General features: G+C 44.3%; 2 protein-coding genes and 1 pseudogene across 3 annotated transcripts; 1 reads left to right on the forward strand and 2 right to left on the reverse strand.

Annotated features, from left to right (window-relative positions):
- Nucleotides 1-1,240: 1,240 nt before the first annotated feature.
- Nucleotides 1,241-13,254, forward strand: LOC125706340 (uncharacterized). 2 transcript variants are annotated; one of them, XM_048973004.1, is made up of 3 exons: nt 1,241-1,772; nt 5,404-7,472; nt 7,525-13,254. In XM_048973004.1, exon 3 carries the CDS (start codon nt 7,573-7,575, stop codon nt 8,758-8,760), a length of 1,188 nt encoding a protein of 395 aa, XP_048828961.1. In that variant the 5' UTR covers nt 1,241-1,772; nt 5,404-7,472; nt 7,525-7,572; the 3' UTR covers nt 8,761-13,254. The 2 variants fall into 2 exon arrangements, with proteins under 2 accessions (XP_048828961.1, XP_048828960.1); XM_048973003.1 differs by lacking the exon at nt 1,241-1,772 and having other exon boundaries at nt 3,035-7,472.
- On the reverse strand, nt 3,143-3,270 carry LOC125706916 (U1 spliceosomal RNA; annotated as a pseudogene).
- Nucleotides 12,080-59,314, reverse strand: cspg4 (chondroitin sulfate proteoglycan 4). Its single transcript, XM_048972996.1, has 10 exons — nt 59,197-59,314; nt 33,409-33,572; nt 28,871-32,428; nt 27,884-28,348; nt 25,385-25,561; nt 23,351-23,549; nt 22,308-22,439; nt 21,457-21,617; nt 19,644-19,827; nt 12,080-17,981 (listed from the first exon to the last, which is right to left on the reverse strand). Exons 1-10 carry the CDS (start codon nt 59,264-59,266, stop codon nt 16,249-16,251), a joined length of 6,843 nt encoding a protein of 2,280 aa, XP_048828953.1. The 5' UTR covers nt 59,267-59,314; the 3' UTR covers nt 12,080-16,248.
- Between the last annotated feature and the right edge of the window lie 12,775 nt (nt 59,315-72,089).

The following is a 72,089-nucleotide window of genomic DNA, read 5'->3' on the forward strand; positions in this document are numbered from 1 at the left end:
CCAAGATCCTTTTGGACACAACAACACGCACTTCCTCAGAACTCAGAGAGCACATTCCTCAGATTCCAAGTGGCCTTTATAAACAACATTCTATCTTGGGAAAACCACACTGCAAAGAATCTCTCTCTCTCTCTAAAAAACATTATTTCAATCTTTTATTCTCTCTCTCCGATTTAATGAGCTTTCAGACAAAAGGGCAGTAAAAACTGCCGTATTACTTACATTGGGAATCGAGTGGGAATCGAATGTGCTCAAGGTGAAGTGTTCCTTAAATCAGACTTTGCCACAGCTGAGCATTTCACCCAGGCTGGCACTGCATGTCTTCAGTTTTCCTCTTGCGGAGGAGCTTAACTCACAGACCAGATGTCTAGATGGCTGATATGATGTCCAATCTGAATGAAGTATGTGCTTCCAGTGGTTTATAGCGTGGCAATACGACCACAAGACATTCTTGCCCCTGTCAATTATTTCCTTCATTTTGTTGATGTCCACGTGAACTATTTTAAACACTAACTGACCGTTTTAAAGTTTAAGAATTTTAAAGAGTTTAAGTCTTCCTGGTGTGCTGAGAATTTGGCACCTTAGGGTAACACGTCCAGTACTTCATAATCAAAGGCGATTGTAATATAGTACAGAGCTGGAGAATGAAGATCGGAATGATGGTTGATTTCCGAGAACTGATTACGGGGCTTGAAACCTTTCCCAACCCTTTTCTAGGAGGCATACAGAGGAAATTCTTAGGTAGGCTTGTCTTATTTTCCCCTAAAACGATTACCTCTGCTACCAAAATAGTTGTTTCTGGTAATTAGCTAACACCAAAACCATGACTCAGGTTTGCCATCTGTGCCTCTTCACGGTGTTTAACAATCTGTGCAATTCGTGAAAATAAAGTAGCGGAAACCGCCACCATTGCTAACATCATTGTTTATCAATGGGACAGTCGCATGCGCACCCTGATGGGCAGGGAGAATCCACAGGCGCACTCTGATTGGCAGGGAGAATCAGCAGGCGCACTCTGATTGGCAGGGAGAATCCACAGGCGCAGTCTGACGGGTTTCTTCCTCAGGAACCTCTGAGGAACTCTGGAAGGGCCAGCCTCATGGTGTCTGCTGAAGTGTCCAGTAAGCCACAAGAACCACATACCAGTGGATGAGTAGAAGCAGAGAATGAAGCTTTATTTTGACTTCGGGCAGAAGGGTTAAAGCCTGAGGATCAGATAATCCATCACGGTACACATCAGCTGTCTCTGGTGAAACTGGGCTGTGATTCAAAACCCACATTGGAGCAACTAAGAAAGCTTTAAAGATTTCCAGACAGAAAGTATGTGGAGAATCTCTACATGAATCAAAAACAGCACAAAAGTCTGTTGCAAAAGTGCAAATCCATAGGCACAGGAGAAACCTGCAGGGAATCCAGTCACCGTTTCTCAGGCTTGTTTTTTTATTCACATGGGAATGTCACCAAAGGTCAAAATGTCCCCAGTTTCCATTTAAGCAAATCAAAAATAGCTGCTCTGTGTATCATATTCAGTCTCACCGCAGACAAGGAAATCCATTTATTTCCTTGCATTGTTTCATGCTTTTGGTTTCTACATTAAGGCACAATAAGAATGTAAAGAATATTGATAAAAATCCAAATCCTTCAAGTTCTCGGGTCAAAGCTGTGCGAACAGTCAGGACCAGTGGAATAACAGTTGCGTTTTCCCATCAGGTCTGTTGGGATGTAGATTACCCTCCTAGCTGGTCTCTGTGAGGACTTTCTGTCACTCTGAGGTGAGACTTTTCCGGGCGAATGAGCCACCTACATAAGTCGACCCGTCCTCATCCCTGAAGGAAGGAGACGTCCTCGTTCGACACTCTGCTGCCCCCAAGAGCACACAGCCTCAGCGGCCTGCCATGTTCACAGCACCTTTTTCCCAGCTTACCTGTTGTCATGGCGATTCCTCTCCATTCCACAGACATCTCTGCACTTGAATTAGTCACAGCGCAAAGCCAGGTCAGCTAGATCTGCACGAGATCAACTGGCTTTTGCACTCTAGCTTCCAGAGGCTGAGACAAAGCAAATGGTTTAATTCTGCTGACCTGGAATGTTAAATTAGCTCTCCCGGCAGCTTATAAATTGCGGTTACGTAAAATTTTATTGTAAAGGTTGAAGCAGACGATGTAAATTGGGTGGCATAAGCCTGGCATCTCCTGAAACAAAATGTGAAGCCTCTAATCACGTGGGTGTGACTCTTGTATATATTGAGCATCTGACTTTAGGGTTGGAATTGCAAAGGCTTCATTCGGCTTATGGGGATAGGAATGAAAGCAAACCTGCAGAGTTAAATTCCCATCGCTGGTTTAATGTGCTTAAAAAAGAAGCACTTTAGGGAAGTCTGATTAAGTCAGAGAGTGTGGCCTCAGAGTTTAATTTGGTTTATCTGGCTATTCGAATCTGCCTCTGTCTTCCACACACTGTAGATCTTGGACCATTGCACTCACGGTGGAAAGCCTTCGCTCCCTGAAATCCCGCTAGTCCCCACTGGGGGTGTAAGCTTCCAGACCTCGCTCTATGAGTTCCACCCCATCCTCCTCACCCCAGGACACTGTCCTGACAGCCAGCCATGGTTTTCATATCGCATGCCAACCAACTTTAAAAGAAAAGTAAGGTATTTCACCTTATTATACAACAAAGATCCCCACAGTACACGGACACACACACAGACACAGACAAACATGGAAAGCCTTATCGCCATGTAAGACCTTTCGATTTGAGGATTATTCTTCCTTCACACTTAAGATAGTGGTGAGACCAGTGTTGTCATAGACAATGGAATTCTGGGAATACAAATACATGTTGTCTCTGCAACATGCAAAGCCATATTTGACATAATAATTATGACACTTTCTTAAAATTCTATTTTTGCCTACCCCATCTTGCTTTCTGTGACACTCAGACAGGTGACAGCGAGCTTGGCAGCAAAGGGCAACCAGCCGCAGTGGCGACCATGGAGCTGGTTAAGGGGGGGGGGGGGGGGTTAAGGGCCTCGCTCAAGGGCCCACAGATGCGACAGCTTTGCTGAACCCTGGACTTAAACTGGTGACCTTCTGATTGTAGCCTCAGAGGCTTAACCCACTGAGTCACACACTGCCCCCAAACATTGGGGGGAGCGTGAATGCAGTCCCCCACTACCAGAAATTATGCAGTCAAGATTCCCACATTTGTGCAATGGCTGAGCCTAACTTTGAGTGAGCCACCTTCTTGATCAATGTATCTCCCTGCAAGCGTGACATGAGGGCACTCCTCAGTAAAGATCAGTATCGTTAGATAATTCCTGATTAAGACTGATGTATATATTTCACTGAAACAATTAAGAGCCTCACAAATTAACATGAGACTTTTCCAACTGAATGTTATTAAACTGTCAGGCAGGCTAGCCTACGCAGGAATGCGGATCTTTCATACCCAAACTGCAAGTACTGGGGGCATATTTACATCTGCATTTGTTTTCTCTACGATAACAAAGAGATAATGGCGTTATCTGTACCCTGGCCATCGCCATTCCTCCGGCACACACCCAGCTTGGCAGCGAAGAACACTGGTTCCTTTTGTCCGGACTAGTTTCCCTCAAATGAGCTCCAAAAACATCCGGTAGAAACCAGCGTGATGACCCATGCCTTTTAAACTGGGGTCACCCATCACAACGGGCATTGAATGTGTCATGCCTTCCCTTCGAAGTCATGGTAACTTTAATAGTTTTTAAAGTATGTGCAGTTTTCTGTTCATGTCTAGTATCTTATTAAACATTTTCAATATGTTACGTAGACTACAGTTTACACAAGCGGCCTTTTTCACTGGAAATGCAGTGAGTCCTGTGGGTTTTTGAGTGGATGCCAGTCTGAGTCACACAGTTAACTCTTGATGAGGGATTTGGGACAGGAGACAGGATGATTGTGCAAGGCAGAGTACTGGGCCTGGTCCGTAGGGGGCAAAAGTAGTTCAGAATGCTGGTACCTCTTTCTCCAAACAGCCTCTCTCGGTTCTGCAATACCCAAATGTGGATGCTGGACTGTGTGGTTGGGACTGGGTCAGGGGGAAGTCGAGAGTCATGGCAGGTCTTTGTGACAACACTTCCTGTTACTGAGGTCTGATTATGTCCAGCCAGAAAAGCATGCATCCTGCAGACTGACCGCATTCGCTCTGCACTCTACTTTTACCCTCCTTCAGAAAGTTTGTCATTTGACCACACAGTAAATCGCCCGGCCTGTGATTTATTCTGTTTTGTAGTACCGTACATTTCTCCTTGCTGAGAGAGGCACGTAAGACGGCTCGGTTTTAAGGTGGACGTTACCAGACTGACATTTTTAAATACTTTGTCTGTCTACAGTGGTACTACACTACAAAAGTATGATCTCCTCTAAAGCTGGGTTACAGTGTCCACAGATATTTCTGCAAGGGCTAACAGAGGGTGAATTTAAAATCCTCCCAAAACCCTCTCATAAAAGCAATCCTGAACGGTTTGTTTTTTTATAAAGGCGAGGCAAAGTGACCCAGGGCAAAATGTCCTGCTCTGCACGCATATTTCCCTTTATTTTTCCACGGAAAGGTCAGGTATAGAAGCAAAGTTCTGTGTAATCCAACTCAAGCACACAGGTGTGCTCTGTGCTTATGCTACTCCGCTGAGCTGAGGTCAAGTGCGTCGCCTCCTTTTCTCCCATGCAAACACACGCCCACACAAAGATTAACACACTGTGTGTTACATCTCATTACAAGGCGATTCTGTCACTGTGAATTTATTGTAAGTAAAACATCTTGTTAGAACTGGGACATCGGAGCCACGATTACTCATGTATTAGCAGTTTCAGCCGTCATAAGCAGACCTATCTTAGCTTCTTATCACACTCCCTGTTGCTTAACTGAAATTACTGCTGAGACCTTTTTGCAGTCGCCTTAAAAGTGATTGCAGTGCATTCAGTTCTTCATGCCTTTTAAGGTTTTATTGAATTTACAGACTGACAGAATGATTGCATCTGGTTATTTCTGTTCATAATGAATACTAACATTCACGTCAAACAAGTTAAAAAAATAATGCATAATAATAATTTGGTTAAGTGTTCAACCCCAGTAACAGGTGTGACATATTTCCTTCCAGATGTAGCAAGAAGCTTATTAGCATCAGTCTTCTGTTTAACAGTAATTACCGTCATTAGTCCAGAATAAAGCCGTCCAGCCCAAATTGCCCCAAGACGAAGATATTTGGAATAGTTTTTGGAAAGTTTTCACAAAGGTGTGGATCAGGAGATGGCTGTGGCCAACATTTTCAAAGGCTTTAAATGCTTCCAGTGGTCGTTCTGATGAAACTGCAGACCTTTTAGCCAAAGAATGACCAGTTCGTTCATGTTATAACAATATAACCTCTAGGCAAATCTGATTTCTCTGTGGAAGGATGCAGAGAAGAAAGCCTTGGCTCCCTGAAGTCCACACTGCGGGATGTTTAAGGTATGTAAAATGACACTGGGAATTTGGGGCCATGTGGAAAAAAGGTTTCGTGGTCTCAAACCAACACTCAATAAAGAAATGTGATGCCTGAACACAGTGAATCTCCCAAAGGACACCCTCCGTACCGCAAAGAATCGTGATGGTACCATCCTTTCATAAGGAAGCTTCTTTTCATCTGTCAGAAATGTTTCTGAGCCTGAACATAAGGAATGTGCAAATATTCCCACGTATAGCTGCACTGTCTGGGATGATAGCAATAATTCAAGCAGTGGTTTGGGGATTTTAATTAGATTTTATCTTTTGTAACTTGCAGACAGAGGTGGATTCTAATCTCCTTAGCTTCAAATGAGTTTCTGGCTTTTTTAGGGTGTGAACACGGTGTTAAATCAAAGCATGTTAAAGTAATTAGCCACTGCTTCCCACACCTCACCTAGCTTATTGCAGGAAGTAGAATCGTAGCCAGGTATTAAAATTAGGAGTTTGAACCCCCCTTGTGAAAATTATTTGTGGCTACCGGCCGGCAGTAAGTGTTATTTACGCTGTTTGGAACGTCTTTCAAATTTAATTTGCTGAATGGGTGTTACACAAACAAAGGCTTGCTTTTACAGGAAGATTTTAACAAAGGCAGTTCCTCTCCAAAGATTCCAGCAGTATCTGGCAGCAGTAGGTTTTAAGTTCAGTTCATATCAGTAAACAACCCTAAGGTTTGACGAGACAAACTAATTAATGTTCTGAGTTGCGACATACTGAGTTGCGTATTGCGCATATTTTTCTATGTACGTTTATATACATTAATTTATACTTAGTAGTTTTATTTCCCATGTTGTTAGTGGGACCCTTTCTTTTGAGGGACTTCCGGTTTTTTTTTGTTTGTTACCAGAACGTTGTTAAGCTAAGCTAAGCGGAGAACGTGGCTTTATGATGTTTTGTAAATGGCTTAAGCACCCACCCTGGTAAAGGCATAAGCTCTTACGTTAGTTACGTTATTTTAAATAAATCGTGAACCATCAGTCAAGTCTTTCGGCCATCAATCCGGAGGGGAATGCTACAGTAACAGCTTTACTTTCGCCCGCCACATCGCGCTGCTGACGAATTTCACGCTGTAACTGCTTAAGGACAGCAGTGAGTTGCGGAAGGCGCGATGGCCAAAGAATTCGGTAAGGAATAGAATCGTATTAATATGGCAAATATTGAAGAACAAATACAAAATATAGAGAATGAAATGCAGGAATGTAAAAGCTTATCATTCGAAAAGGAAATAGAAGGTACCGCAAGACTGGAATTAATAGAAAGAATTAAAAGTAAAAAGAAAATAATGGCTGAACTTACTTGTAAAATAAGGGAAGTTGAAGAATTGCCTTGGCGTTCTGAACGTCCAAAGGTTATTGCGGAGAAATGCATGCTTACCAAAGGGAGGAATTGTGTAAAAAATAAAAACAGTTGCTTAGCTTATACGAACATTGGAAATTCTGATACGTAAATCAAGGGAAGAATTAAAAGAAAACATATGAGAAACTAATCTGGCCAATATAGCATATATCCTTGAAAGGGAAAAGAATGATCTTATGAAAGTTTATAATAAGGGAACATATCACACCGACTAATGAATTAAGATGCAAGATTGATGCATGTGAAGCCGTAACTAATGACATAATTAAAATTGTGTACGAAAGGTTTCTGCAGTAGATGGAGATTTTGATGTCGATCTTGAAGGTCGTCGTCTGCATCAACTGTTAGTGCCCGACTATGCTCATTCAAGTTATGGCGCTGCCTCCCAGTCAGTCGCCAGTCACCACTCAGAGTACTCTAGTATATCTGTAAAAAGGGCAGAAGCAGCTGCAGAGCTTGCAGCAATGGAGGCGGAGTATAAAATAGCCCAAGCAGAAAGAAAGCAACAAGAAAAGATAAGAATACTAGACGAGCAACATAGAAAAGAATTAAAAGGCCAGAGATCTGAATTATAAAATCTGCAGGCTGAAAGGCATATAGAGGTTGCTTGTGCCAGAGTACAAGCCTAATCTGCAGGCTGAAAGGCATATAGAGGTTGCTTGTGCCAGAGTACAAGCCTATGATAGAGAAATTAAACATGAAATGGATGGCCAGACCTTTAAATTTGACTGCAACAGACAAAGAACCTATGACAGACATCAACCTTCGCATGATGTCACAACACCAACACCACAACACAACACTGATGTGTCTTACCTGGCTCAAGCTATTCAGAACAGCATAGCCATTAACAGGCTCCCAATGCCAGAGCCTGCTGTGTTTAATGGGGATCCAATTCATTTTATTGAATGGAAGGCATCCTTTATGTCACTCATTCAGAGAACAGGTATCTCTTCAGCAGATAAGCTGTATTACCTTAAGAAATATATTCGTGGTCCTGCTCATAAATGTCTTGAGGGCACTTTCTACCGAACTGATAATGAGGCATACAAGGATGCTTGGAATAAGCTTAATCAGCGATATGGTCAGCCATTCATCTTCCAAAGAGCATTTTGGGAGAAGCTCTCAAAATGGCCACAAATACGGACCAAAGATGCCGAAGGGCTACGAACATTTTCTGATTTTTTAAATGCCTGTCTGCAAGCTATGCCTCATGCAAAGGGCCTAGACATACCGAGTGACTTTAAGGAAAATCAAAAATTAATTCAGAAGCTACCTGACTGGGTAGCATTGTGCTGTAATCGTCGGGTTATGGTAGCCCTCATGGAAGGTGGCAAATTCCCATCATTCCAAGACTTTGCCAAATTCATATCAATTGAGGCAGTAATTGCATGCAATCCTGTCACCTGCCTACATGCACTTCACTCAGTGGATTCACACCAGGAAAAAATAATCATAAGGGAACCTAAAACAAACAAGGCTAATGTTCTCAGCACTCAAGCCACTGTTGGCAGGGATAAAGAGACATCAACTAACGACAGAGTATGGGCTCCATGCATCTTATGCCAGTGTAACAAACATCAACTCCACAGATGTCCTGATCTTATGAAAATGTCTCTTGAGAAGCGAAGGACATATGTAAAGGACAATAAGCTGAGCTATGCTTGTTTAAAACCAGGTCACTGTGCAAAGGAATGCTGTCGTCGCCATAGCTGTGAGGTATGCAGGAGAGGGCACCCCACTAGTCTTCATGATTACAGCTATGAGAAGAATGGAAGTAGAGACCAACCTGTGCCTGATATAACCACAGCTACAAGCAATGTAAGGAAACTACAGCTGCTATGTCACTTAATGCCACCAGTCAAGAACAGTCACATAGCACCTCCATGATTGTACCTCTGTCAAAAATCCAGCAAAGGAACAACTTGTATATTCTTTATTAGACACGCAAAGTGACGGCACTTTCATTGACAAAGAGGTGAGCAATGAATTACAAATGGACACTTACCCAGTGCAGCTGAAACTCACCACCATGTTGGGAGTGAATATGGTGATGAAGAGTGAGAGAGTATCAGGACTCCGTGTAAGGGGTTACAATTCATCGGTGCACATTGATCTCCCTCCTGCATATACCAAAGACTGCATACCTCTAAATCATGATCACATTCCAACACACGAAACTGCTAAACGCTGGAGTCACCTTGCTGCAATAAGTGACAAGATACCACCCCTCCTCAGCTGTGATGTTGGACTCTTAATTGGGTACAACTGTTCAAGAACGCTGGCGCGTAGACAGGTGATACTAGGTAGAGACAATGAACCATATGCTGTGCTAACAGAGGATGGAGTATTGTTGGCTGCTCAACACCTTACCTTGATACAACCGCAGAATTCGCCTTATGTCACCGAGCTGCGGTAAAGGAGCTCTCTCTAATAACACCATTTAACACTGTATACAGGGGCCACGGAACAAGTGAATCTTGCTGACTGCTTGTCCAAGTTCTCATCATGGTTGCAGGCTACTAAGGCCATTTCATGCCTTTTACGACGAGTTAAAGGAAAAATAAATGGACCCGCTAATGTAAGTGCATTGGAAAGTGCAGGACGTGTTATCATCAAAGACCTCCAAAACCAGGTATACAAACAAGAAATAAAGTTACTAAAAAGGGAAGTCAATTGCCTGACCATCACAAGTTGCACCACCTAGATGTCTTTTTAGATGCAGATGGCATAATCAGGGTGGGAGCAAGGATCAGTCGATCATCCTTCTCCAACTTAGACACCCAGTGATCTTAGCAAAAAAACCATCATCTGACTAAGCTGATAATTAGTCATTATCATGAAAGAGTAAAACATCAAGGCAAGAGCTTTACCATCAATGAAATCAGATCCAATGCCTATTGGATTCCTGGAATAAGCAGAGCAGTTGCATCTTTCATCTGACAATGTGTCACTTTCTGTAGAGTCAGAAGACCTCCAGAAGGTCATAGGATGAGTGACCTTCCAAAGGAAGGTGTAGAGCCCTCCCCACCTTTCTCATAGTGTGGCACGGACTGTTTGGTCCCTTTACCACTAAAGAGGGAAGGAAGCAGCATAAAAGATATGGTTTGCTTTTCACTTGCTTCTGCTCACGAGCCGGTATTGAAATGTTAGAGGATATGTCCACTGATGCCTTTATAAATGGTCTGAAATGTTTCATTGCAATTCGTGGTGCTGATCGGCAAATCCAATGTGATCAAGGAACCAACTTTGTGGGTGCAAAGAACGAATTGAACAAAGCTTTACAAGAACTTAACACTCCCAGACTCATCACCTTTCTATCCGAAAAACATTGTGATTTTTTTTTTTTCAACGCACCTCACTCCTGTCACGCTGGAGGTGTGCGAGCGCCAGATAAAGACCATAAGGAGCGTGTTGAACTCCACATTATCATTGGCCTCTTGCAGACTCAACGATACTTCTCTGCGAATGTTGTTTTATGAAGTCATGGCTATAGTCAACAGTCGCCCACTTACTGTGGACGACCTGTACAACCATGATAGTATGGAACCACTCACACCCAATCATCTACTTACAGTGAAATCCAACATGGCTCTACCTCCACCAGGGAAGTTTGTCAGGGAGAACCTTTATGGACAAAGGAGATTTCGCAGAGTACAGTATCTGGTGGAACAATTTTGGAGTCATTGGAAAGGGGATTTTCTCCACAACATTATTGTAAGACATTGTTGGCACACGCCAAAGAGAAATTTACAAGTGAGAGATATAGTGATGCTTGTGGATGACTTGTTACCCAGATGTGAATGGAAACTTGGACGGATTTTAGAAACTGTCACTGATAAAGATAGACTGGTAAGAAAGGGTAAAATATATATAGGAGATAAGAGGCTTAACAAGAAAGGGGAACGCCTTGGTAAGGTGTCAGTGCTAGAACGTCCAGTGCAGAAGTTAGTCTTATTAGAAGCTACTTAAGTACATATCACTGATGTTAATGGTTTATTTTCCAAATGATACAGATGTGAAAATTATTTGTGTTTGTGGGTATTGCTTGGAACACATGTAATTTTGGTGGGAGTGTAAATAACCCCAAGGTTTGACGAGACAAACTAATTAATGTTATAAAACATTCATTTGCGTATTGCGCATATTTTTTTAACATTATTTTTGTACGTTTATATACATTCATTTATACTTAAGTAGTTTTATTTCCCATGTTGTTAGTGGGACCCTTTATTTTGAGGGACGTCCGGTTTTTATTCGTTACCAGAACAGTGTTAAGCTAAGCTAAGGGGAGAACGTGGCTTTATGATATTCTGTAAATGGCTTAAGCACCCCCCCCACCCCGGTAAAGGCACAAGCTCTTATGTTGGTTAAGTTTTTTTTTGGTAATTTATTTTAAATAAATCGTGAACCATCAGTCAAGTCTTTTGGCCATCAATCCAGAGGGAATGCTACAATATCATTCACATAAAAATAAAGCAGGGTTTATTTGTTTAAAGGGGGGGTCAGTAATGCCACCCCCTGGCTTCACGATCACGGGCTTGGACTTTAGCTATGTGCACATGATATTTCCTCTGGGTCTCCTTCCACAGTCTAAGGAGAGCAGCACAGGAGTGGCGGTAGCTCTGAACTACCCGCAGTGGCCCATAGAACGCGGTGTATGAGCGGCACTGCTGGTCGGCTGCAGGGTCTCCAGGCTGATGCACTTTTGTACAACTGTTAATCTCTTTTAATGTCCAGAACACAACTGTGCGGAATTCTCCAAAGAAAAATAAATGTGATGCATTTACAAATGCCCTTCCTACCAAAAAAAAACACAATGGAGTTTTTTTTAAACTAAGCTTCATCCATTACGAGGAGTACCATATATTTAATGCAGCAATGAGGGAGGCAGAACAGAACGGTTGACCTGTTGAAGCACTAGGCGAGACTAAAAAGGAAATGGGACAAAATGTGCTGCGAAAGTGAAGAAACCATAGGAAAGAATGACTGCAGATGGGAGAGCTGTTAAATGCTGAAGAACACCTCAGAAGAGGAGGAGCGCCCTGCATGAAAATCACTTCTGCGACCTGGCGCCACCTGCTGTCCTAGTGAATGTACTGCACGAAAATACCATCGCCAGCTCGGTTCCGAAAAAGCGCTGAAGTTGTAACATGACTCATACAATGCAGGATTGCAACATACGCAAGAACGAGCACAGACGTCTTCATAGTGTCAATTTGTTTCTTTATTTCTTTGTATAACTGTACCTCTATACATGGTTTTGTTTTTCCAAGCAATCAGATAAGTTACATGATCAAAATGCAAACAAAAAAAAATAATCGGTCAGATTAATTTATGTGGGGGCCCAAGGTTGATAGCTGCATGAACACCCATGTGTTACCAATTTAACTAACAGTTCCATTTTTTTCTGAGGCAGGGAAGGGCTCTGATGTTTGCCAGGGCCCTAAGATATAACCTGCGATAGTCTATGTCTTAATCTGCCCCCCATGCAGCAACACTAATGAAAAATTGAACGAGTCACTGGTAACAAAAATATGACTAACTGTGGATACGTTACCAGTGACTGGAAGGAACACTGTTTCCGCCTTCAGAGAACTTTGTAAAGGAGTGTAGTAATCGGTATCTGGGGTGAAGCAGGTAATTAAAAATTGAAAGAGACTTTTAATGCGGTACGCAGAGGCATTTGGAATTTAAAGGACAGGAGCTGCATGTCGAATATGCAAGCCCAGCGTAATGGATGTGGTAACTTTCAGGCAGTCTGAGGACATACAGGAAGTCATTTACTGAGATACCTCAGTTAGCTCTCAGCCAGGGTTTGTGAATGAGGTGCCATAAACTAACTGCTGTGCGCTTCTGGTGGATCCATTTGATCTAGCAAACTGCAGGCCCCTCTCACTCCATCCTTCTTTATGGGCAGTTTTGCAGAGCTGTGTTTCCCTGGACTGTTTTTGGTCCCATGATTAGCATAACATGCTTGGCACATGACACAGAAATGGCGTCTCTCAGCACTTTCTATGAACCTTCCCGCCCCCAGGCTTCTAGACCAGGTGCCATTGAGCGCATTGCTCACCATTTATACTGGGACAGAATAGAAGAAACTCCTTTGCTGAACTCTGATGAGGCAGAAATGCTGTTACTGCCTGTTTAGTCATTCAGACATACATTCTCAGCACGAACTGTGGCTGGTCGATGCCGACATCTCAACAAAAGACCTTGGTGCTACAACTGAAGAGGAAACCTCCATCAGAAACCTTCTAAAAATGATGAAATGTATTAATTACCTTGAAGATCTTATTGCAATGCTCTGTTATCTGCCCGTGAAACACTTCCCTGAATGTCTTCTGCCAGAAATCTTACCAGCACTAAAATGTATGAATTTTAGGCCTGTATTCTTCTCCCTATACTGTCAAATATAGTATATAAATACTCTTTATTGCCTTGAAAGTCTAAAGCAGGCTTGCATGAGTACATTTTGAAGATATACCTCTATAATGTTTAGCATTAGATGCTGGCTATCACATAATAGTAATGACTGAGACCACAGAAGGTAGCAGAGTATTGTTACACATAACTCCTGTTTTATAGAGTAGCCTAGGTACTCATGCCCGAGATTCACACAAACTCCCTATTTTCACGTCTGTAGTAATAACCCTAACATATAAACGCTCGCGGAGTCATTGCATGATACAATCCCATTAGCTTTTCTATGCCTTATTTTGGAGTTGCATGGATCTCCAGCCTCACTGAAATCTCCTTAGATTCACCTGGACTCTTCTGAATTTGACCTGGTTATCTGTGAATCGATTTAATCCCCTTTTTCTCATAAAAATAATCATTTGGCCTTTATACAAAGCAATATACAATTGAGAGAGCAGGGTCAGACAGTGCGTGGAGCAATTAGGGTTAAGGGTCTTATCCAAGGTCCCAACGTCAAAAATTATTCTGCTGACCATGGGATTCGAACAAACAACCTTCTGAGCATGACAACCTAATTGCCTGAGCCACACATCCACCTCCTACTCGAGGGTAGCTGACTCTCAGACTATCATTCATAAACTAGATGTAGTCAGGCAAAATAGCTCAGGATACTGACACTGCCAACTGTTGGTCCCCTCTCAGTCACTTTTTCCATCAGCTGGGTCATGACCTGTTTCCCTCATTAGTTGTCATCCATCATTAAGAGAATTTTGCATGCTTGTAATTGTATTTGTCATTTGGACTTTCATTCGACACTATTTACAACGGAAACTACTATTCTTCTAAAGGGTTGTTGAATCATCAAATATTGACTTTTCTGTGCTTTTTGTTTTGTTAGAAAAACTACCATGAATCACTTTGTGCGAGACTTACTCGTAAAAATATCTTACAAAATAGTCTTATGAACTGATACTGAAAGAAATCTTACTCTCCCTATTCTCATGATTACCATATTATGAACTTTCCTTTTTCATTGATGAGAATAAACCAGAATCTGAATTATTAAAGTCTATTTAATTATATTGCTTGATCAGTAAAATCAACTACACAAATACAAACTATGCACCTTTCTAGCCGTAACTGATGCAATTCTTCATTACAGAAACATATAGGAATACTTTCTTTTAAATATTTTAAATAGTCTGGCATTGCAGTAACTACAAAAAAGCAAAAACGGATTCCTCACAGTAGAGAGTAGCCAAAATGACATAGCTATCAAAGACAGCCAATATAACCCAGCAACGTTTTCTACACCAAAGCACACTGTTAACGTGAAGGACTGAAAACCATTGACAGGTTAGTGGAGGCTTATCACTTTTATGCAACAGCCCTTCTTTCTCCTCAGTCACTTAAGAATATGAAACTTAACTCCACACACCCAAAACAGGTTAATATCTTTTAAGGTGACATAATTTCCTACAGCCGAAAGTCGGGACTCCCTGATCATTTGCTGTCCTCGTACAAATTACGACCTTGAACGGTAATGTGGAGATTGGAGTGACACTGATCTTTCAAAACTCAGCTCTGCAGCAAATCTCTGCCGTGATAAAACCGAGAAATTCCTGCTGCCATTCTGTGGCCAACATGTTCAGCACTGCTTTGAGCCACCCAACTGTAATGACTCTAATATTTGCGAAATCTTTTTTTCCAAATCAATTCAATTCAACCTTATACATCACTTTTCCCCACATTTTGCTCCAAAACACTTAAAGAATCTAATGACAGAATAATTTCATACTCAGAAACTTCACTAAGACAATACACTCACTAACTACAGCAAAAATGTCTGACCTTAGAATGACAGAAAATCCACTAAAATTTATGAAAGATTAATACTCAGTATTATATTCTTAATAAGCTCCGTTCCTCCTTCATTTCTCCCTCTTTCTCATTGCTTATTTCTTAGTGCACAAAAGACTAAATAATGATGGCAAAGAAACCTTGACAGAGCTCTGCATTGGCAAATAGTTAAAACATGTCACAGAACGCCAAGCCCTTTGCCTGAGATGGCATGACCTGAATTCACACTACTACAGCAACCATCTCGAAGTATTAAAAAAACAGAGAAATCGAGACCTTGTGGCAACTTGATTACAGGGATTATAGCTATGAATGACATCACTTATAGCCAGTGACTTGGTATGATTCAACCACAATTGCCTCTGAGTCATTTCCTGCCTGCGATCACACAGACACACTCTGCTGAGAGGATTTCAGTGCCATCAGCCTGTCCAGTGAATCTACGATGTGTTTCAGGTGTCCAGGACTCACCTGCAGCGTATAGTCGGTGGGGCCCAAAACCAAGGCCCCCAAAAGCAAACAAAAAATACATTTATAGAAAAATAAACAAAAACTACTCAAAGGTGTAGTTTGTCAGATTTTTTTCCCTCAGAGCATACATATTTTGAGGAGTAAATGCGAAGTCATTTGCTATGTACACGCTAGCCTTTCCCCATTAAAAACAGTAAATTCTTAGCACACAAAAATACTCCATTTGTTTGCTGAACTTGGGTATAGCTGACAGTTAAAAACAGAATTTAAAAAGCTTTCAGAAGCATTTTGCTGCATTATTATTTTCTTTTATAAACATTTCTGTCTTGGTGAAAATCTCGGAGAGGTCTAGTAATCGCGTAACACATGTTTGCAAACTGTTTCGTATTTTAAAAAATGACTTTTTTACACTAATACATCAACAATGATTTATAACCTGAGGACTGGTGCACAAGACAGGCCTGGAGAAGCACCAAATATTATTATAAAGGATCTTCTTGGCATAGCTACATGATAGTCTGATATAGTCAGACATCTGTAACACTGTAAGGAATGATTCCAAGATGCTTTAAAAGGTATGAAAATGGCAGAGATTCAGTGTTTCTCTGGGTGGCGTGTTGGAGATTCTCATACCCAGTACTGATTTTTCTTCAGAGCCGGGTTTGTTGTTCGACAGTGCTGTAATAGTTCTGGGTCAGGCTCTTTGGAGTCCACATTGGACATGGGAATGTTGTTGGCTGGGTCTGTTTTCCGGAATGTTTCTGGGTTAGCCTCACCATTTTTGGGCTTGGAAGAGACCGTCTGGACATTGTGCTTGCCAGTCTTGTTCCGCCTCACCAGGTAGTATGCTAGCATGGCTGCGAGAACGACAAGCAGAAGGACAATCAGAATGGGAATGAGGATGGCCCAAAGATTGTTCCGTGCGGACATCCCATTTCCTCTCTGCTCTGGACTCGGTGGAACAGTGTTGGGAGGATCTTTGAGAACGATGGCTTTGTAGGTTGCTGAAGCATTGTAGGGAGCTGTCCTGAAGGCCATTGTTCCCTCTGCAGGTGGCACACCATGTGCCGCGAGGAGAAACCGGGCCTGGTTGCTGCGAACCTGGTCTCCTGCTCTAGTGTCATTCCGAATCTCCAGGCCCACGCGTCCCTCCTCCAGATCTTTCTGGGAGAAGTTGTATATTTCCTGTCTTTGTTCCCCATCGATCCAAACAAACCTGGCTCCATGTGGCTGCTGGATAATCTTGAAATTTGGAACATTCCTTGTTTTGTTTGCCAGTGCTGAGGCATCTAGAACGCTAGGGTTAACTAAGATGGTTTTGCCTCGTGGTAGGACCGGGTTATCAAGGAGTTTCACTAAAGGCTTTGCGGTTATATTTAGAACAGTGGAGACATTAGCCGCTTTGCTCCTGGCTACGAGCGCCACACTGTCCCTTGGGGATGTGGATTTCACAAAGCGGACGCTCACCCGCCCCTCTTTGATTTGCTTTTGTGTGAAAGCTGAGGTAGGCTGTCGGTCCACCATTACAGCAGCGTATTTGGGATTGTTTGTGATCTTGTAAATAACATCCTCCTGGTTCGGCCCGCCTGTGGTTGCTTTCAAAATGGATTCTGTGATCGGAGTTTCATCATCCCCCTGCTTTACCTGGATCTCCTCAGCTTTGGCGAGCTTCAGGGTCCGTGCCAGGATGCCAATGTGTAGGGAGAGCCCCTCCATTTTATACCTGCCATCAAAAGCTGTAAACTCCATAAATCCATTGGCCAGAGTGCCATCGCTAACAAATATCACCCTCCTTTCATTGATGTCCTTTTGGGTGAACACTTTGATATCTTTCCTGGTGTCTGCGTTCATTAGGTGGCCATTGCTGGGGCCTTTGGTAACAGTGAAGACGATCTCCTCGGGTGACTTATCTTCATCAGTGATACTGAGGTATTTGTCAGAGAGGACTGCAAAAGAACTCTGCACAACCTCCAGTATCAGGTCCAGTTTTGGTGGGGTAAGTTTCTGTTGCTTGATGGAAATGTTGAATGCCTCCTCTATGAACGATTCTGTCTGGGCCTGCAAGCCTCGCCCATGAGGGTTGAGCCGTACACGGAAGGTGAAGCTGTCGGGGGAGGCTTCGGTCTCCTGGTGAAAGTACTCCAGCTCCCTGCTTTCCAGATCTTCCTGTAAAAAGTATGGGGCCTCTCGTGTCAGGTCCTGACCACTCAAGATGAGTGTCCCATGGATGGGGAACTGTTTCACCTCAAACACAACATCCAAAGAGCTCCTCTGAGACTCTGGGGCACTGGCCAGCAGATTGGAGGCATCCAGCTTGGAAGTGTCAATGACATCTTTGTGACCTTGTAAGATCCTGAGACCTGGGACAGAACATGGAACACATGCTTACTCTCATACCCCAGTATGACATTCAGACACACATCTGTCATGATTTAGAGGAAATGTTAGCAAGCTGACATTGATGGCATACTCTAAAAGAGGTGGACAAAATAATGGAAACGACACATGAAAAAGAACTTCAGCTTTGAATTAAACTTCAATCACAAATTCAGCCGTGAATGTGAGTCAGATTAAGCTGAATGCCAACTATCCATATGTGGCACCTGTACAAGAGATCTGACAATCAGCTTCACAAAGCTGGAATTTACGGCAGAGCTGCCATTCAGAAACCCCCTGTATTGAAAGTCAGGCAAAAAAAAAATGTTACCCAGACATAAGGAGCATGGTGTGAGCCCATTTTCCAACATCTGGACGCCTTTATGTATGAATGCCTACAGTATCTGTTGGTATAGGTGGCCATGTCACTGCACCCAATGATTGCTGCGCCTGATTGGATAATGGCTGAGGAATATGAGGTCATTTTAAAGGGCCAAATCCTCTCTCTGCTGTGCAAACATGCTGCATAATGTTCCCATTTTCAAAGACAACAATGACCCCCATATAAACTGCTAAAGCAAATACGGGCGGTTTACTGTTTACCAGGGTGAAGTGGGAGCCCAATGTCCCACACAGTTCAGCACATGTATGAATGAATTTGTTCTAAAGGCAAAGGTTGGTCCTACGCCACTTAGAGCCATTGACATTAATATATTGACATTGACATTCTTTTGTCCAACCCCTGAAAAAAGGTTGTGAATATTATTATAAATAACAAAACTGACAAATTTCAAAAGCAAGTAATACTGAGAGATTGTTTTTTTAAAGATATCCCCAGCCTGTATGATTTACCAAAGCGCTTTCTCTTTTGCAGATACAGAACATTATTTACAAGGATAATGCATACCAGATATACTGAATTTATTTGTGCTAAAAGGAAAAATAAAGCAATTGCATTTAATTTAAAACACACGTTTCAGAGAAGGCAAATAGACAAAATATTAACTAGGCCCCTGAATGCAATGTTTATAAGCAGCTGTACTTCCTGGCAGGGTTGTACTCAATTTTAAACAGAAAACAGGAAACAGCGATGAGGAAATGCAGGCCCAGTTAGGCTGGTCACGTACAACACTACTTGATGTCCAATTATTTTTTAAAGCAGAACTTTGCATAAAAAAGAAACTCGTCATAATCAGTAAAAAACAGTTGAACCCTTACTATCTTACAGCTTAATTAATGTAGATTTTCTTCAAGAGTTTACCCTGTCCTCATTTTGTATTTACCAATCAACATGCGTGTTTTTCAAAAAACGTGGATGAAATAAAGCGTGCAGGTTTTAAAGCATAGTTTGGGTTATTCTCTATATATACACCCCAAAGGGGTGAGTTATTTCCAAATTTGTTAAATGTTAAAGTGAAATGTGCAAATATTTGTGGATTTCCAAAATGATGCAATTGCTTATATTAGAGGGAACTCCGAAACAGAGCAAGGAAGCTGGATAAGCAGAAGAGGAAAGCCAGCCTGTTAGAAAGAAGAAGTTGGCCGGGATGGAAGCGAAAGTTAGATGGGGGTGTCGGGACAGTTTGCAGCAGAGCAGGAGACAATTACGGGAACCTGGGGGCAGAGCGATAGCAGAAACCCTATACCTGTGTTTCTCCAGAGCTGTGAGACATTGCCTCGCGCCTCCGAGTCGTAGGACACCGTGACAGGGAGGGTGTGCTGCAGGTCTGGGGCTGGGCGTGAAGAAAGCAGGAGACGAATGGCATCCTGTACCTCCCAGAAGGGCTGGCTGGGCATCTGGTGCTCATAGAAGACAGATCCAGACTCCAGCTGTCCCAGCAGGGACGAGTCAAAGAGGGGAGTCAGAGTGGGATAGTAGAACATCACACACAATAGCAAGCAGGAAAACTAAAAAATAAAGCTGCTCAGGTGGGTGCAAATACAAGGTTAGATATACGGCGCTCATACAAAGTCTTAGGACACCTGCATAGTTCTGTAAAAATTTTGAAAATGTATGGGTTTCATAAAAGTCCGTTGACAAGCAGTGTTTAACATCTGCGCATCTATTCTATACAGGCATTTTCTTTTTATTAAGTGTCACACCATTTTTGACTGACTCATTCAGTTCTGTTCTTGCCATTTTGCCATTAATTGCAATTGTAGTCAATAGCTCCCAAAGCGATACTAAACACAAGTGTTTGGTGTTTTATTAATGTGTTGCTAATTAAAAAGCACCCAAATCAGACTGCTTGCCAGTGAACTTTTTAACTCTGAACAGCTCCTTTTGAAATGTAATATGGATTTTATGTTTTATTTAAAACTACTGGTTTCTAATGTGATACATATTTTTGTATATTTACAAATGAATAAAGTAATGATGGTTTTTGTTATGAAACCAAAAAAACTGCAATTTTTTTTACTGAATTAAGCCTTTCTGCGAGCACTGACGGTTTCCAAAATGTACTTAAGGTTATTGTTCGACACAAAACACAGGATATTAATTTGTACTATTAGAAAGAAGGACATACAGGTAACCAACATGACAGCCCTTCCACTTCTGACACTAGCAGGGAAATCTTCTACCAAATTTAAATGATAAAGGTTAAAAAGGGTACATAAAAATAATGAAGTCTACGATGAAGCTTTTGTTGGGATTTTATATGGGTTATTATAATTTACGCTGTGCTGTCCCAGCTTCCGTTTGAACGCCACCTTAATGAAGACTCCTTCCTGCTCATTATTGTCATGTTAATGACAAATGCAATGGCGCCCCCTGCTGGCCGGAGGCAGTATAACACGAGCGGGCTGGCTCAGCACAGAGAAGTGGCGCGGGAATAGCGTGTCATGCTGATGAACAGCAGTTAACTGGATTCCTCCCCGGAGCTCCAGCAGATCTCCTCCACTGGAGAAAATGGAGATGCGGGGGCTTTGAATTACACGCGGCTATCACCCTAATTAGCAGCTAATCAAAGTGCGTGAGGGTTGCCTTCTTGTGATGTCGTGCTAACGGCTGGTGGTGCCACCTTTCTAGTGCCGGAGTATAATTTCGAAATAGTTCACTGAACAGGACGTGTCAGAGTGGGAATTAGCATGGAAATTAGGCTAATTAGGCTAGGTGAAGGCTGTCATTGTGCAGTGTGATGTCAGAAGTGCAAAGGTTTTTTCTAGAGCTCGGTAATAATTCACATGTTCTCCCTCACGTCTTTCAAATGATTAATGCTCCATTGCTCTCCTTTTTCTACAAGGGCCTGGCATGACACAGGGCTGTCGTGTCCCCATCGCCCCCCACTGATATAGCCTATGATGAAGCCTTTACACATGAAGTATTTTGTGAACTCAAATTAATATGGAACAGTAAACTTTTACAAAAAATTTTTATGCTTTTCTTTTTCAGCTGCTGTTTCCTTGAAGTCCTATTTTGAGTATAATGATGAACATATTATCTACGTATGTCTTCACCTCAGACTGGGTGAAACTGGAGATCTCCTCAAACTGGTTTCTGTCATTACTGGAGATAAGCCTCCCCAGGTTAGGCCCTCCTATTACGGTGTAGGTGATCTCGTCTCCGTCCTCATTGGTTACGGCTTTCAGGATGTCGTTCGTGATTGGCTGCCTTGTGCCTTAAAATAAATAAAAATGGTTGTTATTTTTTTGTAATAAGGAGGACACAGATCAGTATTCTTCCATTGTGTGTGCTGGATACACATGCTCGGTGACCACTAGCCAAAACCGGTTTGTCGGTTCCTCTGTAGCAGTGATTAACTTGCATCTAATGCTACGATGTCGTTCTCCATATCTGTGATCTACATATTGTGCTTTCTTTGGCCATGTCTGTCTGCTGAGGTATAAAATAAAGCCCAGATGAATAAATTAGCTGTAACTCTTTCTGCTTTGCATTCGGTGACAAGCACCGGGGCCTCATTGACTAGCGGGTTTAAATTCTGCCCTCCTGGCTCCAGGTTTGTGGAATTTATATGGTTTCCCAACTTTCCTCTAGCAGTCCAAGGATATGACATTTAGCCCATTGGCATTATCCATAATGTCCTATTGACTGAGTGTATGTGTCCTGCAATGGAATGACATCCAGTCCCCTGAAATCTCTTGCCCTTTGCCCAGGGCTTCCTGGAACGCCAGGCTTATCCTGACTCTACATCAGTGGTGTTGATGGATGGATGGATGGATGGATAGATGGATGGCTGGACTTACAATGATTTACTCAAATTTTCCCCATGTGGACACATATGCCTGCGTGAGGTGTTCATGTTTGGTGACTGATATATTTCGGCAAAGCCATGAGCAAATAGTGGTACCTGGATAGACCAAGAGCTCCCCCTCTGTTTCCATGGAGATGGTGAGCTCCCTGGTCTTCACAATGAAATGGTACAGGGGTGAAGTGTGCTCTCGGTCGGTCACCGTGAAACCAAACCATCCCGACTGGGATCCTGAGAAGACACACAGTGTGACGCTACACGTGTGACATCACATCCAGTTCCAGTGCAGCTCGCTGACACTGACCCAGTTCCTGTCTGCTGTACAGTTATTCAAAAAGAAATGTGTCATTCAAGTAATACATTGATTTAAATTAAACTTTAAACATAAAACATACTTGAAGTTTATTTGTGCATCACAACAGTCAACATTAAACAGGAACTAGTCAAACTATATATTAGTATAGATATCGTATATCAGTGGTGTCCAACCAGCCAACGGGGTTGCGGGGGCGCCTGATATATTTTGCCATTTGAGGGGATTTTAAGTTGGTTTGCGACTGACTAGAATCATCTTGGTGATTGACCAGTTGGGAACCCCTGAGGTACATAATTGCACATCTCAGAACACAATTAGCATACAATGTGCTTTACGAATCTGGATGAAATTACATTACCTTTCTGCCTAGCTGAAGCCTGTATGTTTAATAGTGATGGCCCAATGAAGCTTCATGAACCATTTGCAGTATTTTCGATCCCCACTAGATGGTGCTGTTGGTTTGCTTTGGAGCATGCTTTGAAACCTTTTATGAACAGACGGCACCATCTACTGGGGTCAGAAAATACTGCATATTAATGGTTATGTGTCATTTTCAGTCAACTCCCATTAAAGAGGATGCTGGAGGCAAAGCTGGGGGGTCAACCAAGGGAAATTGACATGAGAGCTATGAAGGGGGGAGCTTATTCTTAATATCCGTTTAATTCCAGGATCCCCATAAATGACAGAGTGTTCACTAAATGCAAAGAATATAATTAGAGAAACCAATCAGCTCGTTATCAGCCAGAGAAGCTGTTCAGGTCAGTTTGTGGAGTCACCCTTAGTTTTCAAAGAGTTCTGATCTGCCTGTTTAAAATCCCAGGCTTACCTGTGTGGATAAAGACGACCTCGCTGTTAATAATTTGGGCCTGCGTGAAGTTGCGGATGTCCTCCTCCAGCGAGGCCTTCAGGGCCACTCTGCCACTGGAGGAACCTTCGATGGAATAGACCAGCTCCTCCGGGGGGGTGTCCTTATCTTCAGAGTACAACATGTTGGCTGTGATTTCTGCTTCTTCCCCTGGAAGCAGCTGCAAATTGCCAGGCAATTAAATGAGAAACAGAAGGAGGGCGAGCGTATCAGCAACTTTGCTTTTCAGCAGTATCAGGTACTGCCTCGTAGATGGTTCCGGGTTAATGCACAGTGGCTTGACCCATTATCTAAAAATGGATCACATTGCACTGAAAGATTTCTCTCATTGGGTTTTAGTTTAATGGCCTTCTAATGACCTTGGTGCTGAAAGGGACATTAATGGAGAGAAATGGAGCGTATCTCCAGAAAGAGATTCCGAAATAGCAAAACTCAACAGGGAGGGGCTTGTGAACAGGACTGTATTTATTTTATCTGTTATGGGCCCACGAGAAACTGCCTGATTGACTCTCCTGCAAGAGAAATAAAACCAGAAGGAAGCTATCATCCAATATATGGCACCAAGCCTCAGATAGACAAAGCGAGATCGCTTTATTATTATTTGATGTTAACTTTCTTAATCCTTAGTTGAACACTGAAGGCCTTAAAAACCTGGCTTGTAAGCATAAATGTCAGTAACATCATTACTCCGATGTGTTTTCTAAGTGCTTGGTCATTTTATATTTTTATGTGAGTTTGATGTTTTGCTGCCCTCTGTTGGCCATTTTGAAAACAGCACCTAGACGTTACTGAGTTACACCAGTAGATGGTGACATGAGCTTTGAATTTATAATGATTATTTATTTATTTGTCCCTTTATTTATTTATTAATTGATGGCAGATGCTTTTGCCATGTTCATGGGCTTCTGTTCTGTATCAATCATAATAATGTCTCCAGTTTGGCCAGCAGCAGCTGAATGAATTACCTTGCTTTTCTACATAAGTCTGTGTGAATATGATTCACTGCACACCTCTGCATGGATGGTAATATAATAATACCCCACTTAATTTGACTTTCCCATCACCTGTGGATGGGATTTATGGTAAACAGACAAATGAAAAAATCTGCATGCAGGGTGGCCTCTTAATTGCTGACTCTGTGAATAGCGGAAAAAAAATAAATTGAAATCAATTGGACATTCTAATTTGCCAGTGACAGTGACCATTGTATCAGTGACATCAATCTCAAACCATTTTAAGAAAGCAAAGTCATAAATTACACTGCCAGTGTTTTAATATGACATTTCAAATGAACACAATATGTGCTCAATCTGAAGAAGCAGGTTAACCTAAACTACAAGAGTGCTATTTTTGTCCCAAAAGGGAATCCCTGCAGCCTAAGCTGAGGGGGATTTCGGTGCGGCTGTTGGTGGTGTTGCAGGCGGTGCGGCAGACGATAGGAAGTCAGGGAATAAAGGACCCATTCAGTAAAAGGAGGGCTAATTGAAGCCAGCTGTGGCCAGCTGTGGCAGGAACTGAGGGAGGGGGGAGGGGTATGCCCTGTAGGAGTTACCGTTGTGCTGTGTGTCCTGCCCGATCGGTGGCCACAAAACTCCTGCGCAAAAGCAGAGTGCTCCTCAGGACGAAAGACCCTCTGCGAAACGGGCCAGTCCACTGGTTACGAGAGACATATCATTATGTCACAATTTGTGGGATCTAGGAGCGTCTTCTGATTGGCCAGTTCGCCAGCTGCCCCAGAAGTGGAATTGCAGCCATGGACATGTAGTGTCCAAAAATATATGTTGCCGGGGATACGTGTAACCACAGACGGAGTTGAAACACTGAATCATACTCTTGGTTTCCAGATGATTGTGGGAAAACTCTCCCCGCCACCCCCCACCCCCCACCCCCCATCCCCAGCCCAGCAAATCCAGCCTCCAGCAAGCTTTGGAGCCCTAAGGCCCATTCTGTGGCTGGAGGTGGGGAACAGGCAATGCAGAATAGCACCGTACTGACCTCCAGCCCTGTGTTGCGAATCAATCTGGGTGGTTCATCGTTGACAGGAGAGACTGTGACATTTACGTCGATTGGCTGACTCTGCCTGCTGGTCTCGGATATGTATGCCAGCAGCGTGAATCTGTCGCTGGTGGTCTCACTGCCGTCATGTATGTAGTAGACTTGGCCATTCCTCACCTGGGGGAAGGTGAGCAAAAGATTGGCTGAATAATAATCATGCGGGCACCAGCAACGACGCAAGCAAGTTGAAAGAGTGACTGTACAGTGATAGCCCTGTTCGAAACAGGCCTTTGGACAGCCTTTAGCTGTACATTTTGTTCTGCAGTGCTCCATAGGAAGGGAGGTTGCAATAAAACCTTCAGTAATCATGAACATCTGGAGTCTTAACTATGCTTTCTCCATCCCGCCTGATGCGGACACAAAAACATCATTCAAATGCGGCCCAGATCTTGGTTCTGCCTCCGGTGCCTGCAGCTCATTCAAGGTTACTCACCTTAAGCTACAGGGGCATCCAAACCAGCAAAAAAAGCCATGGACCTTTAAGCAATTGGAACCTTTTACACACACACACTCAGACACACACACACACACACACACACACCTGTATAGGGACTCTACATTCATTTCCATGGGCATGAGCCTAGCCCCAAATAATGAAAACCTTAAGGTTAAACTCTGACCTTAACCATAACTAACCAAACAAAATAACAGTATTAGTTTTTTGATTGCAATCACAGGTTTTTATAAAATTGAGTTGGTGGTCTCCACAACGTCAAAATAACATTTAATCCCCACAATGTAATGCATATGTAACCTAAATCCACACACATACGCATAGTATAATAATAATAATAATAATAATAATAATAATAATAATAATTAATAATTGCTAGGACGGGGCAATTCAAATCACAGTCCTCAAGTTCTGAGTCCTGCTGATTTTCCAGCCTTCCTTCACCTGTGAGCCCGGTGTGAAGCCTCTGGCCAATGAAAATCAGTAATCGTTAAACTAACTACCTGGGAGAACTGAAAACAAGGCCTGGATTTGGAATTGAGGTCCAGATGGTTACCGCCACCTGGTTCCACCTGAGTGGCTGTTTGATTCAGGTACATCACTCCTGGCATGGGCTAATGGTTTGACTTTTATCTCCAGCATGGTTCTCGCTTAGGAGGTAACTGTGATATCGCCGCGAGAGGATTAACGCGGAAACCAGGGACAGTGCCACGACCAGAAGAAACACCGCCATTTACTGTGTGAATTGGCTCCCAAGCAAAAAGAAAAATAAATGCTCACTAACGGAATACAAAATTACAACAGTTCGGTTAGTTTTCTTAAAGATTGATAAACATGGCTAATTCAAGGCTATTTGATGAATATTCGAATTTGAGACTCAACAGTGGAGTCTATGTGACACGTGTTGTGGAAGCGTTTGAGGGCTGGGCATACCTACACCGTCATGGCAACGTAATGGGCCCATTTATGTTGGCTCTGGCTCTCTGGGTTCAGAGTCAATTTTTCCACCCCTTTCCAAAAGCAGACAAACAGGGTGAATGTAGAGGGGTACTTATGCTGGTTTTCAGGGGAGTGACTAACCGAGCCCACTATGCCGAATGGCACATCCTGGACGAAGGGAAATTTTCCAACAACAACCCCTTATTTTATTTCTTTCTCTTTCCATGCGTAAATGCGTAAAGCTTCTTGGTGACTTCGTCACAGAGTGTGCTGCCACGGACAGAATTTTTCCAGAGGCTAATTTCTACATCGCCTGAGTGATCGTAATTGTTTCCTACTGCAAATAAGACCAATGTCTAGGAGGACAAGAGGAACTCCCAAAATTTCTCAAACTATTCATGTCTAGGAGTGTCTGAACTATCATTAAGTTTTGATAGAACCAATGAAGATGCCAATGGTGTGTCAGCTTCTGTACTTTTTAAATACACTAAGTACAAAACATTTATTTACAGTTGTTTAATGTGGCCTTATCCTCTCCGCAAGGTAGCTATTTGCTGTTCATAACAGAGGTTATTAATTTAAATGCCATTCTGTTCCAGGGTTCCATAATTCCGATCCTGGAGGGCCAATCTGTAACACAGTCTGCAGATTTCCCTGCTGAAGCACATCCTAATCAGCTACTTACCAGGTTTAATAGGTGTGTCTGAGCAGAGAAATCTGCAAACTTTGATGCAGACTGGACCTCCAGTACCAGAACTGGGGAACGCTGCTCGATTCACAAAGGATATGATGAACAAATATATCCTGATCTTGTTCTATGTGATTTACTGGATACCAGTGTCGAAGAAGAGCAGTTCAGACAAATATTTGTATAATTCACGACCTCCAACTGCCAAAACAAGGGTAGGAGTGTCTCTACAGTGTTTTAGGTACCATTTACTGTACCATGTTCTATTCCCCTATTAATTATGACTAGACAAGTAGTCAATACTATTTTAATGCCCCAAAACAAATTTCATTTTATAATAACTTTTATAATGACTCACCTCATCCCAGGTGAAGGCACTCAAATCATTAAAGTTGTCAGACAACTGGATGTTTCCGTGTAGTGGGGTCTGATCTACAATGAAGTCAATGTTGGAGGAGCTATAGAAGGGGTGCGAGATGTTTAAAGTGTCATTTAGAGACGTGCTGCCTCCTTCCGTAACTACGAGGTCCACCACCTGCACTGGAATTTCGGATGGGACGATATCCACGTAAACCCTCAGGGAATCCAAGGTGGTGAAGCCATTGCTGACATCCACACTGAAGCTGTCTTGGCCCAGCTCCAGCGAGGAGACGTAGTAGACCCTGTTCTGGTTCAGGTCTTCCTGAGAGAAGGAGTGAATGTAGTCCATGTTGGGTGACACTGTGCTCTCTGGGTTTTGCATTGACATGACCACATGTCCAAGCCGAGGAGGCTCCTTGATAGTGAACACCATCTCTGAGGGTAAGATGTCTGCCTGCTCCACCTGTAAGGAATTGTAAACAACTGAAGTGTGGATTTTATGTAAGGCCGGTCAGTATTATTATGCCTCACGGTACAGGACCTGGGACATATGTGAAAAGTACAGATTCATTTTGTTGGCCAAAGCTCTTAAATGTGAGCTCCTACTGTATATTATGGTCATATATGCTGTTCACTGGTAATATCCCATTATTTTAAAACAATATTCATTAGAATTGCAAATATTACTTCTCATTTCATCCATCTTCCATAATCACTTTTCCAGCAGAGGGCAATGGACTCAGCAATTATTATTATTATATCTTTGAAAGCTAATAATCCATCTTTCATAACCAATTATCCATTGTAGGGCGGTAGTGAGCTAGTCGTAACCAAAGGTTATCTTAGTAATTATAAGTTTGCTATATTACCTAAAATCTCTAAAATATATTCTGAATGCAGTTCAATAATAGCTAAGGAACAGAACACATTTCCATCTGAATTTCACCCAGAAAAAGAATGAAAAGGATTATGAGTGTAAACATACCTTTAGATGATCTTCGCTTATTTTAGTGTGCTCCCCCATGTAACATAAGATTATCTCGTTAGTTATAACCTTAGGTTCTGAGAAGTAACCCTGCTTAAATATTTTTATCCTGAATGTCCCATTCTCAGACAAGCCTTTAGACTTGACATGAAAAGCAAAAGAGTCCTTGGACCTCAAGCTCTGTTCTTCATGCTGGTATGACACAACACCTTTTCTCAGGTCTTCCTGAGTGAAGACAGAAGCTTCTATTCCACTGACAATAACGCTTCCATCACTTGGGGGTGATGTTATCTCATATACAATCTCACTGGGATCTCTGATATCCATGTTGGACTCAGCACTCAGCATACTTGTATTGATGGTCTTGGTGCTGCCATGGTTGATTACAGCCATAGAGTTATTCACCACATGGAGATAAGGTTCGCTGGCCTGAAGCTGAAGCAGGGCGGTGATCTTGTGGCGACCATCAGACACTTGCAGCTGGAACCGTTCACGGTCTGCACCATGGTGCACAAAAAGGACCTTCTTGTCCCTAAGGTCAGCCTGGGTGAAGCGGAAGAGGGACTGCGAGCTGTCCTCGGCTGATACAATGTTCCCGGAGAGGATTCCTGCACGCATATACAGAAGTTGAGACTCTTTGAAGTCTGAGTCATCATCTTGGAACTGGATGTCGTCCGTAGTCAGCAAGCGCTGACCGTTTCGCACCACGCTGAAGATCTTGTCGACCACCTGATAGGGCACATGGTCATTTACAGAAAATATGATCATTTTGACAACACCCTTCAAGACTTCTTTCTCCTGGGGTTCAGTAGTTGTGCCTCTCTTTGCTTGTTTGAAAACGGCAAAAGCAAATTGATCCTCAGTGCTCTCAGATCCATCATGCTTGTATGTCAGTCTATTAAAATGCAGGTCCTCATTGCTAAACACCCTAATAGCTCCTTCAAATCTAGTTTGCCCAAGGGGAGACTCTCTGATGATACGGCCATGCTTGGGATCTTCTGTGATCCTGTACACAAAATCAGTTGAGTTTTGAGCCTGAACCCATAGAGTGGCATCATTAAGGATTCCCTCGCCACCCTCCATCACTCTAAGCTCTTTGTTAGTTAAGACTGGAATATCTGGGTCAGCCAGGATCTTTATTGGGTAGGTGTACACCGGAGAATGTTGTTCTTCTGCAAAAACTTGGAATTGAAACTGATCTTCTACATCCACAGCTCTGTGGACCCTTACTTTGTAATTCAAATAACCATTTCTGAGATCTTGCTGAGTGAAACTGCTCCCCTGAGTCAGGTCTTTGTTGTGAATTTGTAGAGTTCCCATGGTTGGGGCCTTTACAATGAAATATCTCATAGACTCTGCCTTCATGTTTTTCCCTTTCAGTACAGCTTCGAGTTCTGTGTGTTTTATAAGCCTTGTATGTCCCTGTTTTATCTCTAGTGGAATGATTTTTGCCATCCTTATTTGTGATGGCATAATTTTAACTAAAAATGTGTTGTTTGGCAGAATAACTTTTCCAAGGTGGGCATCAAATTGAATGCGTTCCACAGCTATCTCCCCTTGATCTTCTGTCTTAGTACTCACGTATCTCAATACACCTTGCTCCAAATCAGCTTGCCGGAATGACGTCACCTGCTTCATTGCATTATGACTTGTTAACATTTCCAGCTTCCCCAGCTTCAATGGATGGGTTATATTATACAGAACATCTCCATATCTCGGTATGGCTGACACTGATAGCTGCTGAATGCCTATGGGAGAAGAAGCCCCCTGAGACAGTAAGAGGCCAGTATTTGTGACCAAGGTCAGACTGGGTTGTGTGACTTCCAAGTTCAGGGTAGTAACTGGACCAGTAGAACGTCCATTTGAAATCTGCATGCCTATCCGATGTACATTTCCGCCTTTGTGAACATAGTAAATTTCCCCATCTTTGAGATGTCTGCATGTGAACTGACTGATGCTCCTCGCAGGGTCCTCTGCATTTTCCAAATAACCTTCTTCCGTGGGTGTCTTGGATGTAATGGTGACAAGTAACTCTTCACATTGGATATCAGAATCCATGATTTTAATTAGGTTAGGACTCAAGCGGGTACGCCCATACTTTGCAATGGCGATTACTTCATTACTTAGCTGGGGTATGTCACTGACAGGTATTAATTTAACTGGAAGGACATACTTTCTGGAAGTTTTTAAGCACTCTGGTAGATTAGCAGAAGAGTATATAAAAGCTTCCAACTGTATGGAATCTCCATATCTTTCATCGCTGTCATGGATATACTTTATTTTTTTATTGACCACATCAAGAAGAGTAAACTTTTTGGCTCTCTTACTGTTGATGTTCATATCCACTATTCCATACCAAGGATCATTTTGAAGCATGAAGATAATCTGAGACTGTCTGACTCCAGCTTTGTTCAAATCAAAAGTAGGCTGGAGATTGTGAATGTCAAGAAAAACCTCTCCACTTTGAGGGACGAGCAGAGGAGTGACGTCAAGGAGCTTTGTGATGTTACGAAAAATCTCTGGGGTGTTGTCATCTGGGTAACAGTGCCTTTCATTGGGGATGAAATCAGGGTGTGTGATTCTAATGGGAGAAGCTGTTGTAACTGTCTCTTCATAAGAACTTGAGTAATCGTAATCTCCTTCACATTTAACATGAATGTCCTTGGTCACTAAGGCATGTTGTAGGGTTCTTTCTCTATCGTTTGTTTTTATTTCCCCCAAACATCCGATAAAGGACTCTGACGTGATCTCTTCTTCCATGCGAGGGAACAGTCCACTGTTTCGAAACACTTCCTTCATCTTCCCTGGTACACCCCCAACGTACAGGTTTTCAGTCAGGTCCAGAATCTCAGAACCACTTAGTGAAGCTACGGTAGAATGGCTGTCCACCGTCAAAACAAACCTGTTCTGGTTAATCTCAACCTGTATACGATGCCACTGATCATCATCTAATCGCACTCTGGTGTTATTCAACACTATCATCCCACTCCCACGGTCGACAAGACCTTTGAGATGGCCGGTCACCAAACCAAGTGCGATAAAGTCATCTTGATGGCCAGAGTGGAAAATCAAAAGTGCATCCTCGATGGTGGTCTTCATGAGGAACTCCAGTAGCCGGGAGTCAGCCAGCGTCCATGTTGGAAATGATATGAACGAATCAGGGCTTATGAAACTGATTGCTTCTCCACTCTCGGCATCAAACTCACTTGAACACATTTCCTTGGTCTCTTCACACTCTGTTGGCTCTGACTTCAAGATGTCAAAGTTGTGGGACTTGAAGACCACATTGCTTATACAGCCTCGTAGAGGCGGGATGGTTTCATCCAAGTAAACTGCCCGCATGCTACCTGCACCCCCCAAAAAGACTCCATAGTCAATGTTAAGGCTTTCCTGAGCTATTAAGGGGAGGCTTAGAGAGTCATTGTATAAGTTGTTGATTGCCATGTCAAGGCTGGACTTCTGCAGAGTGACCTTCACCGTGTGTTCTACCAAGTTGTTCAGTCGTAGCCCAACAGGTGAAAAAAGCGCCATGACGCCAAAACCTATGTCCATTCGCACCTACGGGATGAGAGATATCTGATTATTATCCAATGTCTCATTTATGCGACCCTTTCGGTTCACTTGTCATCTTTTTGGCTCCATGCCACATGAAGAATTTCATCCAACACTATCAGAATGATGAGTTTTCTGTTTATCATGCACAATTTATGGAGGGTTTAATGACAGCACATTTGATACCAATCCAGGCTCGTGCATAATCTGAAAGATGTTTCATTATGGAATTATAATGGCGGGAACTTTATTGTAAAATGAGAGAGGGTCAATTTACACTGTTTCATCATTGACGCTGCCATTGCCGTATATTTAATGAGCGTTTCTCTGGCTTCATGAATAAGAAAATTGCATTACAATACACACAAATCACGATTCACCCCCTGATGTTTTGGCCCCACCTGAAAAGTTTTTTGGCAGCTCTCATATGCTGCAGCACAAAAGGAAATTTCAGTCCTGCACTCAAGGTCAGTAATTTGTCTCTGGTTGATTTCGTTTAAAGGGGTCTGCTTGAAGTTCTTGAAAAGCCGAAAATTGGGTAGCTGCTACACCTAGATCAGGTAATGCAGCGCAAGTACACGATAATTCTCAGAGACAAAATAGGCAGTAACTTCATCATAGCACTCAGGCCATCAAGTCATTTAAAAGAACCTTGGAGGACGTAGAGGATGGCCTGCGTGAAGCATACAGTGGAACAATATCCATCAGTATATGTTCGACCTGATGCACTCATTTTTTGACAGTTAATCCCTAGCAATTCTAGGAAGGCAGCAATTTTTAATGTAGAGGAAGCTGGAATTGCAAATCAGAGAAACCAATTTGAGATCTCAGGAAATGCCCTGCTGATTCAGTCAACGAATTCAGCCACACAAAGAATATAACTCCAACAGCATAAATGAAAGTGACTCTGGACAAATGGCATGATCTTAAAAAGAATAACATTTTCCTTCCTTTCACCGTGACACGTCTGCCAGAATTGTTCTCACCCGCAGTCGGCCTTCTTTGAGCTCTACGGCCAGGTAGTCCCTGTTTCCTCCAGCCAGTAGGAGCAGCCCACTGCGTTGGCTGGTCTTAAACTGCAGGGACAGCTGGAACGAGGAGACATCTTGAACGGCGTGGATGCGGCAGAAACTGTTCCCATAGTACGACACTGTAAACACGAAAAATAGCACCAGATGTAATGGCTGTGAGCAGCAGCTACTATAAATCTCATGCTGGAAGCCACTTTCCTCCATGTGACTTACATCACTGCTCTTGTTAAGTACTTGACCCAAAGTGAAAACAGCAAGATTCCTACTGACAATTTGACAAAGTGATGTTTTGGTCTTAAAGTCATCTTCAGCCAGAATGACTAGAGTAAATTTGATCACTATGTTGTTTTACTGTAACGAGATATCTGCATCAATTACATCCTTATGTGTTGCATACCTAGCAGGGGTGCTTTCTAAATTGTAATTTGACACAGTAATTTCACATTTAGATATTCTAAAATTCTATCACTGAAGGGCAAATTAATCCACTTTATATTTTGGCAAAACTAAGAAAAGTCATGAATCAGGGAGCTACAAAAATGTAGCAGAAACAACTGAATACTCACACATTAAACATCTTGGCGGAACAGTTGAATATAATGAAAAAGATCATCTAGCAATGCTATCGTATGCAGCTCACAGGTTCCGTGATTTCCTTCCCCAGAATATTTATCTACAATAATTAATCTCCATTGTTATACATTTTCCCTCATTAGCCCTGAGATATCGATCGCGTAATAATGAGATAACAATAGCTAGCCTTTTCCATACTTGAACCCAACTTATCTGGTAAGCATTTGTTATGGCTAACAAACAACATCTGCTTGTGTTCTGCAAAGGCAGGCTGGGCTCATGCGATCTGTTGGGCTGATTGGATTGTTTGTTTGCTACAAGTGACAAACTCAGCAAATCTGTAGCTGCTCTTGAGATGGCAACATATATAAACCATCACCACATAGTCTAAAAATGCTAGTTATGCGAGGGACTCATGTCACATTTAACAGATAACATAGTCCCAGGTCTAAAGCCCAATGACATAGAAATGCAGATAGTTGTCATCGACTGGAACTTGGGTAATGACATGAACCAGGTCTACCTTAGGAACCCCATTCATGATTTTCTCGACACATGGTTCGACCTTCAGCAGCATGAAAACTAGTTTTCACCATGATCATTAGTTCAAAAGCAAACTTGGCCTTTCGCTGTGATATAGGGGCTTTTCTTAGATAGCATCTAACCCATGAATCGATGTATCACAGAATGACCGTGACGTGCTTCAGAGAAAAAGCTGATGGAGACCCAGCTGGCAGCTGTCTCAGGCTGAGAAATTTCTCCAGGGTATCACAGGGGTGACTGTGGGGGGGAGAAGCTACTGTGCAGACCATGAAAAACAGGAAAAGAACAGCTAGCTGTGTTGGTTTATTGCCAGAGTGTTACTGCCTTAAGGAGCATACTAAATGCATACTGAATGGATATGATCACCCTGAACGTTCTATCCAGATGGCAGAAATTTAAACGAGTCCATCAGTATCAATTAAAGCAAGCCTAGGGTTATGAGTAACATTTGAAGCAAATATAGTGTCCCCTGTAAGTTTGGGAGGCTTTATACAGGGGCTGCACTTTTGTCGCGGCCGGACGACACCAATTCCGCACATCGCTGCCAGAATGGAAGTAGAAAGAAAATATTAGTTCTTTGCTCCATTAGCCGAAGGAGGAGAAAAAAATTTGCACCTGAAAGCTTAATAAAGAATCTAAAGCTAACACGTTAGGCTAACACGTCATGCTTCTGTAATATATGCTCGCAGGGGCAACAGTCACACACGAGTTTGGTTTCTCCTCGCCAGGGCCTGGCGTTAATGTCTGACCCCACCCCATTCCAGCATGAGCACTGCCGAGGAAAGCTGGCCCAGACAATTACCGTCAGCTTTGACTAACCCCAGAGCAGCGCTGCCTGTCAGCGAACAAAGAATGCAAGTTCGTGTCCAGATCGTAGAGAAAGATGCTTACCGCCTTATTCTTTAACTAAATACGACACTGGAATGAAGGCTTGACGGCTGCTTTGACTACAAAAGCACAATGCTTTGTGCCGAATGAACGGGAGCAACTTCCAGTGTGGTGAGTTATGAAGGGTTCAGATAGTAAAAATACACTTGCTCTAAGCAGAATGGCCCAGAGTGAGACAGATCAGTCAGCTCACATTTCTGAGCGAAAATATCTACTGTGAGGGAAATGCTACATATAAGCGTAGTGAATAATGACTGATGCTTTTCGGCCATTCGAATAAGTATGTCTAAGTACAAATACTTAGGGATTTGTTGATTTTCGTGTATCCCATCTTGCTCTCCTGTGAGACATATATATAGAGGTGAGAGCAAAGCTTGGGTAGATCGGAGTCTGCCCTGTAGCAGTTGAAATGTAGGTGTGGTGCCCATGCAAACCAGACCCCTCCCTTGTACAGCCTGAGGCCCATGTGACCACGCCCAGTGTGAGGTTACCCAATCAGATGCAGGCTGTTGTTCTGGTGGTTGTTTGCATAACAGTCTACCTACATGGGTCACGATTGTACAGATAAGGCCAGTGTAGGGTGGGGTCTTGTATACTGGCAAGCTGTACAGTGGACGAAATGTACCCATCCGTCTTCCAGCATAAGTTACCAGGCAGGAGCCCCCCCCAGACAGTAGTCCATCACAGGACACGAACCTCGGGCAGTTTAGTGACACCCATTAGCCTGACTACATGTGAACGTGTGGACACTAGCCAAAAGACACTCATATAACACATAGACTCCACACAGACCTCCTTCAGCCCTGGAGATGTGAAGCACAAGTGGAACCTTATCCTGGTTAAAATGCACGAAGACACACAGAGACAACAGCAGCCAGGACATCGCAGATCCGGCTTTCTGTTTTGTGCAGGCACTAAAGATCTAAAGAGCGTGGAATGAGTTTAGAAACCTCGCTGATATGCTACATATGCTACAGAATCCCCCCCCCCCACCCCGAGAAATGTCTTATGGTAATTTAAACTAGTACACGGGTCCACGCCCTGAGTTGGTAAAGAAATTACAGGACATCAAATGCATCTGAATCACAGCCTGAAGCTGCATGGTTTTAAATAGCCATATTTGTGACCTAATGTAACATTTCTGGGGACTAAAAACACTTTATTGCCATAATAATACTCCACCACACCCTTGGGCACATTAACATGCCTGTCTGTGCATTTCAGGTCAGGCTCCATGACCTGGGAATGTACTAATTCTCTGTCTTCTCTGGCCCAGACTGTCCTGTCCTGCTTGCTGCAGGCCACACCCAAGAAACACTGACTTATTGTGGGACCAGTGTGTTCTGGATCCGACCCAGTACAGATGGCGGGTCATGGAGATATTTATAGAACACAGAACTAACATGCTGCCTCTGGTGCAAGAATGAACTTCCCCCTTGTTTTATAGATTCTGCCCCCCCCCATGCACCCATCCCCAGGCTTCAGATATTTTCCGTTCCATTCTCAGGGCTTCTGTGCCCCCTTTTGACGTGGCTAACAATGGATTCTGCTTCCCTGGGTGGCCTTGGGAATAACGTGTTCCTAGGGATGCTTTCCATGCTAGCTGATCATACTTCGTATCTGAGGAACTGGCCTCAGATCAGTGCTCGTGGGTGCTTACTTATGTCTTAAAGTACAGAAGCTAAGGTGCTGCTTCTGTGTTGCTGTTCAATTAGACTGATCGCTGTCCAGTGTCTTACCAGCTGCGTCTCCATTTCAGCCTTTAATCTCAGACCACGTTTCCAGGCGGGTTCGGGTGACTCTGCTGCCATGGCGACAGTAGCTGCCAACCACAGGTTTGCAAAACAAGCCATCTACAGGGGTCACTGCTGTAAAAAGCAGCGCAGCCTGTAGTTGTTAACCCTGGGAAGGCTGTCGGTTTTTTTGTTATTAATCCAGAGAAGCAGGGATAAAGCTTCCAGGACATGGGGGACTTCTGCACGTTCGGGGCCGTCCCGGGCACACAACGGACTGCTTACGACAAATGAGCTATTTGGGGAAACATGCGTTATGTGATTCAGAGTAATTGAATGCCTCGTTAGTAGGAGAGTCATCAAGAGACCATTTTAAGCAATAGATGTGTCTGCTAACAGGGAGCTGCATGTGCTTCACACACAGAGTATCTGGCCTGCTGTGGTTAATGTTAACTTAACCCAAGCTTGTTATGACAACTGCTAGGGGAACATTGACGTCACATCATTGTGGACCTGGGGACAGAGCAGGGCTGGCATGAAGGGGATGTAGGTGCACAAATATAGTGGTCTGGACTGCTGGGGGGGGGGGGTCGGTCAGGCACGAGGGGGAGGCCCTCTAAGGCAGTGTTTCCCAATCTGGGAATCCAGGGACCTGCAGACAGTACATGTTCCCTGAGGACGTTTGAGAAACTGCTCTAGGGGCTGGACTGAGGACAGTAACCTCAAGCTGCTCATTCACAAACACAGAAATGTGCAGACTGTGCACATGTGTACACACACACACACACGCACATGCACATGCACATGTAGGGTATATCTATCTTTATGGGGCCTGCTCATTCACTTCTATGGGAAAAATGCTAATAATGTCGTGTCCTCTGTGATGGGGGGGGGGGGGGTATTTATGGGTTTATGGTTTGGTTATGTTTATTTTTTTTTCCCTTTTGGCAGCGCCACGGAAGCTATGGGGAGCTTGCACTGTCCCCCAGTGGCAATTGAGAGGCGGGATTTGATAGACTGGGGGGCTGGAGACACAGACTTTACCCGGTTTAAAGATGGCCACATCCAGGGTTGAGGGAGCGGCCCGGGGACGGAAGGTGATTATGGCGGTTGTTTTTAAAGACGTGTCCATGGGGCGATGCGGTGCTTTCCCAAGTGGAGCGGAGGTAGCGGGGCGGATGTGAGTGAGCTGAGGTACCAGGCTACAAGTCACGGGTCCGCGGCATCGATAGAGGGATGGCGAGCGTGCAGCCATAGCGTCTGGGGAGGTTTGAGCAGTGGGAAGGCGAAGGAGCAGCACGGGATATTACACTTAGGACCCGGAAGTAAGGGGGAGGTCCTAACCGGCGGGGCGTACGACGCTAGCCGTTTGGGTTACGGCAAGGATGGTGTTGTTCTGGGGTTGTTTGGCTTTGTTTCCTCCCGCAGGTCTAAGCTCACTGCCGTGGGTCGGCTGGTATGGGAGGCGCAGAGCGATGGCAGAGGGTGTTTGCCCGGGATGAAGAGGACCATGGTTGTACAGATGTGTGTACCACTGCATCCCCACTGGGGTGGCGGCTCCCTCGAGGGAACGTTACCGGCCTGTTACCCCCAGTTTATTTCCAGAGTTGCGGGAGTTGTTAAAATCCATGCTCGAGGGGAGAGTTATTACGGAAAGTGCCAGCCCCTGGGCTGCCCCGATAGTGTTGGTCCGTAAAAAGGATGGCTCCTGGAAGTTTTGCGTAGATTACCGGAATTTGAACGCTGTGACCCATAAGGATGCTTACCCACTCCCGCGGATTGAGGAGTCATTGACAGGGTTGAAAGGGGCAGCCTGGTATTCCACCCTGGACCTGGCGAGCGGATACTGGCAGGTGGAGGTTCACCCCGATGACAAAGAGAAGACTGCCTTTACAACACCTATGGGCCTTTACCAGTTCGAACGGATACCCTTTGGCCTGTGCAACGCGCCGGCAACCTTCCAGCGACTGATGCAGCGGTGTCTGGTTGACCAGGTTTATGATTATTTGCTGATTTATATGGACGATGTGATTGTGTATTCCCCCGACTTCAGGGGGCACTTGGGACATTTGGAGAAAGTGTTTGCACGGCTGGAGGCCCACTGACTCAAGCTACAGCCAGAGAAGTGTCGGCTGTTCCAATGGGCCGTCCGCTACCTGGGTCATATAGTCAGCCGAGAGGGGGTGACCACGGACCCCGAGAAGACGGAGACAGTACGGGGGTGGACTCTCCCAGGAACAATACAGGAAGTGAGGTCCTCCTGGGGTTCATGGGTTACTACCGTTGGTTCGTACCGGGGTTTGCTAAAAAAGCAGCCACGCTCCATGGGCTGCTGAAAGGTGCTGGCTCCTCGTCAAGACAGAAGATCGAATGGACCAAGGAGTGTGAGGAAGCATTTCAGGGTTTGAAGGAGGCCTTACTTAAAGCCCCGGTACTCGCTTATGCTGACTATACTTTGCTGTTCCGCCTGTATACTGATGATAAACCGGAAACCGGTCCCCATGGGGGAAAAAAACAGATCACGTTATGGGGACATTGTGTCCCCATAAGGATAAGTATACCCTCTCGCACACATGCAAAATGTAAGCATAGGCAATGGATTGAAAATTATATTATTATAAAATCATGGGAAAAGTGTAGGACTCTTTTTACAGACAAATCACCTAATATCTACAACTGCAAAACTGTGAGGTTTGCCTTTAACCCTCAGTCTTAAAAAAAGCATTTCCCAAGTCTGTTAAACGTTCCAGCACACAACACACACACACATACAGAGCTGTGCTTATATGTACACGCTGAGCGACAGCACTTTAGAAGAATTCCCACCAGAGAGATACCTTTGCAAACATCTTGGACCGATTCTGAAGACTGGGTCCAGGATTGCTGAAGAACAGAAATATGTTGTCACTCATCTGTAATAAAAGCTGCCCTTTCAGCTTCCTGAGAGATTTTTCGAATGGAAGAAAAATATTAAATATCTGGCCTTCGTATGACGTTTCCATAACGTGGCCCCTGCGAAGAAATCCACTATGACCCAACGGGACCTTGCAAAGTTAAACTGGAGAGATCTTGGCCTCTAAGGGGAATGAGTGCTCTCCATTTTCCGAAGGGAACCAATCACTGTCCTCCGCATGTTCGGCCCTGTGTTGAGCTACAACAGACACTCCTTCAAGAAATGAGAGGTTGTAGCCTAATGACTACTTATACACGATGCTGTCCTCAGTCGTTCGCATGCTAAGGCAAAGAGTAACTGAACCCCAATCCATCACCCTGGGTAGAAAGACCCAGCCTGAATTGTATTTCTGATACTTTCAACCTTGCCAGCTTGCCATGGCTCTTTGTAATGGCCTCCAGGGGGAGCTATCACATATCGTCACATTTTATCATTTGATTAATTAAAACCGTAGGCTGTCTCATGGGTGGGAAACATGGAGATCAGCATGTGAGCAAGTGGGTTATTTTCACAGCTGTAAATAGCCCATAAATATGTCACACTTTTCCTAAATCACTGTGGGCCCACCTACAGTGCTTTCTCAGTAAGTATCATATGGCCAACAGTTTCTATTATTTTTCTTTAAAGGGAAATAAATCTCATGTTAAATCTGTTGCTTGAAGGGGCTTGGAGAATTAGTGTGAGTCATGTGTGCATGTGAACCCAGCATTAACCCTGGTGTTCCTCACTTATATCTGCGCAGCAAGGGAATGGGGTGGGGGGGGGGAGTTCATGAAAGACTGTAAATGACTTTGATGTTATTCTGCAGAATGTGAGAGGGGGGCTGAACTGAGCGGTTCAAGTCTTTCAGCTTGATATTGATCGTCGGAGCGAAAACGCGCTTAGGGAGTGATGTCAGCCGGACAGCACGAGCGATATGAAAACAGGGCCGACGCTGCGGGAGGGTCATGTGACCTAAGAGGTCAGGGAATTTGACCATGAACGTTTATGCACCAAGCTACCCACACCTCCCCGATTAAAGAGCCTCCCTGAGGATCCAGCTGTAAAATAATGAAGAGGGCACAAGCCCGGTACTCAACACAGGACTCCGTGCCCCACCCATCGCCCCCTCCTGGATGCCCGTGGCATTAATGATTTAAGCGGAAGCTTGGGAATTACACCAGAGAAAGCGAAAAATAATATAATATCAACTGAACGGCTTCGAAGAAACTGAGTGCTGTGTGTGGTGATTAATAAATGTAATGATGGTTCTCAAATGGGAAAAACAGCAGCAAGTTGAAGGATTCAGCGATTCAAAGGTTTGAGGTTTGATTTGTCACACGCAAGGTATGCAGTCAGAATATAACTTAAGGTGAAATGAACAGTAGTCAACTCTACCCCAGTAAAAACAGTGAGCAATAAAGACATAAAAAGTAACAATATAATAACCTGTAAAGTAATAAATGAAGAACAGAAAGTTAAAAAAGTGTGAAAAACCAGAAATGTGCAAAATAGTTCAAATAAATGTGTTTGGTGCATGGATAAGGAGTGAGAGTTAAATTATAAGTGTTAAGTGTTACATAACGTGATGGCCTGATGTCAGAAGCTCCTTCTGAGCCTCTCAGTTCAGCAGAAGCACTTTCCAGACCTCAGCCTGGCAGGGAGGTGGTTGTTTGGGTGGTTTGTGTCCCTGTTGAATTTGGCAGCTCAGTTCCTGCATCGTCTGAGATAAATATCTTGCAGAGAAGGCAGATCAGCCTTGAGTTCAGCTGAACGTGCAGAGCAGTTACCAAACCAGGCCGTGGTGAGGGTGGCTGGTGACACCATGAATCTTCTCAGCTACCTAAGATACAAGTACAGCCGATTTGTCCCTGTCCCCCCAATATTGAAAACACAGTGACGCCCTTGTATGAATGTTCTATGAATGCATTATGAAAGTTCAGTGAATATCCTATGAATGCATCATAAAGGCATTATGAAGGTGCAGCTAATGCAAAGTGTTACCAGTTTTTCCCGTTAAACAACATGATTCAGTCAGCATTTTATCGGCATCTCTGGTGCCTTGAGAGAACACAGCAGGCCCTTTATGACGGTAAATGGGCGTGCAGTTTATGAAGCAGGCCGAAAACTGATCGTTGTGGTGGCACGCGCTAGCACGAGGTGGCATGCGAGAGGGAGCTTAGATCGTATCGCTGATGATGCTTTATGCCTCGAGCCTCTGGACGTGAAACCCAGGAATGTTGCTTATAAACGGTGTGGCAGCTGGGTTCAGGCTTCCTGATGAGTCTCTGCTACAAATAGACAAAGGCCCAGTCTGGGGCCCTGCCTTGGGGAGACTTCTCTTCACTGTACCCCCCCCCACCCCACCCCAGGGACCTGCAAGTAATTTTCTGTGAGGGTTCCAGTTGCAGAGCTTCACAGCTCCACAATTCGCAGCTCTAATGGAGGAACCAAAGAAATTTCACAATATTGCATGGTTCTCAGTGTTGATGAGCCCCCCACTTTCATCGTTCACGCCACGTCATTGATGAAAAATTCATTCAAAAATGGAAAATACTGTCTAAACAAAACCTGCCAGAAGTATTCCGTTATAAAGCATACAATTTTTGTTCCATCAGAAAAATAATCTATAAAGATGATATTTTTAAAAACTGTGCTACCGTTACCATCAAGAATACAGAACCACACGTAAGAAGCAACAAAAAATACTTGAAAACAAGTCTTTGTTTTTTCAAATCCTAACCCTAACATTAACCCTAAACTAACCTTACGATAACGTTAGATGACATTTGCATTATGTAACCGGTACGAGAAGCTACAACATAGCGGAAAGGGGACTTTTATTTTGATACCCCGAGAAGACTTTTATGCTGACATTAGGGCGCTGTATCCCACCATATTTATACCCGTATAGTCTCGCGATTCGAACAGAAGTACTGTTTTGTCTCGTTGAAGGTTTATTGACAGGAGGGAGAGCGGCATTTAAATTTTCGCGGTGTGTAGTATTCCAATAGATAATGTGGAGCGCTCATCGTGAAGTTCTGGTGCATTGATAGTGGGAGAAGTTGTACATCCCGAATAAGATCGTTCGCAAATACAAGTACATAAAAGACAATCCGCTTTTGTGAGTTCGGTTTCTCTGGAGGACACGGCAACATTTGGGAGAGTAGTAGCCACTGTTTCTCTTCCCCACAAATAGGGTGCAACTTAAATTACAAAGGTAGAATATATGTGCGCAATTTAAGCATGTATAACTCTGCTGATACCGTTGACTGTATCTGGCGATCCTTTCAGTACCCTCTAGCAGGCTTTCCCTGGGCTTATTAGTTGGGACATTTGGCCAGTGCTCCGGTGACCCCAGTGTGTGTATCTGAGTCGATTTGCTGTGCGCTGTTTGTGTTTCTGGTTTTTATTTTGCTTGTATTGAGGACTATTTCTTTTGTTTTGAGTGCATGGTATTTTTATTTGCTTAGACCAGGGGTGATAATAGAACAATAGTGTCCCAGCCTGATGTAAGGATATCTCTGGCTGCACAGTGGAACCGGCTGAGGGTTCGGACTACCTATTGAGGGATATACTCCACCAGTGAAAACACCAACCGGGTCATCGGGAGTTATTTAACTCCCCATTTTTTTTGTTGTTGTGATTGTTAAAAAAACCCCAATAAATACTTTTAAGCTCTTGCCCTAATCCTTCCTGTGTACTTGTTTTGGATACCGCCTTATTAGGGTGGTCCCCGCTAGAAGTCACAATTAAGTTTTGAAAAGACACTAACTTTGAAACTGCTTAATTTTTTCTCTCGCTTTTTAATACTGTTCATTGTTCGACAAAGCACTCATATTTTAAACTTCAACCATGTTAGATAAATTCATGCTACATAATTTATTTTTATTTATAATTATTTTATATAGCACTTTTCTAAATAATCAAAGTCACTCTACGATGGCATAAATCAATTGGCTTTTCAGCGCAGCTCCAGAATTGGATAAAATTGTTTATCTTTCAAATCATGTGACATAAATACACAATCTGGTTGGCTGTGAATCACGGCACTGTGGAGCTCTGCAGCTGGACTCTATTGCATTTTCCAGCTACTTGGCCAGGATGACCAAAATTGAGCAAGCTCCAGTAGTTGGGCTACTGTTGGTAGCCCCACCCTGTTCCATCTGTATCCCATAAGTAAAACAAATGAACCGAAAATGAACTTGGAGTGAACAGAAAATGTGGAATCTGCAGCTCAGATGAGACTCTGATAAAACATTCACGTTCATGTTACTTCTTTGGATGGTGGTGTATTGTCCCAACTCCGTATGAGAGCAGGCCTGCATCTTCACCACCGTTTAGTATGTTCTTCCCTAAAGTATCCCCCAGAGAAAAGCCTGTTTCTAATGACTGGTGGGTACTTTGCGACCTCGATAATGCTCACATTCCTCCTTATAGCCTACAACTATGTTCCTTTTCTTAATGTTAACCCTCCGTCAGAACTTGACACAGTTTGACCATCCAGCCTTTACAAACAGGTCTATGAACTTGGTTAGGCGACTGCTCTCATCTTTCCTTAAATACTCCAAGGTCCAGCTGCACTTACGTCATACCTGAATTAGGCTCCTTGTCTATTCAGTGATCCAAAGGTGTGTAACATTCATTCATTCAAACTCAGGATCAGTCTCAGAGCTGGGAAAATCCAGCAAATGGTAAAGGGGCAGATCCCTGAATTTTATCTGTGATCTCGCATGACTTTCTTAACATTTTATTACCCAACTGGTCCGCAAACCCCAATAATTCTGACAACACAAAGAACACCAGCCAGTTCCTCTTGATGGACTGAGCTTGGAATGTGATGGAGAATCAGCTTGGAATGATATTCTGCAGGACTTCTTAACTTAGTACCTGGTTTTATTGAAAAAAAAAATCTTTAGCTTTTATAAGGTTGTTGAAAGAAAATGAGCTGGTTTTGAGAAACGGCATGGCAGAGACAATAAACGCCCAGCCCACAGATGAATCCAACACATGCAGGAGAGCAGCACACATCTGTGTTTGCGGCTTCACACAGCTCAGATGTTCTGCCCCTTGAGATTCATGCACACATTCCTTCGGCCTGCGAGGGAGTGGTGTGGGATTTTCCACGCAGTTTGCCTGAACGGTACTGACACTGTTATCCTGTGACGAATGCGTGTTCTGTGAGAGTGGGACCGTAATGCAGACATCCGGGGGGAGGATTGCAAACATACAGATGCTGAGGGGAATAGGGAATGAAATCGAAGAAAAACACCTCCAATTCTCACAGCTCGAGGCCAGGTCTGATTCCATCCAGGCCTGCTCTGACTGACTGACTGACAGTGACCCTATAGTTATAGAAAATGGATGGGCGGCTAGACTCTGTCCGAGTTACAATTACTGTTTGTAGCTGGTTGGATACTGGTGGATTTCTCTGGGAATATGCACCCTTAGACAGACTGTCTCATTTTAAATTGAATTTTCAGAAGCAGTAAATTAAAGTCACCACCCGAAGGAATGGCGCAAACATTTTTGACAGGATTTGGGATTGTGAGTTATGGTATTTATTACACAACGCTGCTGTTTATTACATGCACTGTTACATGTGCAGAGTTCATCAACAACAGCAGAGACTTGGGTATAAAATGCCTCACCCAAGGGCACAGAGGCAGAGACTTGGGTATAAAATGCCTCACCCAAGGGCACAGAGGCAGAGACTTGGGTATAAAATGCCTCGCCCAAGGGCACAGAGGCAGAGACTTGGCTATAAAATGCCTCCCCCAAGGGCACAGAGGCAGAGACTTGGCTATAAAATGCCTCCCCCAAGGGCACAGAGGCAGAGACTTGGGTATAAAATGCCTCGCCCAAGGGCACAGAGGCAGAGACTTGGGTATAAAATGCCTCGCCCAAGGGCACAGAGGCAGAGACTTGGGTATAAAATGCCTCCCCCAAGGGCACAGAGGCAGAGACTTGGGTATAAAATGCCTCCCCCAAGGGCACAGAGGCAGAGACTTGGGTATAAAATGCCTCACCCAAGGGCACAGAAGCAGAGACTTGGGTATAAAATGCCTCGCCCAAGGGCACAGAAGCAGAGACTTGGGTATAAAATGCCTCACCCAAGGGCACAGAGGCAGAGACTTGGGTATAAAATGCCTCCCCCAAGGGCACAGAGGCAGAGACTTGGGTATAAAATGCCTCCCCCAAGGGCACAGAGGCAGAGACTTGGGTATAAAATGCCTCACCCAAGGGCACAGAGGCAGAGACTTGGGTATAAAATGCCTCACCCAAGGGCACAGAGGCAGAGACTTGGGTATAAAATGCCTCGCCCAAGGGCACAGAGGCAGAGACTTGGGTATAAAATGCCTCACCCAAGGGCACAGAGGCAGAGACTTGGGTATAAAATGCCTCCCCCAAGGGCACAGAGGCAGAGACTTGGGTATAAAATGCCTCCCCCAAGGGCACAGAGGCAGAGACTTGGGTATAAAATGCCTCCCCCAAGGGCACAGAGGCAGAGACTTGGCTATAAAATGCCTCACCGAAGGGCACAGAGGCAGAGATAAAATGTGTGGCTTTACACACCCTTGCCTGTTCTGTGTATGTGCTGTTCTTGTGTGTTATATTCTTCCTCCAGCAATCTAACACATGCTTAGGCCAACTGGCATCTTTATCTTGCCCTTAGTGTGTGTGTGTGTGTTCCTCGTGTTTTATTAACAGCGGGAGGAAGTTCTTTGTTCTTTGTGAAATCAAGTTATTTGAAACCTCATGCCCCAATCCCAGAAAGTCAAATAATCATAACCAGGATAACCAGTTGGAAGATGGATGGACAGGGTTTACAATCATTCAAAGTTACATGTAAGACCCCCCCCCCCCCCCCCCCCCCGTGCTGAATGAGGATTCAAAAGATCAAGCACACTTTAAGACTGAGAGTTTGTCTGCATCTAACAGAGGGGAGAACAGGAATGTTAACCTTCACGTGCTCAGGCAGTCTGATACAGGTAGTGAGTCTGTCTGAGTCACGGGCAGAATAACTCCTGGAGACGTGGCCTGGGATGAGTCAGTACTGTGAGTCATAATCACGGGTATGGAGTTTGACTGAAACATTTACTGCCTTTATGCAGGGCATTAACTACGAGGAATGGAAATAATTCTAAGACTGATTCATCATTGAGTAGCTTTCTGAAATCCATGGATCACCTCTGATCAATAAATGTCACAGAATTGATTCATGGATCATTGCAGAAGCGATTCCTTCCCTTTATTACACGCTATGTTACACAGTCATAGAATGTACTGTGTTTTTTAAAAAGGCACATCTGAATGTATTATGTATAGTATTTGATAGCCAAAGTATTGACAAGATGTTCAGCTTTGGGGAAAAAACAACCTTAGGCTAATACAATAAAATCATACCCAAAAAAATAATGTAATAATTTGCATGCAGGGAGAAGAAAAAGATTTGCGGCTTTTCCCAGCATGCACCACAGCCCACCTCAGCCACGCTAAAGTATCCTTATGTAATGTCAGACGTGAGTGACAGTGCCCATGAAGGATGGAACACACTCACATCTCAACCTCACAGCAAACACCATAAATCAGAATAGTGTAAATCCTCAGCTTTGGCATCCATCCATCCATCCATCCATCCATCCATCCATCCATCCATCCATCCATCCATCCAATCACCTTCAGGCTGCTTGTTCTCATTAGGGTTATGATAATAATATTTCAGTTTATTTTTAAGTACCTATGTAGTAACTCTCCCAGAAAGATCAGGCAGCAGAAACTGCACAGCAGATGGACTCAACAGCAGTAAACGCTACACGGCTTTTCCCCAAAAGACAGCAAGGAAGGACAGCCAGCAGACAGAAGAAAGGAAATGCAACACTCCTCATGTAGCTGCGGGAGAAAAAGCCTCGGGGTCCAAGCCCAGCTGGCTCGCTAGTCAACCGAATAGCTATCAAGCTAATAAAGCTGTTTAAAAGTGTCAAATAAGTGTTTATGTGTTATTACAGCTATAGATAGGAGAGAAGCAGGGCTCTTCTCTTTCACCCTTCATTGGGCAGCAGGTGGTGCTGGGTGGACCAGCCCTAGAAGAACCTGCTTTCTTTAGCGGAGCGTTTTAGGAAGTTGCTAAGAGCCGCCAGGAACAAGCCGCCAGAGCCTAAGAACAGCGATCGAGGGTGACTTGCGGCCAGGCAGAATGTAAACCGGCTCGAGCAGGCTTTCCTTTTTGCCCTTAAAAGTAACCGGCAGCACGTTCATGCGATAGCCAAACATTCCTGCCGTCGCCGTTTGCTTTATTAGGATAGCGTCCTTTGCCGACGGCTCCACCCAGTCTGCTCCGTTATTCCACATTTTCACACATGCATTGGAATTCGACCGCAGAGACGCCGGAGAGGCTGACAGAGCCCAGCTCTCTGCTTCATACTGAGGCGTCCATGCAGGAAGGTTGCAGACAGACAAGCTGATGAATGGCTCATGGCAGAATTGCCAGAGGAGAGGTGCGGCAGAGGTGAAGCCTCTTACTCAAGTGCAACTTCAGTGGAATCAACAGAAGGGGTCAATTCTGACGCCGTCTTTAATAGAATCTAAAGCATAAAGTTACAACAACAAAAAAAACGCAGGTGAGGTTTGCATTTCAAAGTAGGAGAATTAACACAGAACAATATATTCACAGTGGCAGGAGATTCCTTGAGCCTACTGTTTACTATACAGGACATTGTTACTGCTAATGTGATGTCAATACTGCAATCGCTCATTCCTGAGGTGACCAATCCTTGAGTTTAAACGACAGCATGACAATTACCTTGCTTATGTTGAACTGCTGATTGGTACCACTAGATGGCAGGCATGTTTACATATTAATGGACCAGTGTAAACCTCCTATTCCAACCACTAAAACCAGACAAATCTTGGAATGTTCCACCAAGATTATGACTTCATTTGCTTTTGGGGCCACCCCAATTGTGATACAGAATTAGCTGTAAACAACCATGTGGTCTCCACCTTTTACCCATCTTTGCAAGGCTGGTGGTTTCAGTTCTTGGGAGTAGAGTGAGAGTGGTGTGCATCAATTGACCAACAGATAGGAAAAGCAACAGTCTGAGTAATGTTCATAGATGATGTCGATGTTTCATTCAGAAAAGAGGCGGGGCCTTGTGCATTTGCAACAACAGCACTCTGTCCTTCCTTTCTACACTCCTTTTGATCTGCTGAGATTGGTCTGTATTCCTCTGAAATGGTGCTGGAACGTGAATATCTGTGTAAATTCATGGTGTGTAAGGACACAAAATTAAAAAAAAATAAATTTTATATGACTGTTCAAGTTGTAGAACAAGAATGTGGCCATACACCTGCGGTTTCCCGTGTCAGCTTAACACGAAGTAAAATCTTTGCAGGACCTGAGCACTCAGTTGAGTTCTTCAAGGATCCAGGATCCTGAACTGGTGAAGGTGAACAGTGAGGTGTGCCTTTGGTAATTTTGGAGCAGATGTTCTGGAGATCCTGAGAGCAATGGCTGTGCATTTCCACAGACGGGGGGGGGGTATTGCTCTCGGGAGGCGTTAGAGAAAAGCAAGCTAGGTTATTCGCCCCCAATGTGAAAGGTTACTCCTCCCCTCAATGACAGGATGATCAGCCATAACACTTGGCATGAATCCCAGCTCAATATACAAATGCGCAAGTGGCTCGCAAGAACCTTGCAATATAAAATATATGCATATTTTTTCAGGTCTGTTTTGTGTTTTAATCTGTAAGCTGGTCCATGTATTATGAAGCCAACTCTGTTTTTGTCGTGCATCGCTAACTCCAGTGAACACATTCAATTCCATAACAGGCCGCAGTTGAGCTTAAACAGCCTGATGAAACGGTAGGAATGCATCTTCTTCACAGACTGGACCACAGTCAAGTGAGACTCACGCAATATGCATCTGAGCTGAAAGAAATTAGTCCTGATGGGAGCAATGAAAACTGCCTGTTTTTAATCAGCAGTATATCGTAATAGAGAGGCTATTGTTAGAGGTAATGAGTTGTCTTGTACAGAAAGTGTACGTGATTTAGTGAGAATTCACTTTCGCGTTAGCACCAGCGAAGACAGTCCCCCTGACCATTGTGCTACCCATTTATTTTGCTCTTCTTGCTGGGAACATAAAATCACCCGTGTAGAACTGCTGGTTGACAGGCTTGGGCTGAGCATTGAGACATGCTTTAATTACACGTACATGGCATGCAGCAGGGTGCATGGAGACCTCAGCGACAACGCGGTGACTCTGAAACGTATAAATCTTGGCTAATGACAGACCGAGACTGAGTCTGACTACCAGGAGAGAGCTACTCTGGATGACCATGTTCCCTTATACCTCATCTACCAGTAGCTTGTTAGGAGGACACCATGAACTTTAAGCCTATTTTCCATGCTTCTGAGTGGGATGGAGCGCTTTCCCGCTGGGCTGTGCCACCGTTCTGCCTAGACCACTGTGGCCATGACTTCTCTCTTCACGGACTGGTGGGATACAGAGCTGCAGGTGGTCCCGCTTGGGGGGCGGGGCGGCATAAGGGGCTCACATCAACAAACTATTTTTTGGGGAATAGCTAGAGAAAGAGTCTTTGTATGGACTAAAAAAAAGGCAAGAAAAAACACAAGTTTCCGCTGCCCCACCGACGCCGGACCCCACCAATCCGGCATCAGTACAGCTGGAAAGAAATCGTCAACGTCTAAAAGAGGAGAAGGCGAAAGGAAAGAGAGGCGGTTTATAAATGAAATCACACTTTGCGGCAGAGATCCTTCCAGAAGCCAGTCAGGCAGCCTCATTTCTCAAGGCCCGTTACTGGCTCTGTGACAAGGGCGTTGGCTTGGTCTCCAGGGCTCTGGGCCTTGCTTGCTGACAGTGTATTTCTGTTTATTTTTACCCGCTTAGTCATCCGAGTCTGCCTGCCACAGGGGCGGCCCTTTGGCGTTGGACGTGCCCGGTAGCGGGACGCTCCGTGTACAGTCGCGTGTACCAAAGACCACCCCCCTCCCCCGCTGCCCATTACCACGCGGGCCAGATACCAACACATAAATGTTCCGAGCTGCCAACTTTAGTCAGCTGACTGGAGTGATATTTTAAGTTTGGGACAATTCTGCACACGCATGTATGTAACAGTTTTATTACCTTGTAAATAGTCTGTAGGGTTAGGCGACTGATCCCATGCTTTTGATGTAGCCGCTTCGAGGTTTAAAATGGAATAATACAGATTTGCCGTAAGATTTCTTGCGTGAGAGTCAGAAAGCGTGAGAGTCAGAAAGCGTGAGAGTCACGCCAGATGCGCGGCAGTCGGTAACCTTGAACGTTAGGATCCGGAGTGATGCTCACGCTTTGATCTTTTTCCACTTCTCAAGCACGGAAGCTGCACGGCCCAAAGTCTCCTACCACCTTCCGTCTGTCCACATCCTACGTATTTATATGCAGCAGGATGCAGGAGAAACAAAGTCCCGATCTTGCATCATGCATTCCAGGCTGGCAAGCCGTGAACATGGGCCTTGACCCCGCTGCTGTTAACTTCCTGGACAGCTGTGGCGGGAAAATTCATCTGCTGAAGGCCTCCCCGCAGCGTTGAACCTGGAGACCTCACCCTCCTTCACCTGCTCTCCCAAGCTACACACACACAATGTTTTTTAGGCCACAAGAACATTGTTATTTGACTAAATCTGTGCCTAAGAAAAAGAATTGGGTTGGATACACGGACGCTTTTAACATGCAGGTGCCTGAATATGACTACAAAGACAGACTTGGGTGAAATTTTGAAGAAATATTTTGACATTTAGCTTCTGTTGCTTGGAATTACTTGGGTTTTTAAAATTCTATTTGGTATCGTAGATGAAATTCGTGAAATTTAGGTACAAGAGCAGACACACAAAGCATTTTGCTCTATTGGGAATTTCAAATAATTCACAGAGCAGGAGCAGAGTGAGATCAGACCAGATCATATCCCAGCAAGGAGACTGTCCCTGTGCTTGAAAGCTTCCACGCTGTGGGCCAAATGCAAACAGAGATGTGATCACAGGCTTGGCCAAGAGCTGACTGATGCGCCTGCTTCCTGTTATGATTACCGGCAAGGTCCTGACCACATCTCTCTTGAAGGATTAAACGGTTAATATATGGGTTCTACTCTGGGATTTACGCGTTCCCTTCCCCCAGACCTCAGATAGGAGGCCACAACTGGGATTACGGTGGTGCTGAGGGATGGATTAAATAGATCCGGACTGTAGAGTTCATGACTCAGACTTAGATAAGTGCCCCCGTGACAAAACACTTCAGCGATATTTTAAGATGCGATCTGAACGGCTGGCAAAGGACCCCAGGATCTTCTCCAGAAGTTATCTGTAGTGTTCCATAGTCCATCTATTGGCAGGCATTAACTTGTCGGAGTCAGCAGCTGAGTCCAAATAGGCTCTTTCCCATTGGCCAAACGTGCTGGCTGTGGGCAGATCCTCTGTCTGGAGGACGTTCACAGAGCTCTCGACCTCCTCTCTGCAAGGTGTTCAGCTAGTTTCCTGACCTTTTCTCATGTTGAACATCAGGTGCCGGCTTTCTCTTCGTTCATCGTCTGTCTGTATTTTATGAGATGGATAAACTCCCATAATCCCGTAACTTTGTTCGTAGTTTTATACTTCCTGTTTCTTTAATATACAGTGTGTATATATATAGTGTTTAGCTGTTATTATGAAGTGTTTTTTCATAGCAATTTAGCTTAAAGTATAACTGTATTAGAGATAATTGTTATCGTTTCAGTAGCAGGCGGCAACAACTAGCCAGTGTTTCGCTGTGGAAGGATGTATGAATTCAGCTCATTTTCCTTGCTGCAGGGTCTTTGGGAGCCCAGACTGCCTCTTCCCAAAATAACTTTTTCTCTCCCCTCCGCTGATTCCCTAGCTTTCCTCTCCATGGATAGGCATGAACGACGTACACCCAGCGGTTACACTCACACTGTGTGCCTGACCATTTTTGGATTGCAATAAATGCTAATTTAGAATTAGCCTGATAGAATATCATGCACTGGTCACAGGGAAAAGCTGACTTAAATTCCACTGCCAGAACTGAGGCTAGCAACTTATTAAATCTTCTGTGTGCGAGGGGATAGTCTGGCCTGACCTTCAGGAGACAGAGTAGGGAAGAGGAGTTATTTAAAGCCAGCGTGATTCACGGGTGATGTCATGGTTTTAACCACTGACAGAGAAATTTGTGCGAACAATCCCACCCACCATGTTTCAAACAGGAAGCTCCCCCCCCATTCTTCTTTTTGTGGCACAGCTTCACATTCCCCCGGTGTCTATTCAGGACCATCAGCTACCAAACTCTGGATCCTTCTCGATGCTGCAGAGCCTCTGTTTTGGACAGCACTCTCGCAAACTCTCTGGGACCTCTAAGTTCTGTCTGTGGACTCTCGACGTCCAGTCGACGTCACAATGCAGTGAGTGATGCTGGTACAAGATCTCCTAGACTTTTCCACTTCTCCTCAGTCCCCAAGTGCCAATGATGGTCCTTCAAAGGAGGGGGGCAAAGTCACGGTTCTTGAACCCGGAAGCGGCTTGCGATTGGACCCCGATAAGCCTTTTCTCCTTTGTTTTCATCTTGAGTTTTCCTAACGGCTAGCGCCCTCTGAAGAGAAGGTCCAGCCTTGTATTCCTTTATGACTGATCTGGTTATAGTATGTCTAAGAAAGAAAACTATCTATGATATAATTTCTAATGTTTCAAAAGTCTTGGTCTGCCCAGGGGGATCAGTCAGGTGACCGCCCAGCCTTGTGCAATTTTCAGCCCACGCGATTCTCACTTGCTTGATGACTGTCTGCAATTAGCCTTAGGCCCCAGTGGAAGCCTGTACAGTGAGCACTTTTTATTCAGTTTTATAATTTCCCATAGGCCCTTTTTCATTTGTTTGGACTATTGTGACGTTCACCTCCTTCTCCCGACCCCAAAAGAGAAAGGTCCGTTATAAAGTTGGGCTCCGCTTTCCCAAACTTCCCGTGTCACACGGCCCTGGCTGACTTTCCCAGACCCTGCTTGCCTTTGAACAATCTGTGCTATCACCTCCTGTAGACGTCTCTCTCGTTCATGCTGAACGAGCTTTCCTTGCTTGTCTTCAAAAACAGCACCGGATATGTGGCAGAGAGTTACTCACAGGGTTGATTATATGGGAATATGTGTAAAAGCGGTGTGTCAGAGGTGTTATAGCAGATATAGCAGCCTCAAGCTCACATGAGGCACACGGACACATGAGCCATCCCTGTGCCTTATTCCCAGGGAGTTACTGTGCTACTTTTAGACAGGAAAGTGGGGGAACTCGTGTGAGGTCTCTGACTTAAGTGGGAGAAACGCTCCACCATATCTCACACCTCTCACCAGGTCGAGGCCTAGTGACCCCATGAGAGCCTTTGCCATATCCAGCCAGTGTTTACCTTTCCCTGTTTATCAGTGACCTTCCTTTAAATGGATACACCCAGCCGAATCAATACCTTCGGTTCTTGGTAGAGGAAGCCATTGTTGGGTTTGCCAAGTAGAGAAGTATCAGATATTAAGTCATTCAGGTGTAAGGAATAACACCAGGGGGCTGATTTTCACATTGATCTCTCAGACGCTTTTGAGTTCACACTTACACACTGTCGGGAGATGCAGCCGCGCCAAGACTAATTTGAAAAATGAGTACCTGACTGTAAATGCAATGTTTATTTTGGGTTTGTCAGTAGAGTGCTCGAGCACTGGGCCGACTTTACCTTCTCGGGAGCCGTAGGCAAAGCTGTACGTGGGAGCCCCCTTACCAACAAAACTGATAAACATTTCACTTCCTGGCAATGCAGGTAATTTGGGGGCCCAGACTACAAGATATTCTGCCTGTAGCTAGAGCCAGCTGTTCTCCAGCATCTACTCAGTAGTGCCTAAAAATGGATGTTAGGAGAATCTTTCCTTAAATGAGATTCACTAAGATAATAGTCAAGCTGACTTGCAGGATTCCCCTTCTGTTAACGGGGTACCTAGTTTGTCTATATTATGAGGCCCAGTGGAAGGGTCTTTCGCTAACAGTTTAGGATTTTAGCAAAACCACATGGCAGATGTGAGTCAGAGATCCCAAACGTACCTTGACACTTTTTATAAATCAGCTGAGATTCAGCAGCTATAAACTGAACAATGATTCCATTTTCTTTCCTGTTCTTTGACATCAGACATGCATATTTATAAGAAGGGATTATTACTGACCTGTTAGATGTTTATGCTTCCTGTATGACACGTATGATGATGATCTTGGATATTAATCTCGCTGTAATTTTGTTTGCTTGTATTTTAAAGTAGCTTAGCTCTTGCGGTATAATTTCTCCTGCTAACAGACCCCTCCCTCCTGACCCCACAAAAAAATCAGGAATACTTATATAAACCAACATAGCTGCTGTAGCTGCCAATCCTCTTACTGTAGTCATAGATTCAAAAACCTCTGGAATTAAACCACAAGAGAATGCATCTAATGTTTGCAGATGTGGTGTTTGGAGTAGCTGTGTTTTATCTGACGTGCAGCCTGCTGCTGTTCTCCAGCTGAAGTTCCTCATGCCTCAAAATATCTCCAAGTGCTCTCATCTCGAATGAATGTGCGGCACTGTTATGGTTAATTTGAGAGGTGCCAGCTGCCAGTCTACCAAGCTGATAAAAAGGGAGATGGAATGCGGGCTCTGAGAAGAATGGACCCATGGAACTGGAGGATGACGGCTGGCGAATCAACGCACTGATAATATTTAGTGGCTTCTGCTTTCAGAATAAATGAAGTTGCCTCAGCGATTATTGTGACAACCTGCCCCGCCCATTAGAGGGCACTGTGTCCCAGCCGTACCCTTGGGGATCTGATGAGAGCAGGATGATGGTGGCTGTGTAGCCACACGTTGGTCCATGAGCCAGAGACAAATCGCTGTCCGAACTGAAATTCAACGTCTCACATGCCCCTGTGGCCCTTCTCCAAGACAATGGATCATAAATATGAGAGAGTTTATATTACTCTTATGACGTTATATTTCTTTAACATTCTTTTTACATTCTTATTTCTATTATTCCTCTGCTGCTTCTAGAATGTATTGGGTCACAGTTCAGATTTGTTCCAGCAGAGGGCACCAGAAAATTAAGTCGTTGGACTCCAGAAGCAGTCAGATAGCTGTTCTAGTGCTGGCTTGCTGTTGGAAATGCCAGATTTATTGTAAATCCCACAGTAGTTGAACTGAATCAGCACCTTCTGTCATTGCCATCCTTCACATCCTTCCCGCACCAGGTCTGCCCTGGATGAAAAGGCCACGCCCAAGTGTGGCCGAACCCGAAGTGATCATACAGGCATGGACCTAATTCCACCTCAGCAAGAGCACAGCTGTCGCTGACACACTGATGGTGTCTAAAATACTATTATTACTGCCATTTATTACTTATCTGACAAGACACTGACTGTATTTATTAAGACGAAACAATAGTTAACGTAACAGAACTGGTAGCATTAATCTATCCATCTCGTAAATGTTATGTTTATTAATTCTGACTGCAGAGAGAGCTTTTTTTAGGGGGGGGGGGTGGTGTAGTTCCACATTTTTGTTCAGTAACACACAGGCCCCTTGTGCTGGCCCTAGAGAGCCCTGTCCCTAGCCTGGCCTGTGGGAGCATCATTATATTACCAACCGCCCGCCTTCGCAGCCGTCTCGGTACAAACGCCGTTCTGAAGCTGGAGAGCTACTTTGATTTGCGTTGCCTCCAGTGTGCCTGGCCACAGCATCACAATAGGGAAGCCACTATCCCAAGAGGTTTCCGCAGAAGAGAAGGATTTTCCACAGACATGCTGTCATACTTGTGTTTCCATAAAATTGATTCCTTGTTTAGTGAAATAACTGGCAGCTCCCTTTTAACGCAAGGATGGTCCTAAAACCCAAATGGTTCTCAGCGTTGATGAGTAACGCATCCATGCTACTGGGCTTCCAGATTCTTCCAAGAAGGATCCTCAGTGGTTTTTGAATAACATGTTCCCACTACTGAGCAACCACTGACCACGCCCCACAAAACCCAGGAGGACCTGATGCCGTTTCTTAGCAGATTGTGACGTTTGGGATGGATATGGGTGTGTGTGTGTGTGTGTGTGTGTGTGTGTGTGTGTGTGTGTGTGTGTGTGTGGGGTGGGGGGGGCGTGGCTTATTTACACTGAGGACACTGTGTGCAGTTTCCTCACCTCCAGCACAGATGGAGTCCCAACAGGATGACTGGAGGTTGGGCGTAGAATTTTTAATGACCTGACTTTTGGTGTCATGTTCAAAGGTTCTGGGAAGGATCCAGGGACAGACCGTGGTCTTTATGCAACTGAGATCTGAACGAACAACGATGCACAAGGAATTGGAACAAAGAAAGGGCTCTTCAAGCACAGTAATTTGATTTGTATGGCTTGTGTCGTGGCCAATGTCTGATACGCCGACTGACAGAGCAGATCATCCATTATGGTGAATTAGTAATTATGTCATTACTGCATAATTATATTATTGTCCTTGGTCCAAAAAACAGTCCAGGTGATGAATTACATCAAAGAACACTTGAATTTTGGTTTTAAAAAACATTTTTCCCTGCAGTAAGCCAATTTTTGAAAGTGTCAGTGAACAGATTGGTCTTCAAACCTAGACAGGTCAACGTAGAAATGCACCGGAATTCATCGTTGAAATACATGTCACTCTAAAACAGTGAAACTAATGGCAACTGTATGAAACGGTGCCACGACGTCCAAGAGAATCCTCTCTGATGAATACCAACAGAAAAAACAAACGAGAAAGGTAACAAGGGAGATGCGAATGCTGCGAGCAGATGTGGGCTCACACCTCGGTGACACAGCATGAATGCCTTTTGCTTTTGCTGCGTTTATGATTAATTAGCCCCAATTAGCTGCGCGCTGAGTGGATTTAGCCAATTTTGGCTAAGCTAAACATATTACCGAAGACAAGGAATCACTGTTTATGGGTATTACACAGCCAAGTTTGTGTTGATTGAAAACTTACACAGAAATGTGTAATAATAATGTAATAATAATAAATGAGAAACTGCCTCAGCTGTATTCGTCCTAATAAAATATTTTCCACAATCTAATTCTTACTGACAGCTAAACAAACCAAGAAGCATTAGCACCAAATTAGCGTTTAATAACGCACGCAAGTCATTAACCACGGTGTAGAACGTACTGTATATAGGCCTACGTTTATGGGATTTACGTGCTAGCAAATTCAAACGACTCAGCAATAGGTTTGGTTTAATACTAATTAAAAAAAATTAATCTGACTGTCAATTCCATCAATAGCTCCATTAAGGGTAATTAATTAAGAGCGGAGGGGCATGGAGACTCACACGCTCACTGCTAGATCAGGAGGCGGCTGAGCTTTTGAAAGGCTCCTCTCTGTCCTCCGAGAGTTCCTTCCTCCCAGACCACCGCCCCAATGCAGCAAAGGAGCCCCACGCATGCATCCCGGATCTCCGGCGAGCAACCGTGAGCAGCGGCTGAGCCCCTGCATCTAAATCATCCGGGAACACAGCCCCACTCTGTGCTCCGCCGTCCGGCACCCCCTCCCTGAACAACTTTAGTCCTTTCCTGCCTGCATCAGCCAAGACGCCCACACCTCCACACGCCTCCCCGCCAAGTCCCTCCATCAGATGAATGAGCCTTTCACCGTGGAGTGTGGGACACCTCAGCCTGTGTTTGGCCCTGGCACCGTGCCCCGATCCCTGCACCCTACAAAACCATCATCCAAGCCCTCTTTGCTCCACCGTGGGCCACCACCTGGAAGCCCTCCATCCTGCAGAAGGTGGAGGTGCTCCTCTAGATTATGAATCTGTCATACACCCATAAAGCACCAGACACATTTTTGCAGCTGAGCATGCGAACTGGAAGAACTTTAGAGAAGAGAAAGTGCACGACCAGCACAGCCAGCAGGAGTGAGGACTTTGCTGTAGCACTTGGTTAAACTCCTTTCCCTCAAGCTCACGGTGTCACCGCCTGACTGGGGCAAACGAATAATTTTCATGCGTGCAGGGTATTCCGGTGCACTTACCTCCAAGACTGGGCCAGGGCACGAGGATTAGAGCCAAGAGGGCAGTGAGAAGCAGACGGCAGGATCTCATACTGGCAGTCACTGTAGAGTCTCCTCAGTCCTCCATTCAAATAACTGCTTTCCAGTTGGGGCCAGGAGCTCCCTGCAGCTGGTTTTCATGAACGGGGCAGGGGGAGGGAACGCAGAGGGGCTGTCCTGTGCCCAACTACCCTCCCCTCGTGCACTCCCAGCAGTGAGACGCCCTCCAAGGAGGGGGGGAAAATAATAATTCTAACAGGCTTCTCTGTCTCTCTGTCTAACTCTGTCTCTCAAATTACAGAGTCGGGCCACTCTTAAAGTCGAAGGGGCCATTTTGTTCCTCCTACAGTCACGGCAGCAACTTTCTGAGTGGCGCAGAGACCAGACTTGCAAGGGAAAAGCGACGGCTGTGGATGAAAGCGCTTCTGCGTGTCTCGGCGATTAAGATCACTCCCGTGGTGCCTTCTTTGGGGTGGCACCAGTAATGTGCTTCTATTTGAAATGCAGATTCATTTATCGTAATGAATGGTTCGAACTGCTAAAATTATAGGGTAAAATGCAATAATCGCCACAATATTCAGAATATTTGGAATGAATGTATTGCAATAAAGAAACATGGATTGTAAAGGAAACCTCACAAGATATTTTTTGTTGGGTTGTATGATTAACCAAACCTTAATAGTGACGAGAACAACATCCTAGTTTGCGATATACATCTCGGACTGGCACAGGAAATTAAATTAAATGGGAATTTAATGCATGAAGGCCAGTATATAACACACAAAATGTTTAGTCACCCATAAATGCATAAAATGTGTATTGCTGACCTAGAGGATGCCAAGTGTGTTACGGCAGCCTCTCGCAGTGATCTCACAGTGATCTCGCAGTGATCTTAGTATCTCACATTTCATGTACTGTATCTTATCGCTTTGCTTATCAAGGGGACCAAAATTTTTACATAGATTTCTAGATCACAGGAAGGGTTGACTGTAATAATAATAATAATAATAATAATAATAATAATAATAATAAACAATAGTTTAAATACATTTATAATGAAGTTACACTTTTAGGGCAACCGTTTGTCTTTTTCAGCATTTAAATTGGTCGTGGGAGATTTCTGAGTATATCAGGGAGATCAGATCGCTAGTAGGAAATGACTTCTTGAATCACCAAACAAGACAATAAAACATTACATTTATCATGTTTCAAAAACAAACCATTTGCATTCAAAATGACACAGAACCATTTGTCTGAGCTGACTTGTTGTATACATCTGTCTAAGCTGAACTCTCCAAACAAATCTGAGAGTAAAACACTGTGATGTATTGCTTCAGCTGACAGTACTTCTTAGCGACTGGCTGATCAAGTTTATCTCCATAAATAAGTCTCCTATCAGTTGTTATAATTTGGTTTAATAGCAGCTACTGTGGTCCTAGTACTATACAGGGTGATATGTGAAGGTGAGGTGTGTAACGCCATGGGTCAGGACACTCAAGTTATAATATATATATAAAAAAAAAGGCCCGACATTGTATCAGCTAAGAGAGGGAAGCGTCGAGGTAGATTGTCAGTTTTACTTTTCACAGTGAACACACCTTGAAGCACAGGTGACACAATGTTACAGGTATTTTTCTGATCTGCAGGTAACTGGCAGGTAATTAGAATACACGCACATGTGACCCAGGAACGAAATAAGCCCAATTCCCAAGCTTAGTGTGACCTTTGTGGGGCATCGATACTAGACTCCGGAGTGTGTTCATCCTCAGTATGCTTCTGTCTCACATTTACTCTAGGAATTGAGTGCAGGTCTTGTTTTTACTTCAGATGCAGTAATTAGGGAACGGTGGAAGCTGGCTGCAGGAGGCTGGATAGTGTCGGGGGGGGGGGGGGGGGGGGGTGGTCTGGCCAAGTCACGCTCTGGCACAGTCACCAGCACCAAGAGCTACATATGCAGCTCTATCACTGGGGGCAATTATAAAATAGAAAAGAGAAATGAGTGAGCTCATTTGTTGCTTGTCCCTGATAGCTACTAAGTAGATATTTTTAAAGGAATAGCCTGGCATTGCTGATGTGATCCCACTGGTTACTGGCTGTGTGAACCAGCAAGAGGCATGGTGGGGGCACAGGGGAGGGTTGTGGGAAATAACCCTTGCAGGTCATTCATCACCAGACTTGTCTCACAGTGATGAAGCCCAGCTGACCCTGATAGGATTACGATGGAACACTGATGCTTTAGTGATCCCTTGGGGAAATTCTCTTTTCTCCTACCCAGGTAAGAGCACACTTGGGGGGGGGGGGGGTCACAGCACAGAGTCAGCCCACATGCATCATCCCTGGAGCGGTTAAGGGCCTCGCTCAGGGGCCCAACGGCGGCATCAGTCTGCTGGCCCTGGGATTTGAACCGCCCACCTTCTGCTCATGAGTCCTAACCCACTAAGCCACACTCATATATATTCATAGAAAGAACATACACTTATAAAGTGAATGATTATTTTTGTTTGTTTGCTGTAATTCATTGGATTATAATAGATTTTGAATAATTCTGTCTGGTTGCTTTTCTTAAAGGGACCTTGACCTCTGTTTTTAGATGTTTCTTTAGATGTTAATGTAGCCTTGTTTTTGGTTGTACCTCTAAGCTCTTAAAAAAGGTACATATATTAATTGATTTAGTCTGTGTTGAATAGATTATCATGCGTAACACATAAGAACTAAAGATGAATGTAAAATAGGAAAGAATTAAAAGTTCTGTATTTAGTTTTCGGTTAAAGCTCTGTGTACCCTTGGAAACCTCAAAAGGAGAATATATACTGTAGAAGGAAGTTCTGTAACTGTTTTCAAAATGTTTATAAAACTATCATATGGACCATGACTGTTTTCCATTTCATAATTTCCCTTTTTTACACTAAAGATAGTGCACATTCTGCTGGTACTTTAAAATAGTTTGTTGTCATGCCAACGTGAATTTGGATGAATACACAGGATGGAGAAATGGATTCTGCACAACTGTGAACTGCATCGTGCAGAATAGCCTGGAGATGCAGCCTGAAAAGTTTACAGAAAAATGTTATAAACACGCACAGATGGCCTTTTTAATGTCAAATTACCCCAGGCTTTTATCACACTTTTATGAAAAACAGAACTAACTAACCAACTAACTTTGAGCCCTTTATGTCACGGGATTGTAACACATCCCTGGTGTTTAATGACAGAGGAGCCAGATTTGTGAAGCGGGAAATACGGGCAAGCCGGAGGCACATTGCGGGAGGGGGATGCCACTCCGAACGGCTCTGTGCTGCATGTGTTTGCCCACAAAATCGGTGCCTTTGGCACCAGACATGCTGCTGACGAATCCCCTGAGGCAACAGCAGGTGGCAGCATTGAGTCATTCGGTCCAGATGTCAATGCAGCATTAGTGCTGTTATCATTTCTGTTCCTGTTTGATCAGGTGATGACTCTTCCCTCTTACTCTTACGCAGAAACGGTACCCTGCATTTAAGTTGATTCCCTCTCAGCTGATGGACATCTCTGTGGTGCATGTTCTCCATCAGAAATGACAGACTTAGTAGATGGCATCCATCAGGCCTGTCGAATGAAGGGCTGTCAAGTTCTGCTAAAAGATTACAGACGCACCCCGAAGATTATTCATAGCTGATCCTACTCTCCCTGTCCCCCCCATGCCACAGAATGATATAAATACCGCGGCCTTGCAAAAGTGGCCGGATTCTTGCCTCATGCACATTCATGCACTTCCACTGCATGGCTTGAATACCTCAAACCAGGATTTGCACAAACAGGATAATTAGCGCGGGATACAACTGGGCGTTTCACACATGAGGTCAATTTCTCTTCATGTGAGTAAACAGAAAATAAACATCGGGAAAGACGAGGAGCGGGAGCCGTCGTTCGAGCACACCCCACCCTCCAGAGAGCGATGGGGAATACCGGGGTTCTTCATGCAGACACACAGCTTCCACAGAAAGGACGACTGGCCTCAGAAATGCAACATTCTCACAGAAAAAGAAAAATTCCATTCATTTGATGTGCTCTTATGCCTGCAGTTGTTTTATGATTGAGTATAGAGTTGTTCCTGCTTGTAAAAACACACAGACAACAGACATTCCTTGAGCAGGACTTGTGCTAATCAGACCGAAGGTGTTCTCAAATAAACAATCTTCAACTGAGATATGGGCTGCCAGGAGGAGCTTATCAGGCAAAAACCATCTTATATACTTATATAACCCTATATAACTCATTATCTTCCATCTTATTAATGTCCATCCTATCAGATGAAAGCCTATATTGCCTAACTGAATCAGAGAGACCAATTGGAATGAATGGATGGATGGATTTAATCAGAGGGATTAACAGTAAATATCTGTAATCAAATCATACTACAAAGCAACCAACAACTTAAAGCAGTTTGAAAACTCTACAACAGCTATAAAATATATAGGTGATAAAGAATATTATATCTGGTGTGAGTGTGTGCCCTGTGACGGACTGGTATCCCATCCAGAGCGTGCCCAGGCCCGTACCCTGTGCATGCTGGGATCGGCTCTGAGCGCAGCACTTATAATGCGTAAGCAGTCATGGAAGGTAGATTGATGGATGGATGGACGTATTATATTTATACCGTTACTCTGCTTTCCTCAGTGTCTGTTCCAGGAGTCTGGGTGACTGACGGCTGGCTTCAAAACAGAGCTAAAGTATCGCAGCTTGTGATGTTATGTAAGGTTTACTTGTTTCCATGGTGAGTAACAGTACGGAATCTGGAGTGGAAGTTGGTTTGAAGGGCAGGAAAGATTTGAAAAGTTCCATTCATACTATGGCATTCACTTACCAGTGGAGTGGGAGAGATGACCAAGACAGATGATGACTCAGACTGCATCTGCATGCTTGCTACTTCCCTCTAGTGGAGGATAGAAAGAGTATGAATTAGTATAAGGTTTGACTAATATTCTGTGTAAACGCGAATGCTTGATCGATTGTGATTAATGCATTAAAAAGGCCACAAAACAAAACTTAAGACCAGAAGTGCTTTTATGAAGTAATATAGTAGCAATAAACATTATACACATGATATTTGTATTATTGTATGTATGAATACAGTACATGTATAAGAAATATTAACTAAACATTTACTACTGAATGTTAACCTTGAACTGAACTGTGTCCTGTAAACATTAGTCGGATCCACATAAATATACCAGCAGAGAAAATAATAAGAAGCTGCCCAAAGGGAATATGAAGGGTAAACAGTACTCAAGTATTTGTTCCATAAGCATGCTAATCTGAAGACATAAGCCACAAGAGGCCGTGGAGAAGATTCTGGGTAATGAGGGGTCCTTGGGAAAGATCTGGGCAGGATGTCTCTCAGAGGGACGCCGGGGATAACCCACAGTGAGAAGGAGAAGAGTAGGAGTGGGATTCTCCATGACTCACTGCGTAGCTAACACCCATCACCGTGAAGCTACTGTAGCTACCATCTAAGAACTCAATGCCATGGACCACCCACATCTCAGCATGACAACGGAGCAAAGCAGCGGATCGCTAGTTAAATGAAGAGTCCAGAATGACCGAAGGTTTAAGCTTCCAGTGGGATCTCGCTGGAATGATATTGAACATGCACTGTCGATGACGATTTGTGGGTCTGTGATATGAGTGTGAGACATCACGACTTTCTAAGGGATGCGAACAAGATTGGGACTCTTCCAAGATGTTTGTCAGGTATGCTATCCTCCTTGCTAACGCTCTCTAAGGCTTGTAAGTTGGGTTTTCAATTATGGATCATGGATCATGGATTTGCAGTAGCACAGCAGAAAAGTCGGGATGACCAGATAATCCATGTCAAGGAGACATTTTGAACTACTTCAGGTTTTACAGACTACTTTAAACCTGAAAGGCTTCTGTACCTGCATACATAGTTCATGTCTTGTGCTTTGACTGGTTTGTTTCCTTGATTGAAGGATTTATACAGGTGTTTCACATTAACATTAGTGACACATGCATGATAATATTACACTGACCAATCAGCACACAGCAAGAACTTGCCGCTTAAATGAAAGTGGTTTGCTTCGGCCATCTCTGGGGTTGTACAGTATGTTACTATACATGCGGCACTTAATGAGAACTCGGGTAACATGAGGGAAAGCTTAAACAAAAGCTACCGTAGGTTTGTGGAGTGAGTTCAAGCTAAGGTAATCGCCGTGCTGTGTTTGATACAAATCCCAGTGGGAAAAATAGCTTCCCGGGTATACTGTACATTCTGACAGGCAGGGTGAGCTGGAGATAAGCTCTGTGGGACTCCATGTCAGCCGAACCCCAGCTGCACACATTCTTCTTGGATATGCTGATCTCACAATCACTTTCACGTAGGGCCTGGCGAAGTTTCAACGCACCAGCAGCTCTTTGCTGGACATCAGCCGCTGCACAGTGTCGGCCAAATGCAAAACTTCACACTGCTGCGGCAGAAGTGAGCGTCTGCTCCTCCCTCCCTGTACTGGGTCATCTGGGCACCTGCCTGCACTGCAGTGCAACTTTAATGCACTCTGCCATGCAAATGGCCTCTGGGTACAAATGAAGGCCAGTCAGTGGAGAAGGGAGGGAGACAGAGAGAGAGTGAAGAGAGAGGAGAGACAGAAGCGAGAGATACAGAGGGTGAAAGAGAGGAGGGACAGAAAAAGAGAGAGAGAGGGAAGGAATACCAGAGAGTGGGAGAGAGAAGAAAGGGGAGTGATAAGAGAGAGGGAGATCTAGAGAGAGAAAAGAGGGAAGAGATAGATAGAGGAGAGAGAAAGAGAGAGACAGGAGAGCTCCAATTGTCTTCTTTCTCTGAAAGACAAATCAGTCATTTATTGCTCTCCTAATCCTTCCCCGGGCTTCGAGATCTTAGAAATAAGGACTTGAAAGATGCTAAAGGGGGAAGGGGGGGTTCAGTGAATTTCTCCAGAGTGGAGACAAGAATTCATGTCTACGTTACCAACCACACACCTTTTATTTTGGCTCGAAGACTTTTTATATAACCCATTCACATTCAAACAAACAGACCCTCCCAAGCCTGCCAGAACCACCCCCCCCCCTCCCAGGAGGCCTCCCTTATCAAAGCTTTCTCTAAGACGGCTTATCAAATATCAATAAAAATAAAAATAAATCTATAATAAAGCAGCCTGGCCTTTTGATGGGGGTGACCTCGTGGGCGGCTGCAGGTAAACCCTGCCATTGCTGATTCCTTTCTTATGAAAAACAGCCTGAAAATGGTCTATTCATACTTCCCTTGAACCCTACAAGCGCTTTAACTCCTGGGTGGGAAGCGAGTTTGACAAACACACATATTAACGGCGTCTTTGAGCAGAGCTCCACATGGATCTCTCCTTTCATTTGACAGTCTTAAGCAGGTCTAGCCAGCATGGCCTGGAGGCAGTGATAGTCTTCGTGCTTGGGGGGCTCCAAACTCTGCTGGAAACCCCCAGTTCCACTCAGCTTCCACGAAATCTCCTCACTCCCCCCGTCTGTTGTGCACCAGTACTCATGATTGCTAGTTTCTGGATCATAACTCTAGGTAAAGCTCAAAAGTTCTAGCATGGATACCAGTCACCAGGTACACTTTTCCATTTCTGCATCTGGGGGGGGGGGTGTTTCTCAGACGGCTCCTCGCATTCCATACGAAAGTTGTTGGGAAATAATGGATCTCTGACTGCTCTCTCTCTTTCTCGCGACACTCAGCGCCACACAGAGAATCCCGATTCCTCACGCGTCTAACCTCTCGGGAGGCAAAATTAGGAAGCGGCTGACGGACCTGATGTTTTAATCTATTTGCCTAAAGACCAGAGAGACAAAATGAGGCCCACAAGTGAAAAATGCTGTGAGATGTTCTCAAGGCTTTTTTTTTTTCAACATTTTCACTCCGATTCGGGATCGGGAACCAAACTCGCAGGATTCCATGAAGATAGAAGCGAGGGATGTTTCCTGTTAACGGAGGAAAAATAAGACATTGATGTCAAGTACCAATAAATCAAAAACCAAATTGTACTTCTAAAATAGCTGAACTAAACTAAACTGAACTAAAAAGTTCATTGGTAAGCAATCTCATTCGGTGCTTTTAATTAGTAACGCCTTTGCAATAACATAAAGCACCTAACTTTGTGTTTAGCGAGCTTTTGGGAGCCAATGACTATAACGGTAATTAACACGAAAATGGCAAGAACAGAAGAGAACTCGATGAAAAGATAACATCTGTATGTAAGATATGTGTGGATGTTAAACCCTGTTTGTCTGTGGATTTTTGTTATGAAACCAGAAAATTTGCAACCTTTTTACAGAATTAAGCAAGCTTCCCAAAACTTTCTGTGCCGCTTAACTTGTGGTCAGACATTCTCAGTATTTAAAAGGCCCTGTTTGCTAATAACTCACAAACCTGAGCCAGCATCTGGGCTGTGGACAGTCCAAGAGCGTCGCTAAAACATTATTGCTGCTCGAGTTCGCATTTTGATGCAGATGCACGGATGTAGACAGGAGACTGGTTCAGTGGGGCTGCAGCTGTTCAGAATCACCCATGAATTCTCCTCGGAGCCCCGTCTAAACAGCGCTTCAGTCGGTAATTGCCTCTGTCTGGGACAAATGCCAGGGCCTGCCCTGAGTGGCCGACGTAGAAGTGAGAGAGTGACCCCCTTCATAGCCTAGCAAATATGGGCACTCACACTACATTCAAAACAAACCTGGCAGGTAATTAACCCTTTGGAGTCGGAGGAACCAAACAGAAATCTCACCAAACCGTTTAAAAAATGCATAGAAACATTAAAAAAAAAACACCCCCAGAATCCTTGAACGGTCTATTTTGAAATATATAAGTAGAAACGAAATATATTTTTAGAGCTTTGTAAGGAATAAAGAATAAAAAGAAAAAGAGTGACTGAGCCGAGTATCTGAGTCTCGAAGCATCACCCACCATTTCGCAGATAGCGCCATTCATATGATAACGATACGGTAATCCCACGGATTTTCGTTACTGGGTCAAGAAAACGCGTGAAAACTCCCATAAACACGAGCACATGTCTGGGTTTCGTTTACACTGATTGAGGAGCCGCAGCCTTTTATTTTGAGCTGTGAGAGAGTTTTCGCTGAGGAAATGCTGCGAATTCAGATAAGTAGCAATTTTGCAAACACATTTCTGCCAAAAACCGCGTTGGCGTTTCCACCGACCGACCTGCGAAGACGGGTCTGTGACATCAAACTTCTCAGAATGCTAGAGGAACGACTGACTGATAATGAAGAATAATGAAGCTGAATGTCATGTCGCATTGTTTATTCAGCAACATAAAGCCACTTTTAATCTATGACAGTGCTGTTCCCTTTGTGTAATTACTGTTCCTTTTTGTTTGTGATTTTCCCTGGTTCAGTATTTATACGCTGTGCTGTTCCAGCGACACTCCATGTTGACTTGTCCTTAGCCGCTGTAAGAACACGCAGTCCTATGTCCGTCGGAGATGTAGAACGAATCAGAATTAGAATCAGAATGAAACAAATGACTCAGCTGGTTTCTGCCAATGTCTGCCATGAAAACTCCGTGGAATAAGATCCATATGATGGGTTTATGTTCCAAGTTATTGTCAACAAAAATGTGCCAGTTTGATATAAACTGAATATCGGGAGGAAGTGATGACGTCACAAACACACTGTGTTTAGTAATGCGGGAGGAGCAGGGGGCAGGGGGGGGCGAGGAGATATGTACCCCAATATTTAATTTAGATTCATTCACCCCCCCCAAACAAAAAAATAAGCCTTTGTTGTTGTTTTTTGTATTGACCACGTACCAGTGTCAGAGTGCACAATTTTAATTTATTTTCTTTACTGTTTTTTAATTTAGTTTTGTAGGCATAATTGAATACAGAAAGAGATGGGAAAAAAACACCCAACCCACCCCAGGAGTCGCCCTTGAGGAAGAAAGGAAGAAAGAAAGAAAGAGAGAAAGAAAAATGGACACATTTAAGCAATTGGTTTCTGCAAATATATATATAACAGGAGACCAAATCCTAGCAAAACTGTCCAAGTGCACAATTTTAATAGAATTATTAAAACATGGAAAAAAATGTATTTTTACCCTTTTATGATCCGTTTTTTTGTAAGAATGTTATGAAATTGTATTTTAATACATTGTATTATTTGACTCCTGTGTGTTTTGTGTTCGCTTTACTGATTGGGGGTTTTCCTGAAACATCTGTGGTGGATCAAGGTATTTAAGGCATTTAAGTCATTTAAGACCTACTGATAATTGGAGGGACCGGTGGTCATATTCCCTATTTCTGTATAAGGCAGGGAGCGGGGATGCGGGTCGAAGCCTAGAAAGGAGGGAGCGGGGATGCGGGTCGAAGCCTAGAAAGGAGGGAGCGGGGATGCGGGTCGAAGCCTAGAAAGGAGGGAGCGGGGATGCGGGTCGAAGCCTAGAAGGCAGGGAGCGGGGATGCGGGTCGAAGGCAGGGAGCGGGGATGCGGGTCGAAGCCGAGAAAGGAGGGAGCGGGGATGCGGGTCGAAGCCGAGAAGGCAGGGAGCGGGGATGCGGGTCGAAGCCGAGAAAGGAGGGAGCGGGGATGCGGGTCGAAGCCTAGAAGGCAGGGAGCGGGGATGCGGGTCGAAGCCGAGAAGGCAGGGAGCGGGGATGCGGGTCGAAGCCGAGAAGGAAGGGAGCGGGGATGCGGGTCGAAGCCTAGAAAGGAGGGAGCGGGGATGCGGGTCGAAGCCTAGAAAGGAGGGAGCGGGGATGCGGGTCGAAGCCTAGAAAGGAGGGAGCGGGGATGCGGGTCGAAGCCTAGAAGGCAGGGAGCGGGGATGCGGGTCGAAGCCTAGAAAGGAGGGAGCGGGGATGCGGGTCGAAGCCTAGAAAGGAGGGAGCGGGGATGCGGGTCGAAGCCTAGAAGGCAGGGAGCGGGACTGCCGATTGAGTCTGGTGAGTGCTTCAGCCTGAGGGTGGCGCTGTAGCTCCACTCTGAGTGGCCCCCACTGCTGAGGGCTGAGAAGCAGAGCAGCCTGACAGACGGGTATCACAGACCTCATTTGCAATCAGATTGTAAGCAGGCTAAGCAGCTGCCCGGCAGCGACAGCCTGACTGGGCTCCTTCTGCGTTTTTTTTTTTTTTCATTTCCAGCCTCAGGATGATCCTCTTGCCAATCTCACAGCACCCCTCCTGCCATGATGATAATTATTATAATCTCTCTGTGGCACTGTGCTTTGCAGGTCTCTCTCACTTGCATGCCGATTGACCGCCCCACCCTCACGTGACGTATGGCATGTGCTGACCTCACGCTGGAGAACGATTTGGCTGATTCACGCTTCAGTTCTTTGAGTCTGTTTGAACTGCTCAGGTATTTCCTGCACATGTGATCATCTAAGGTTGGATTGTTTCCTTTCTGGGTAAATATGTACCACAATAGTATGAATTTTTTATTTTTATACTGATGTTTCAAAACTGTGCTGGTTACTTAAATGCTGGACACAAGAATCGCAGAGCATGTAGTGTAGTGTCTTATGTTGATACCATGTCAAAGCGATCAAAACATGCACAGCCCTGGTCAGTCAGTGCCCAGTATGTGAGCTGGTATTGCCCCAGTCAATCAGGGTTGCCAACATTAGTCAGCTGGCTGGAGTAAGTTTTTCAAATCAAGACAAATCTTCACACACATTTGCATGTATTTAACAGTTTTATTACCTTGTAAATAGTATGCAGGGGGGTCAGTCCAATAGGGTTTGCAAACTACCCCAACGCTTTTGACGTAGCTGATTTTGGGTCAATAATGGGATGATATAGATTTGCCGTCAGATTTCTTGCGCAAGCGTCTGAAAGCGTGAGTGTTGCGGCAGATGCGCGAGAGTTAATGCTGTACTTCATGTATAAAGCAGTCTTTAGTTTCGCACCCGTGATGTGCAGCGACAGATGCCATGTGCATGTCTGTGTGCTGCATGGGTGCGTGCTGCATGTCTGTGTGCTGCATGGTTGCGTGCGCCGCGGATCTATAACTCGCACAGCTAGGCTCCTTGGTCTGGCGTCTGGAATTATTTGAGTAGAGGATTCATTCCGAGGCCTGAATATTCAGGAGATGGGGGCCTCAGGTGCTAACACTGCTCTCGTATAAACAGCATCCTGTTCCTCTGGTTGTCAGGCTGCCCTTCTGGGGTTTGTTTGACAGGCTGCCTTGCATCGTGGCATTTCGACAGGCCTGGAGGGAATGGCCACATTACCAAATGCAGATGCAAGCCCCCCACTCCAAGCCCCACCGCTTAAAACACACATCAGCCCCTTCTTCCTGTTTTGGGAAAGCACATATTTTGATGACTGGGCCTACAATGGGTTTCAGGCGGGTTCAGAATGCGCTGGAAAGTCCGTCCTTCCAGTTCATCTGTGGCCCGGTTGCAAGATGCGGCCGTGATGTGGCTACAGAAGATTCTAAGCTAACTTGAGCGGAAAGCTCTTTAGCTTACACAAGACATGCAACTCTGCTCCTGTCAGGAAGCGAATCCTTCACTGCCTATGACCTGCGCTGTCGCAGAGAGTTACCATGAAGGCGTGGTATTTAAACTGTAGACTTTACCTGTGTCCTGTGTCAGAGATTAATCGTAACCACCTCTCTTCGGGCACATTGAAGATGGATGGTTTTCTCGATTGGTTTTTAGTAGCTTGCATTAATTACAGACACTTTAGGACTGTGGCTTGCTGAAGTTGACAGATTAAAAGCAATATATTCTAAATACAGAGCAGGGAGGCTGCAGGGTGATACCAGACTCATTAAGGATGATTAGCGATGACTTGAGAGGCTGAGGTCAAAGCTTTTGGTACGGAATCTGGAGAATCATTACTGTGCTCAGTCCAGCGACTAAGAAGAGC

Source organism: Brienomyrus brachyistius, chromosome 13 (genome assembly GCF_023856365.1).
Source record: "Brienomyrus brachyistius isolate T26 chromosome 13, BBRACH_0.4, whole genome shotgun sequence".
NCBI classification, from domain to species: domain Eukaryota; kingdom Metazoa; phylum Chordata; class Actinopteri; order Osteoglossiformes; family Mormyridae; genus Brienomyrus; species Brienomyrus brachyistius.

Bases quoted from the DNA above. Each gene is read 5' to 3' on its own strand.
- LOC125706340 (XM_048973004.1), top strand. From the start codon at position 7,573: ATGGATGGCCAGACCTTTAAATTTGACTGCAACAGACAAAGAACCTAT.
- cspg4 (XM_048972996.1), bottom strand. From the start codon at position 59,266: ATGAGATCCTGCCGTCTGCTTCTCACTGCCCTCTTGGCTCTAATCCTC. The intron at 28,349-28,870 runs GTATGTTTACAC...AATTCCTTACAG, and splicing joins TAAGCGAAGATCATCTAAAG to GTGGAGCAGGCAGACATCTT. The intron at 25,562-27,883 runs GTGAGTCATTAT...ACCTTCCCCCAG, and splicing joins GTGCCTTCACCTGGGATGAG to GTGAGGAATGGCCAAGTCTA.